This window comes from Sinohyriopsis cumingii, chromosome 8 (genome assembly GCF_028554795.1).
Source record: "Sinohyriopsis cumingii isolate HCF-2022 chromosome 8, ASM2855479v2, whole genome shotgun sequence".
NCBI classification, from domain to species: domain Eukaryota; kingdom Metazoa; phylum Mollusca; class Bivalvia; order Unionida; family Unionidae; genus Sinohyriopsis; species Sinohyriopsis cumingii.
The window spans coordinates 24,946,794-25,018,882 of NC_142968.1; the positions used below are offsets into that span (position 1 = coordinate 24,946,794).

At 35.9% G+C, this 72,089-nt stretch overlaps 1 protein-coding gene across 1 annotated transcript; it reads left to right on the forward strand.

The window, feature by feature from the left end:
• Window positions 1-10,213: 10,213 nt before the first annotated feature.
• On the forward strand, window positions 10,214-34,017 carry LOC149793159 (uncharacterized). Its single transcript, XM_089967089.1, has 9 exons — window positions 10,214-10,496; window positions 15,049-15,096; window positions 20,708-20,775; window positions 21,666-21,727; window positions 22,822-23,107; window positions 24,738-25,013; window positions 26,074-26,117; window positions 32,060-32,150; window positions 33,376-34,017. Exons 1-9 carry the CDS (start codon window positions 10,381-10,383, stop codon window positions 33,714-33,716), a joined length of 1,332 nt encoding a protein of 443 aa, XP_089823215.1. The 5' UTR covers window positions 10,214-10,380; the 3' UTR covers window positions 33,717-34,017.
• The last annotated feature ends 38,072 nt before the right edge of the window (window positions 34,018-72,089 follow it).

Genomic DNA, 72,089 nt, shown 5'->3' on the forward strand with positions numbered 1-72,089 from the left:
TCTTGACGTATCAGTCCCTAACCCTCCACCTCTATCTGCTACTAAGAGAAACCAAACTAATGCACGACATCCAAGCTAACCTAACAACTTGCTTACCTGCTACCGCAGAACAACTCGATAACTGTCTGCGTTCATTGCTTGACAAACATGCCCCAGCTACCAAGTGCAGATTATCAATTCAAAAGTGTTCTCCATGGTATAGCAGTGTTAGGGACCAGCTTCGCACTACTAAAAGAGACCGCCGTAAAGCTGAAACGCATTGGCTTTCCACCAGACTCACTATTCATAAGCAAATATGTGAAGTCGCTAAGAAGAATGTCACAAATATAGTCCATGCAGCGAAATCAGCCCACTACTAAGATCATGGAAAGTTTCAGCTGCAAAGGGCTCTTCGAGATTACTAACAAGCTAATGTCAAGGAACAAATCAACACCACTTCCAACTACCTTCTCTCCAGTCGACCTTCCGGACATGTTTGCAAATTTCTTCCGTGACAAAGTACAAACCATTAGAGATACGCTTGACACCACAATTTCAATTGACTCGTCGTCACCATAAGTTGGGATACAAAATTTGAGCGGCAACCATTAGCAGCATTTGAACCTGTCTCTATGGATTTCGTACTTACAATCCTGATGAAGAGTACACCAAAGTCATGTGAACTTGATCCAGTTCCAACATCACTGCTGCTTGAGTGCTTAGATCTAGCATTGCTTCACTAACTGATGTTATTAATACCTCTCTCTCATCAGGGGAATTTCCATCATTTTTCAAAATTGCCATTGTAAAGCCTCTGCTGAAGAAAACAACACTATACCATAATGATTTAAAGAACTATCGTCCAGTTCCTAATCTCCCATTCATATCAATAATCTTAGAAAAGGTTGTTCTATCCCAGCTTGTGTCTCATCTAAATTCAAACAGTCTTTTTAGCAATGTACAATCTGCATACCGCCCTTACCACAGTACTGAAACCACTCTTCTAAAAGTAGTTAATGACATTCTCTCTGCGTTGGATAGCGGAAAGATTACAGTCCTCCCCCTCCTTGATTTGTCTGCAGCATTTGACACAATAGACCATATATCACTTCACCGTCTCCAGCATATATTTGGCATTCATGATACAGCCTTACTGTGGTTCAAGTCCTACTTGGTCAACAGGAATGTTGTGGTGCTCCACAGGGATTTGTTCTTGGACCTGTTCTCTTCATTATGTACACTCAGTCGGTCTCAAGTGTCATAGATCATCATCCAGTGTCTCACCAATTGTACTCTGATGACACCCAAATATACAAATCTAGCCAGCCAGCTGAAGTTGATGCTACCATCCAAGGTGTAGAGAGGTGCATTTCTGATGTGAAATCGTGGATGACATGTAACAACTGCAGATGAATGATGATCAAACTGAGGCCATTCTGATCACAACACAAAGACTTTCTCATTCACATCCGTTACCTCAAACAATAAATATCAGCAACGCAACATTAAATTCACACAATCAGTACGAAACCTAGGTGTTACTCTGGACAGTACTCTCACATTGCACCAACATGTCATGAACATATGCAAGGCTGCATACGTTGAGCTGAGACGCATCAGCTCAGTTCGCAAATATCTTTCAGTTGATGCCACTAAAACACTTGTGTGTTCATTAGTACTTTCAAGACTGGACTATTGTAACTCAATTCTGTTTGGTTCATCTCAATACCTACTCCAGAAACTTCAAAAAGTTCGAAATACAGCTGTTCGGATCATACTTAGAGTACCACGATCTGAGCACACGTACCCGCTGCTCTGTACCCTACACGGGCTATCCATTCGATCCAGAATCAAACACAAAATTTGTTCTCTGTGCTACGTTTCACTGTCGGACTCTAGTCCAACGTACCTATCTGATCTCACCCATGTGTACACACCAGCAAGATACTTACGCTCCTCTTCTGACAATCGTATCCTCATTATTCCCTCTATGAAAACAAAGTCATATGGACAGCGTTCTTTAACATACCAGGGCCCAGCAACGTGGAATGAATTGCCCACTGAACGTAGACACAAAGACACAGTGATCACATTCAAGAGGGCTCTCAAAACTCACTTATTTCGACTGCAAGAACAAACTTAAAGACCTAATACTATTTCCTAACTGAAATATTTTCAGCATGTTTTTTATTTTTTAATGTTTTACTAATTTCATGGTGTTTGTTTATGTAATAATATTATTATGTTTTTTATCTTATAGGTGTTGTCTAATGTGGTAACGCGCTTAGAACTTCTAAAGATTAGGCGCTATACAAAGTCCTCATTATTATTATTATTATTATTAATATAAAAGAAAATGCAGCTGCTCATGAAACACACACACACACACACACACACACACACACACACATATATATATATATATATATATATATATATATATATATATATATATATATAATATCAGACACAAGTCCATAATTCGCTGAATTACGACTAAATAACCGGCAACCTGGTTTTCGAATATTTTTATATAGTATTATCCTTAAACTGCTAAATACATACATACATACATACATACATACATACATAACCAGCCTACCTACCTACCTAGCAACATACATACATACATACATACACACACACACAGACACATACATACATACATACATACATACACACACACACACACACATATACATACATACATACATACATACATACATACATACATGCAGGCATGCAGGCAGGCAGGAATTCAGACAGATATGCATGCATAAATGCTTTCCAGGCCATTAGCAACTATGTCCTGAACCTTTTGCAACTGAACTGCGTCATTTACTGTTGACTTGCCTTTTTTAAACGATTGACTCTCATATAATTTTGTCATCGTGCCGTTTCTGGAATTCCCTATATCTACTGTTTTGCTATTGTATTATATCCCGTAGGCTTCTCAAACTATGTGCATCCAGATATAGTTCCTACTCAGACAAGTTGGTAGCTGTATGGTGGTAAGATTATCATAATAAAATAGGTGGGTTGTCATCGAACTTGTTTTCAAATTATCGACAAAATATTACCGTATCCAACTGATTTGATTGCACTGCGTCCACATACTTATTAGATTGTAAAACAATATTTTACGATACACATTTTTGAAAATAACATTCGTATGTCACTATTAAACATACAGTAACAGTGAGCCAGGTCCAATTCTTTTCATAATTTAAAAAATAAAACAATGTTTTAAATAGATTTATAACTTGCACGAATCATTTAGCGAATGGACAACTTAATGTGCCGAAACGAACGACATGTTAGTCTGAAATATACGATCTCGTTAAAAATGCTTGGTTCATTTACAGCTGGTCTTAAATTTACTTTATCTTTCAAGAACAATAAGGTTTATAAATAACTTTACTTTTGTTTGTATTGATATTGTAAAACCTGATGAAAACGTGTCGTTAATTTCTGTATTTTTACCTTAAAGATCATCTTAAAATACATTTCAAATTCTCCGGCCCAGAATAATTCCGTTCCTTGCGCAGTTTTAACCGAGGCACTACATACATTTTGATAAAAGTCAAAAAGCAAAAAAAAAAAAAAAAAAAAAAAAAAACAGAGATCACATTTGTTTCTTCCAGTTCATAGTAAGGTCAGTAGGACAGGAAAAAGCGATGGTATGTGTTACTTATACTACTTTCTATATTCGATGATGGTCCCTTTAATAAAACATAGATTGTAATTCGAGCTTACATTTTATTTGTTCATGTTAAATTTTCCAGGCAAGCACAACCAAGGGTTAACGAACCTTCCAGGAGTTTGATGGTTAACATTAGACCTCCCGAGGAGGTTTACGGGGAAATAATCGACTTCACCAAGTAGTTTGGGCAACGGTAGAGATCGTTTCTTAAAAAAAAAAAATCAGCGATACAACATAGGGCTTAATAATGAGGACAGTAATTTATGTTAGAAAGTCGAGTTCAAGAACATTTTTTTTAATTCATATAGCACCAGCTATATAAACAGCACCCCTTCAACGCCGCTCACGTTAAGCAAACAAAAATTAAAAATAATATACAAATATTAAAACAGATATAATAAATAAAGAAACGAACAATAGATCCCTTTGTTATGAAGCGTGTTTAAGTAGGGTTTAACAGCATATCAACACAATCATGGCTATGTAGTTCAGAGTGAGTTTCAGTATCCCAATAGGGCACAGAATAGTAATGTAATACCAAATAGAGTTAAAATCCTTTAATTACGTAGTAAAACATGTCAACATCATATTATTCAAAACTCCACGACCATGTCAGCTGCAGCATTATTACACGATGCATACCAATGCTAAAAACATTTGCCACCATTGTTCGCTTCATGCGACGTGCAGGGCAGGGCTGCATATCCGACCAATTATACACGCCAAAGCTCCCATGAGGAAGATCACCGTTTGTCCTTTTTTATGTGTGGTTCTTTTAATTTATAAATTACAGAATCTCTTGCATGGGTACTGCTCGTGTGATAAATAGGCGTTAGGATAAACCAGTTTTGGTTATATAATATTTGCACATACCATGAATGTTTCAATAATACCTTTCATAACCGATACTGATTTAAACGGACAGATGCTAATTACGGACATTTCATTGTAGCAACGCTTTATCATGTGATTATATATATATATATATATATATATATATATATATATATATATATATATATATATATATATATATATATATATATATATATATATTGAAAAAGCAAACTACTGTGTTATGTTTATTAGTTGTGTGGTAGGGACGCATACCAGGGCCCAGCAATGTGATTGCCCACTGAACTTAGACACAAAGATACAGTAATCACATTCAAGATGGCTCTCAAAACTCACTTATTTCGACTACAAGAACAAACTTAAAAGACTGAATTATGTTTCCTACCTTAAATATTCTCGGCATGTTTTTTAATGTTTTCTAATTTCATGGTGTTTGTTTTTGTAATCATATCATTATATGTTTTTTATCTTATAGGTGTTGTATAATGTTGTAAAGCGCTTAGAGCTTCTAAAGATTAGGCGCTATACAAAGTCCTCATTATTATTATTATTATTATTATTATTATATTTGAATATACAGACAACCTAAATAAACGCGGTTCGAATAATTTAGGTTATACTGTGCACAGTTCTCAGCGTGCGGTGGAAAATTCTTTTGAGTACAGCGACAATGTAATCCTCTGAAGTAGGCCTTAAATTGAATGTTAAGACATCGTGGAACCTATGCTGACAATGCCGCAGAATTTGGAACTGTTCTCACATTTCATACGTTTTCTGTATCGTTCATGCACGAAAACAGCATGTGCTTGCAGAGAGAGACTGCAAAGGGTTTTTGCCCCCCCCCAAAAAAAAAAACTTCAAAAACCAAATCTGATAAGAACATTTTGTCATTTTAGATTTCTTAATGAAATGTGTCATTTTTATCAAATTTATTAATTGGAACACGTGGAGTATGTATGTCATATGCAGGAAATGATTGGAGACATGGAGACTGCGTGGATAAATGATTGAAAACGTGGAGACTACGACAATAAAAGAATGAATATAAATCAATGCAAATAACAACGGTATCCGTGCAAGTGAGAGAGAGAGAGAGAGAGAGGAGATGGAGAGAGGGGAGGAGGAGAAGACATCGGGCACTGACGTATTTTTAAATGTTCCATTTACCATAGTTAACCTTACGTAAAGTTTGTTGACGTGAGGTTTAGGCAGGTTGAATTTCTTAGACATTGCACCATGCACTTATCGTACTGGTACGAAGGACATTTTTCTAAATATTTCGTTTTCTATCATTCATATCGATTTTAGAAAGATTGATTCCTAAAGACCTTATAATGGTTATCTACAGTTTTCTTAAATGTAAACCTTTGCAGCAGGGACGTCATTTCAACTGTTTTCGGGAGGGGGGAGGCTAAACTTGATGGGGAGGGTGCAAAACTTGATGAGGGGGTGGGGGGCACAACTTGACGGGCTTGTTAATTTTCGTACATAGGCAACAGCAGTTTTACATTTTACGGCACATGCAAATTCGGGGGGTGGGGCGGCAAATGCCACCCCCCTGCACACACCCCCAATGACGTCCCAGCTTTGCAGATTAGGTGGGTTTTTTTTCTTCAAATGCTAATATCGTTTGCCCAAGGTTAAACTTCATTTAATTTTTCGAATGCACTCGTTCGGAATGAAGGGTGTTAAACTTCAAATCCATCAGAACCACATCTGAATGTTATTGTCACGATGAGCTTTATTACACACCAGGTGTAGATGATCTCCCACCATTATCATATGCAACTGAACTATTTACCGACTTCAAGTATCATTACCAACAGAGTGCATATTCCGCTTAGATTCTGTCAAATCACACCACTAGATCGTAAATGTTCGCTAAGACTGTCAAATGCCGCCAAAATCACACCACTGGGTCGTAAATGTTCGCTAAGTCTGTCAAATGCAGCCAAAATCACACCACTGGGTCGTAAATGTTCGCTAAGACTGTCAAATGCTGCCAAAATCACACCACTGAATTTCTAGGGAATAAAAAGCTGAGGCAGGAGTTTTTTTTATATTAAATTGTAACACAATAGCCCTTATTTATGGCAACATACAAGACCAGCTACATGATAAACAGACAGAAATATTAACCGAGCTAGAAGAAAAATACATAGGGTAAACTAAGATATACACCGATGGCTTAAAAATTACAAAACCGTACAAAACTGCTGCGGCAATAGTAAACCCTGAACCCAACACAGAATTCGGAGCTAGATTACCCGACACCTGCTCCATTTAGACAGCCGAATTCTGGGCCATTATTGAAGCTCTAAAATGGATCCAGCTAATAAACACTAGACAAGCAGTTATCATTAGCGACTCCCTTAGCGTCATCAACTCTATCGCAAGAAGCAATTTCCTGAAGGAAACCAACCACTTAATTAAACAACTGCTAATTAACAAACATATAACAGAGTTCATGTGGGTGCCCTCCCATACCGGACTAGCAGGTAACGATAAAGCAGACCAAGTAGCTAGACAATATCTCCATGAACCTGACTCAACAGCATTATTCTACAGCGTCCAAGAATTGTATAGCATCATCAAAATTAAAATCGACAATAAGGGGCAACAACAATGGGATAGCAGCAAAAAGGGACGCAAGCTGTACTCCATACTAAATAAGGTCGCAAGACATACCAGCCCACCTCAACTCGTTAGAAGTCAGGATCAAACACTTATCAATAGGATACTAATATTCAAAACTAAATTAGCCAGCAGCTTTGGGAAATATTTGACAATCAACATAAACTCAAATGGTAAATGCCCACACTGTCTACTCCAAGAAGATTTGGAACACGTTTTTAACACCTGCCATAAGTATGGAACCCCATAGAACTAGGTTTAGGACTAAACAACATAAAATAGGGGCCCCACCGACCAATCTAGATTTTCTTAAAGAACAAAACTTAAATAAGGACATTACTTACAAAATTATTATAACTTCCTCACCGACATTGGGGAAAAAAGGTGGACTTAAACAAATGTGTATGACCCGCTAAACAATAAATAAATACCATTCAATTAATTACAAATATAGGACAGGCTAACAAACTAAATGTAAGGAACAACAAGATCAGATTCTTTGACATGCCTTAGTGACCCGAGTATTCGGCAAAGACATGTCTTATCAAAATAGATTTAGCCTGAAAATAACATCACATAAATAACTCTATCCACAAGCTAGGATAATAATTAAAACAAAATAAGTCCAAGCCTACCAAAACTAGTAGACAGGCTAACAAACTTAAAAGTAGGGAATAAATAATAACAGATGCCTTTGACAAGTTTTAGCGACCCGAGTATTCGGCAAAGATATATGTCTTATCAAAATAGATTTAACCTGAAAATAAAATAACATCATATAAATAAAACAAAATAGGAACAATTATCATAACTAATAGACAGGCTAATAAACTTAAAATTAGGGAATAAATAAGATCAGATGTCTTTGACATGTCTTAGCGACCCGAGTATTCGGCAAAAATATCCGTCTTAATCAAATAGACTTAGCTTGAAAATAAAATAACCACATACTAATAGCTTCATCCCAAAAACTAGGAAAATAAATCAAACATAAAGATAGATTAACAAGTACTTTGCCCAACCCTAAACCCACACATATAGAAATAAATAAACTGCAATAACCCTTAATCTAAAAAAATTAAGGGTTATTGCAAAAAAATCTTTTCTTGTATTAGTTTTTCTTCTTTTAATTTTTTTAAAATTAATTATTTTTCTAGGGTACCACAATTCTACAACATGAAATTAAGGACACTACTATCTTTTCCTACCGCAAGGTGACCGCAGATTATATGTAGTACAGCAAGTGTTTGTGTAATTAGCTGATAACTACCTTTTCCCAAAGGCGACCCATGTGGCTCAGTGGTCTAAAGCGCTCACCGTTACGGATCACTGCTATCTCACCTCCGGGATTTTCCCTGGTTTTTCCTCCACCATTTATACTGGCCGCCATGTATAGCCTCTCTTGTGCTGAAAAATCGCGTTAAACCCTACAACAACAACAACCTTTTCCCACTGTAACTCTGTGTCGCATTGTTGGATAAAAAGGCACGTCTGATAACTCTTCGACTAACGATTTATTAACAGTGTCTTCTGTTTCCTCTCTCAATCTCGATATTTAACCAATCATAATTTCACCAATTTACTTATGAATTTGAAAATTAAACTTGAGTTTGATACTCCTGAATGCCAGTTTTCAGATGCACTAACATAAAAGACCAGAAAAATTTAGGTCGAGTCATTACTTTAGTTTGCCATCATTTGAGGAAGAGTGAAACCATTGCTATATATTTTGAATTTTTAAGAGTGTGTATGTATATAAACAAATTAATACATGTTAGACAATAAAAGGTAATAGCAATATGTCACACTAATTAGCTGATTGATCGGCATGGTCATAGCTTGTACGAGAAACCAATAATAGGCAATACTGAGACCTACATGATCTGTTTGATCGGCATGGTCATAGCATGTACGAAGACCAATAAAAGGCAATACTGAGAACTACATGAACTGTTTGATCAGTATGGTTATACTGTATGTACGAGGGACCAATCATAGGCAATACGGAGACCTACATGAGCTGTTTGATCAGCATGGTAATAGGATGCTAGAGAAATGAAAGAGGTTTGAATTATATAAATATTTAGTTAAACTTATTTCATAATGTTACGGCTGTTTTACATTTATATGTTTACCGAGAGTTTTCCTTTCCTTTTTTTCTCTCTATCATGACAATCTGTCTTCTTTCTAATTTCAGACGTGATCAGTTTCAACAATATAATCCTTTTAAGAAATTCAGAATGAAATGATGATTTGGTACCATGATGCATGTGAACGGTCTGTGTAAGAATTAGTGATTTTCTTCAAGAAGTAACATTTAAGCAATAAGCCCATATTTACTCATATATTCTGATTTAAACATGGAGAATATCTTGTTCCGATTTTTTTAAGGAGGGATTTATTTTTTTATTTAAACAGTAACAGGAAATTTCGAACAAATATCCTCCAACGCTAATTTGTGCTCCCACCCTTCGAAGTAAAATTGTAAGATATGTCTTACGTGCATGTGCATTGTTGCGATAAACAGCGATCTTATAATGTTTATTCCACCCACCCACCCTCCACGTGGAGGGAGCTAAGAAAGCACGAATTGTTCCATTGTCGCGGTGCAACATAAAGCGAACTACCTCTGTTACAAAATATTAAAAGAATATTTAAGTAACTTAGTGATGCTCTGACAAATCAATGATATACGTTTAGTTGTTGACCATGTAGCTTGTATGTAATTTATTTATATTGATCAATATGTTTGTCTACATGACTAATGTTTCATGGCTGGAAGCAGTGCTTTATTGTCATTTATATCTGAGTTGTTGGTGCGACATCTCGGTGAAAATTATTGTTGACCTATAGTTAAGGTTTACCGAGAGAGGGGCAACGACTGTGAAAGCCCGAAATTTGAATGATGTGTGAACTGCAAATTACCATTCAGGAATTTTGAAATGGGGAGGAGCATGCCGGAAACAAGTAGCCAATGTCGGAGAGAAATTTATAAAACATATATCTGCGGTAGGGTTTTTCCTCCTATCATAAAATAAATCGGTTTCTGACAGGCTTATGAATCTAGATAAATACGTCTTCATCTCGTGTTAACTAAAGCTAGTTTATTTAACTTAATGTTCAAACCAAACGAGGTGGAAAGAATACATATAGCAGAGTAAGGAGACAAGCTGAAATTATTTGTTACGAAACTTTCAAGCATTTAAAGAATGAAGTTGATCCAACCAAGATTGTCTTACTATCCTGTGTTATATTTATTGTTAATGCTTGCTCACAGCCACGTCGGTCAGATGGACAAAAGATTACCGCAGTCATTACTGGCAAGGTAAACGTTATTTTGGTTAACTTTTCATTAAGTAGCCTATACATACATACATACATACATACATACATACATGCATGCATGCATGCATGCATCCATCCATCCATCCATCCATCCATGCATACATACATACGTCCATCGATGCATGCATGCATGCATACATACATACATACATATATCACACAGTGGTACGTTCATTTAATCACTTATACATGATGATAGAATGGCATAGTAAGGTATGGATATTTATTGTATAATTAATGTAGACCATAGATTGCCTAGGCCAGACAGCACATGGAGCAAGAGGAAATGCTTAAAAATATGCAGTACAAATGGGTGATTTAGAAAGAAAATGGTTACTTGTATTTATGTACTCACATCTGTGACTTATTTAAAATTGTATTAAATGCTGAATAGACCATATAGTTACGATTTATCAAGGAATTCAATCATTTTACATTTATAGAAATATATTAGTATGCATTTTAATCTGTGGAGGAAATAATTTGGTAGATTGTTACTAGGAACAGTTATATCTACAATGTGCAGTTTTCTCAGATCTTTACAACGGATCTTTACGTTAGAAAAACAACGCCGTTTCTGTAGTAAGAAAGGCTAAGAGTAGTTCATTTAATCTGTTTTTCCCATCTGGTTAAGTATATTCGAAACTACAACAGAGCTCAGCTGCTATACATGTAGTTGTAACACTATTCGATCGAATACTCATGTTTAGGAAGGCCAGTGATCGATTCGGTGTTGTCTCTGTGCTATTTCCACAAAACAATTAAGTTCCCTCTTTCTCCCACTTTCGGTTTTCAAATGGAGACAATGATGAAACTGGGTTCATTTTATGATAATGTTTTGTTTTGTGAAGTGCCAGAATTAAAAATAAAAACTTTATTCATAATTTTAAATATTTCATAGACTTTATTTGAAATAAGTAATGTGATGATAATTCTGATTATCTCCTTTAAAAAAGTAGTCATCTAAATACTGTTTTAGACACACCTTTGTTTACATGAAAACTGTTTTGCTTCATTATTCTCTTAAACCCTCGCTTTTTTCCTTCTAGTATTATGGATTGTATGCATGACACTTTCAACATTTGTCTTATTCCTAGATTACACCAAAAGCCCAAACAACTTTTGATTTACTTCACAGCGACTGCGTAAATAAATAAAATATATACCTGTCTGGCAACGATTGGTTAAGTGAGCATCGAACTGATACAAGTTTTGTTTACAATGGACGCTCTGTTTTTCATAACTTAATTTGTGACAGATATTTTGAAACCAAGTCTAATATGATGAAAATCTCAAACACGTCGTTATGTATTGGTGAGATTAACAAATATTAAGTCCCGCAACTATATTTGTAAATTTCAGTAACCCTAGTTGGAAAACAATCGATTTTATAAAATGTGATCTATTGACTTTGGAATTGTTTTGATGAAAGCTAGATTTGAGCCAGATATATTGCATAATCAATCTCCCCTCCTGTATCGTCGCCCTCTTAGTAGGAGAGGTGGTTATTTGGATTTGGCTGACGTTATCTAGAGGATGATCTCCCTCGATATTATAGGCCGGCGGGAGTGAAAGTAGAATGGAATTTCAATAGAGAACTGATCGAGAATACTGGGAGAAATAAAGCAATACGAGCCCCCTTTGACAGAAAATAACAAATTTAATTAGAACAAATTAATAACAGCAATTCCAGTTCAAGTTTGATTATATCAGTAGAATTTAACAGGTGTGTCGAATTTGGATTTATTTAATCATCGTAACGAGAGGTGAAAAGAGTGCAATGCCCAAGACCGATTTGTATCACCTTCCTGTCTGGACCATATATCAACGTCTCAAAGTTCGTCCTTCCTAAGCTCTATGTTTTGCCCCTTCATGGACTTTATGGTCCATTTATTCTGACATCGTCCTCTTTCCTCAGACTTCTGTCTCCAGACTGTCTCGTCTCTCTCTCATAAATCTATCCCTTAAAGGACAAAATTACCCCATAATTCGGTATTTCTCACTCTTTAAGACGTATATAAAATTCAACCACGATATTCAGAGCATGTCGGCTATCCACAAACTGCGTAAATTCTGACTTAGTACGGTATTACATTGACCTCGCTTCCAGCGGCAGGCTTTCAATTACCACGTGAGCGTCTATAGAATATTACCGTTTCATTTTACGTATGCTACTACATGTTCGATCACTATTGCATAAAATTCACAAATTGTAACTCACAGCAATCCTTAACCTACAAGATTATTCAAACATTACAAAATCAGATATAATTAGGTAATTATCGTTAACTTACGATAGTCTGTATCGTCCTAACAAAAAAGGAAGTTTTTTCATATAACACGTCTAAACATTTGGATCGCATGCAATCAAGTCTTCCAATGAACTTATAACTGTAAAATTAAAAGGTAAATTTCATAACAATTCTAACATCAACACTTTCCATGATATTGAACAAAATAAATTGCATAATAACTCTAGCGTCAAGACTTTCCATGAAACTGAATAAAAAAATTGCATAACAACTCTAGTATCAACACATTTCCATGAAACTGAATAAAATAAATTCCAAAATAACTCTAGCATCAACACATTTCCATGAATTGAATAAACGTTACATAATATGGAAACCTAGTCATAGCAAACATATTTGCATAAAACAAACAATCAAATTATATAATCTTACGTGAAACTGAAATTGCGTATATTATTACTCTACTCTTTCAGAACTTGTGCGTCCTAGCACTAAAAGCTGTCTTTCTTTTTACAAGACTGCCACCTTGTTTAACGAGGAAAGCACTAATTTCCTTATGCCTCCTCGGAGTCGATTGGGTTTCTTCTTTCTGGAAATTTTCAGCCTAAAGAATTTCGACCAAGGACATCACTTTAAAGTCTGATTGCTCTAAAGTGTACGCCTTAATTTATTCTGCCCAATCGTAGGCAGCGGTCCCTAATTATTCCCAAAGAAATAATTCCTTTCATCAGGTTTAGACAGCTCGGAATCTGTGAATGACAGTGCGTAACAATTTCCCTTTGAAAACATGATAACAGGACATAGGTTCCAACCAACCGGCTAGGGTTGGTAGCTCAAATGTTTACTGTCTAAGGACCCTATTAAGATACCCCGGTCAGTTTCAATGGGTTGGAATGCTGCCCCTTTGAAGTGTACACTGATGTGGGGGAGACGGAGGAAGCAAGGTCGAAGTGACCCTTCACAAAGACTTTTCTGGCTTAAATGCGATAAAATTTAATGCTCAATGCATTCAACTTAAAAAATCACTGCAATTCAAAATTCGACACTTCACACCTCCCCTCCCTTCCTCTCTCTCTCTCTCTATCTCTCTCGCTCGCATTTTCTTAATTGTATACATAATTTGATTGTTACATTTTTGCCTAACAATGTATTAATCATATACATGCGCAAAGTAAGTGTGCTTCATCGTATTACACGACGTGCTTTAGACACATTTGCAATGTAACAATTTTACGGTGAGCTATCAATCCAACTCCGAATTTCCTTTAATATCTTCGACATTCTCTTTTTTATGCATCCTGAATTTTGTATTAGACCAGTTGCATTGCTAACATAATAATCCAATGAAGATCGTCCTCAAGTTATAACAGAAAATGAGAAGAACTCGTGTTATATCATTTGCTCTCAAATTCAGTATTAATTTAGGATGCGATAGCGACACATTCCACACAGTACTGATCTGTTGTGATAATTATTCAAGTTGGTTTAGCCTGTGAAAATATTATGTTAACTTAATTGGAACACAATATTTGAATATCGTACAGTCAGAAATGAAGCTATTTCTACTTTTATCTACTATAGAGGCCTCATAGTCGAAACCTGATGACACTAAAAATCAGAGAGAGAGAGAGGAATATTACTGTATGGGCCTTAATGTGAGTTAATGTTAGTTTCCGTTTCTTACTTTTACCCTAGTTTCGAAATCGTTGTGAAAACAAAACGCTACATTATGCCAAGACAAACTGACCCTTTGGTGTTCTGCTGATAAATAAAGAGGAATCGAACATGAGGTTTCAAATGTCTGGCTTCAAACAAACTGTGGCAACACATATCATCCACTATGTTTTCCCATTTGTAATTTATGCTGAAACAAATAATGTGGATAGAAGTGCATAGGACTTAGAACGGCTACTTCTCTCTCTTTCTCTCTCTCTCCCAAAATATTATTTCAAATAAGGCATGGTCTTTAAAAAGGTTAGTAAGCATCATCTTTACTTAGTTGCTCAAAGCAGATCTTCAATAAAAGGCTAATTTGTATCTCCTCGAAAAGCCTTTTCTTCCAAACCTTCAGCAATCGATCAATATCCACTCACTTTCACACAATTAAATATGGTGACTTGCTAATGCAGGCAAGTAATCAAAGTGATGAATACGAAAGTGTTTTTCTTTGATAACTTGGAATACGGTGGATTTATGGGTTAGAGGAGATTGATAATCGGAGACAACCCGATTAATCACGTTTCTGCCATAAATTTAATTTTCAAGAATTTCTGCTTTCAGGAACATCTGCTACAAGTGCAAGACAACCTTCATTAATAAGTATACAGGGTAAGTTGATTTTTTGCAGTTGTCAGAAGGTTTCATTGCCACCATTGATAAAGACCAACATTTCGTATTTGTTTGTGTTTTGTCAATTATATATCAACTGCACGCACATCTGATATACCTAATGCTATCTATATTAAATGCACATTATTTGACTAACAAAATGTGTGAGTTTGACAATACAACATACATATTAGTCCATGTAGTGCAACGTATAATATATTGTATAATAACATAAAGGTAGTCTGGTTAATAAAAACCCCAACAGAATCCAGTAACAATACAAACAAACTGTTAAAGAGCATAATCTCACTCTAAGTGCAAATCAGATTCTTGATGTTAGCAGTGATAGTTGGCCAGAACATTAATCCCAGCATTCTGATTTTTTGATATAACAGACTGTCAACAGGTTCTGTTCTGTTGTTTATCTTCCTATGACTAACTGAGCCTGGACCAGTTTATGCCCCTGGATAAGACACAAATGTTAAATTAATTGAAATCCCTTATCTCTAACCGTTACCAAAACAAGAGCAGAGTGGAAGAGCAGGTAATTCTGGAGCTGGACTTGGTACTGTAAGCAACATAAGTTTTTGTTTTTGTGTGTGAAGATTTAAGCTTTATTTAACATCAAGTTGTAGAACTTACTTGGTGTATGTGTGTATGCGTGCGTGAGTTTGTGTGTGTGTGTGTCCTATGAACCCGAATGTACCACAAATCATATCAGTTAGTTCAACAATGTCGGATCACATTTAAACTTTAAACAGTTCCACATTTCATTCTTAAATTTGTGATCTTACAAAATAGACGTAAATAATCAAGAAAGGTTAAAAGCAAATTCATTTTATGACAGGAAAAGTGACACTGAATGTACAGCGTGAAAACAGGGCCGTAGAGAGTGATCATTGGTCCTGGGGTAAGAAACAGCCGGGCCTCTCCTAGATCTTGTTCAAATAAATATTTTCTTTTATAAAATTAAAATGTGTTGTTCGGCCATGGCCCCATTACAGGCCCGAGCCCCTAAGAATATATCCCCGGTGCCCCCTCCCCCTTGTCGGCCATGCGTGAAAATGTTGTTCGAGGTTTAATTTCTTTTCTTTAGACGTTTATTTTTACATGTTGCAACGTGCCACCTGGACTGCAGATTAATGAAAGATTGATAATAATGTCAGTCGTTCTTGGTCACCCTCATCATAACATACAGACCTGTGTTCGTTTTCGATAATAGACTCCATTTCTATTTGCTAGCAATTCTAAATATTTCTCTCCGTGAATCAGCTGCGCGTCTGCTAGTTCATATATTGATCGCTGCTATACTGTATATACAAAATCCCCTGATATATTTTTCTTTTTGTGGCTATAATTTACTATAGTTTATAGTGATTGTGGGTACCTGTATTTTTGCTATGATTGTGTGAGAGTATTATATGAAACAATTACATACATACAACTATTGTTATGTATATTTGATCTAATTTATATTTGTTTTAATTTAATTGTTTATTTGTTAGTTTTAATTTTTTTATTCCATTACATGATATTGTAATGTAATTTTATTTACTGGAATTTGACATTTTCCAGAAAATAGTTTGCCCTGACTGTTTTTTGTCGTAAACATCTAATATTAGAACTTTGTATCTTAATGCAGACCTAGTTCCTGACCTTGATTCAGAATCTGTAAACAACTTCCTTTTTATTATTTCTCAAAGTAAAATCATTGGTTTAGTCAAGGTCATACTGGGAGTACGTGATGTAAAGCTTCTGTGTTGTCCTAGAAAGTCATCACGTGACCCTCATACCGGAATCTGTTCTGCGTCTTAAATTAGTGTATAACCTTTTTCTATAGAGAATTTAGTCAGTCGGGCATTTAAACACTTACACGTAAGGTGTTTGTTTTGTTGTGACCAGTTTGAATTGAAATTCTATTTTATGGACTTATTAATTCTTTTCCCTGGTAATATTTAAACGCTCATACAGAATTCTTGGACAAAGACATTTATTAAAATTTTATTCAGAATTCAAAACTGGAATATTATTTTCCATGGTTCAAGAAAGAACTGTAGATACAGCAGTACTACACTGACTTTAGCATACGTCATCGCCTTCCATTTTGGATTTCGTCGGAACTCGAACTTAGATTCATTAGAACATTTATTACTAGGACTTCTAATTTTTAATTCTTGGAATATTCTTGGATTATTTTTGGATTTGATTCTTAAAACCTTAAGTTCTTTTCCTAAATTTTACCTTGTTTTTCTTGGAAAATAAATTATTAGTAAAATTTCACAAGGCTTGTTGTCTTCACTTTTTTTTGTTACTGTTTATGAGAGCCTAAACACGTAACAGTACAAACAAACAGCAATAACTGTTTTATTGCAGTCACAACAGCAACTTGATCGAGCTGAATCAGAAAATGATAGACAGCTACGCGAGCTTAATTTACACACTCTAATAATGAACAGACAACGTTCGTTTCGTTTGATATATTTTATGCTGACTACGATATGAAAGATGGTAGAATAAAAGTCGTCCTTGTGATGTCGCTTTTTTCCTTCCCATTTGCTGACAGAATATATGCAGTTAATGCAGTCTTTTATCTATAATGCATCATCAATCACAGACGCAAAGAAAGATTGCCAGTGATTACAGCCAGAAAGAATGTTTTGTGCTGTGCTGAGATAACTTACGTTATACATTTCGTTATACTTACCTCAATGAAATATGTGTTTCTGGTGTTTGCTACGTATATTTCGCGTAAACAATCATACGACATTGATACATTTTCGGCTGTGTCAAAAAGAAACAAATTTTGTTCATACATAGCAAATGTATAATTAAAAGGTTTTGATATTAAAGACTTTCAAAAGTCACAAATGATACAGACGATCCACAACTGGCAGCTGTTGACGCAAATAGCATGCACTATACGGTAGCTCTCCTCTTAAAACCGTTTCCCGATAAGCTGTCACAGACACAACTAAAGATTTAGAAACGTTCATTCGGTTGAAACAATACCAATGTACAATACCATAAAATAAGGACATTTATTTCAAAAGAAATTTAATACTCTTAAGCGTTTCCTTCAAGGCACAAGGAAACTGCTTTATGTATTGAGACACAAAGATAAAACAGCTTCCTGGTATATATCACGCAGACTTTGGTAAATTATGCCGATCTGTTATTGACCATGGCCGCTGAAGATGGGGCATTTGCTTGATGTTCGAAACACCTCCATAACTACTCAGGCTTTATCAATATATCTTTTTGTTATATCAAGATACATTAAAGTCACAAAATGAAACAAATGCAACAGTTACAAATTCCCAACAGTTTTTGATGATCTTATCTATTTAGCTGCATGACACATTGTGACCGAATTTACTTAGAAAAGCCATAGCGTTGTGATTACATAATCAATCCCACATGGAAAGTAGAGGTACGTTTGAATAGTGACGCCAGATTTATCAACAATTAGTGTGGTCTGCCAGTCTGATGTCATCATTTTGAATTGGGTCTGATTAAAGCCTCAGATGGGTTAAATATATCTGGGTACGTCTCAAAACGTTTAATAATTCTGAGAAACAATTAGGGGCTTAAGTAACAATATCAAATGTATGTGATAAAAGGAGGCAAAGCGTTCAACACTTTCTTCTCGAATTTTTTATATATATCTTTTAAACAAATCTGTCCAAATTGGCTTTTGGAACAGTCACGATGAGCTAGGGGAGCCACTTCAGCCTCTTTCTCAAATAAAGGTTTCTTTGATTCAGTTGAATGCACTTTTGCATGAACGAGAAAGAATCATGAAAATAATAGTATTCTCTGTTTCTTTGTACGTTTATAATGGAGATGATGTAACAGTGAATTTGGCTTTACTCTGATATGAATATCTACTGCTTTGACTGATACGTGTATCACAGTCTTGCGAGAGAATACGGTGCCTGCCTATCCAGTTTTATAGTAGATTGTTTGTATATACGAGACTGATTAATACATTGTTGTACTTTCTACTAAGGTAAGCTGACTTACATACAAGATAACTGTCCATGTCTGGAGCTTGGTATAGTTATTATGATTGTCAAGTTGAAACTTATTTAATGACTTTCTGCAACTGCGATTAATAAATAGGTATTTGCTAATTATAAAATATACCGTTCTCACTTACATTTTATCATGAATTATTTCCGTTCAGTAGGACAATTCATCCTACGCCATTCTTCAAATCATGTAGATGATACGAGCCTTTCAATCGGTTGCCGTTGTCTGACACTGCCAAAATCTGAAGACTTTCAACTGTATACCATTTTAACAGCAATCTGTTAATGAAATGATAACTTTCCGTCAGCAAAAAACTGAAATGGTCCAGGAGAAAATGTATTGCTGAGTCCTATTATTATTTGAAATATACGCATATTTTAGTTTTACTTTGTCATTTGGAGAATTCTACTATGAGTAAATTGGCTGTATTTCAACATATGTAACCACTGCCTTGTAATTTTGTGATAGTCAACCGTTTCTTCCTAATGTTTATTCTTTTACCGAGTGGAATGACAGTAATGCTGATAGTAATAGTAACAAGAAAAATGGTCCAGAATGCCAAGCAAGGCAAAATAAATCAGCCGCAGCCAATCAATAATGAGAATAATGCGCTAGAATTTCTTAGGTTTAGTTGGAGCAATCGGATCCAAAGAAAGTGGTAGGTTAACCTCTTGTCATAAAAATGAATTGATCGCACACAAAATATGCAAAGAGTACCAGCTATGTGATATACCCGTATCACATTTTTCAGATATGTTACATTTCTAATAGCACCTCATGACGTCGCAAAGGACTTTATGTAAGGAAAGGCATACCAACCGAGGCATCCGAATGTATTTCAAAGCCATTAGACTACTCTATTCGGAGGTTTTGTCAATTATAATATTAGCTTCCGTCGTAAGATAAGCAGAATCTTACGATTGTGTTAACTCAAACCAAAATGTTGAAAATTGTCGAATAATTTCAATCGTTTGTTAGCCACAAATCGCAAAATGTAAAAATATGTTCGACTGATTTGATCAATTTCATTTGAGATGAGCACTCATGCTGAATACCCTATGCATGTGATAAATTGGAATGGACCATTCGGAGCCAAACTGCAATGATAACTATGTTTAGATACTAGGGTATATTTATGTCTGCTTAGGACGGCTTATGTTATCATTTGTGCTCATGCTTATATACTGCCTTTCCTTTCTTACATTAAAAATACAACATAACAAAGTGGCAATGAATAGCAGAGTGACCAGTCCATAGAAACATATGAACCTGGCGTTACTGGTGATGTCTGGACCGGGGATGCGAGGTATATAAATGATTTTAATGCAGTAGCGACTACCGTTTGGAGAACATCGATCCAGAAATGTCATAAAACCACCCTCAAGGAAGATCACTTCGATCGGGTATCGATCCTAAAGATGTTTGTGCATTTGTCCCAACAGTAACATAGCAATGGCCTTTGAGCTAAAGTAGCTTTGCCTAGACTAAGCTTCAAAACGCTGTCATGCTAAGCTAACACTACAGATTTTTTTATATGCTGTGTGTCTTTGTGATTTTTATATTATGTCATATTTTTCAGGGAAACGACTTGTGAAGATTACATGGAATCGTGTTGCCCTGGTTTCGAGGGACTCGGTTGTGACATTGGTAAGCACAGACGTACAGACTGAAGAACCAAATCATATAAAATGTTCTCGTAAAAGAAAGTTAATTAATCATATATGTATATGACGCCACTCTGTTACCCGTGAGATTCATAATATTTTGTTAATTTATTTTTCATGTGTATACAAATATGCAACAACAGAGAGAGAGAGAGGAGTACATTAGCTGTATCAACTATATCTGCCAACTTACAACTAATTAAAATCTCAATAAGTCACTTTTGTGTAAAATTGTCGTGGACTTTTAATTTATACCAGTCCCTTCTCTTTATCTCTCAATTGCATGAATACTACGGATATATGTTATTCGGGTTCAAAGGGCACATAAACACCAAGTAAGGGTCCTACAACTTTATGTAAAATAAAGCTAAAATCTTCACAAAAACTAAAACGCCAATGTCGCTTACAGTACCAAGCCCCACTACATATCTACCGGATCTACCATGCTGCTCTTGTTTTAGTAAGGGTTAGAGGTAAGAGATCTTAATTAATTTAACATTGGTACCTTATCAGAAGCGCATCACTAATCCAGGCTCTATTAGCCATGGGAAGATAAACGACAGAATGGAACCTGTTGACAGTTTCTGGTATCAAATATTCAGACTCCTGGGATTAATGTTCGAGCCAACTGCCTCTGCTAACAGCTATAATGTGATACAGCACTTAAGGTGAAATCATATATATATATATATATATATATATATATATATATATATATATATATATATATATATATATATATATATAAGGACATGTCTTGCCTTGAAAAAGGAAGAAGATGACGACGACGACGAACTTGATAAAGGACTTTAACAGTCACGATAACGTAGTTTCGAGTCTTGTGATTCTGTATAATTTTATTTTACTTTTCAGGGTGTTTTGATTGCCGAAAGTTTCATCAGCTCGAGAAGCGTTATGAGCTAATTTACTACAAGGTAACTCATTATAAATTGACACTTTCAACGTAGCTGAGGTGTGAGGGTGGGTGGTTCTGAAAACAAACATCAAAAATATAAAGTGAATTTCTTTCGCAGTTTCGCTTTATTCGTGTTGTCAAACACGCATTTGTTTTCTTCAATGGGTAATGGCTGGAACGGTATCCCCCGGCCATCGTATATATTCTTCATTTTTTTCTGTACTCAAAATAATTCGAAACCAATGTTTCGTTTTCGTGCAATCGCATGTAAATCTTGTTTTCTTTTTGTTTTGTCTTTTGTCACGTTCTCTTTTTAATAGAGGAAATTAATATTGCCAATAATACATAGTTGAAAGGATATTTGTCTGCAAAATGTGCACATGTTTTACATAGTTTTACTGTTGATTTGTTGTAACGAATATACTACAACCATTATGTGTTGGAATGTCGTAATTTATTTTCCTTTCTATCATATGATATCAATACGCATGCATTTTGCTATGTAGATATCAATGTAGTATTCTGAGTTTTGAATATGAAAGTGCCGTTGTACTTATTTATATTGCCTTTACTGTACAATATATCTTTCAAGGCTGATGTAAACGCATGCGCAGTGAGATACTAATATTTTGTAAGGCTTGTATTTAGCATTGCAAGCATAGTTAAATAAAACAATTGTTACTTGACTGTCACCTATCGTATGAATTAAACTGTTTTCGTCGATAGCAGTACATGTCTCAAATTCCTGTATATAATTCCACATTCGTAACTGACTCCTCATATAATACAATATATATATATATATATATATATATATATATATATATATATATATATATATATATATATATATATATATATATGTGTGTGTGTGTGTGTATATATATATATATATATATATATACAAACAAAGCGCGTGCTGAAAATATTGCAATACCCGACCTTTATGTAGATTTTATTAGCAATAATGAAATATCATTCCATATGCTTGAAATATATATATATATATATATATATATATATATATATATATATATATATATATATATATATATATATATATATATATATATGACTTTCAGCTACATTGATGTCACTGTTTCTTCATTTTAGATGAAGTACTTTCAGGAAAAATTAACAGCAAAGAATGATGGCGACGAAAAACATAATAGTAATAACGGAAATAACACTGATGTCAGATCTAACAATAACCGTAACGGTGCTTGTGACTGTAAGATAGGAGCACAGGGCAAGAGGGGTCCACCTGGTCCTCAGGGACCGAGAGGATCCCCGGGGATTTCTTGGTTACCGGAACCAAAGAGAACGATGGAAGCGAAAGATGAAATCGAGGGAAAAAGGCCAAGCTGTGGAACGGACAACACTGGTTTATTAAGCAATGGTTAAGATTAATAATACTGTTTTACCTTTTTTTTACAATTCGCTCTGTAGTTTAGAACGGCGAAAATAACTCCTCTCTACTCTTTTTTCATTGTACATCATATAAAATCGGAGTATTATACTGTGACTATAACCCATAGGGGGCAGGGTCCAGCTTTTATGTACAAATTTAATGCCGCAATCAGCGACCTAGTATAAAAAATCATAAAAAATCAAATACACAAGTGAGGTCAAAAAGGTCCATATTTTTAGATACCTATATTAAAACAAAGCATAAGAATAGTATTCGCTTGACCAGAGAAGTCAATGGCAGTTCATAGCAGAAGAGGTTTATGCACCCCAACCCCTATTTTATAAATGCATTTTTCACATCCAAATGCCATTTTTGACAGCATGTGGTGCTCACAGTGCAAGCGCAAGCCCTTTCCCTGGATGAAAATTTTGAAAAACATTGTCTTCTAAATAGTTTGATGCAATTCAGAATAGTTGTCATCCAAGCCGTTTTTGAGATACTCTGCTTGCCTTGAACCCACGTGTCTACTGCTATGGGAGGCTAGCTCTTCTTCCTAGCCAACAATTGGTATTTCACTATCAACATACTGCAGAGCAACTAAGGAAGGTGTACATACCTGACATCAGTTTCAAGAACAACACAAGCCCAAAACACCTAGTTCACAAAAATATCCATATCTATAAATACTAAACAATAATAGATGAAAAAGTCACACCATAGCCTTAAGCTAAGAAATTTGCCAGGGGCCAATTTACGAAACTGGACCCTGCCACCATAGGAATAATACCCAAAAATAATTTGTAGTACAAGCTGAACATTTCATAAAAAGTAGTTGCACAATGATGCAGTTATGACGAATTGTATATGATATAAAGTCGAAGTCAGATAAATGTTGGATGTTATGTCTATATATCCGTCAAGCATCCAGTGCGACTTAATCACGTGATGATCACACGCTTGCCGTTGTTTGTATTAGCCGCTAGCACATATATATCGGCACTTGATAGGAGGTGGGCTGGTGGTGAATGACTTATGAGGATATGTTAATAGTATGTTAGTGCCATTAGAAGATTTAAATTTACATCGGTATACAGCAAAATACATTCTGCTTTTTTAATATTTCCCTGTTTAGAAGCTGATGATTCCAATGGATTCTTTAACCCTCTACAATTACTATGCAATGCCGCAGTTTGATGTATTTTATTAATGCACACTATATGATTAAAGTGCCTGTCAAATCTGCATCGTAAAGGCATATAAGGACTTGAATACTGTTTCCAGAAGGTGAAAACATTTGGGCTGCCCGCGTCTAATAGTTCACCTTTTCTTTGGGTTTAAAATTACATTAATTGCAGAATTCTTGAAGATCACGGTAAAGCAGGAAAACAGGTTTACGAATTACCTTTGCGGTACACGAGGTGGTATTTGCAAGAATTCTGGATAGCCTCTTTAACGCTAGGAGATTATAAACTTTTTACGAAAACCCCCCACAAAAGTCAAACTAAACAATCCTTTATATTTCTTGTTCTTTTCAGGGGTAGAGGAGATTTATCTATCAATACAAATGCTTATACTTGATTTTATTGCTAATGATCATTTCTAATTTATTTCCTTGTAGGTTCAACATTCCTGTGCCCACCCGGACGTGACGGTCCACCTGGGCCGAAAGGGTCTCAGGGTGAGCCTGGACGGGATGGCATGCCTGGACAAAAAGGGGAACCGGGTGATATCGGTCCACCTGGTCTACCGGGAAGTATTGGGCCAAATGGATCACAGGGAGAAAAGGGTGAAGTTGGTCCAAAAGGGGAAAAGGGACCCATGGGCCCAGAAGGAAATAGCGGCCCAAAAGGAAGCTATGGACTGCAAGGTCCCCCAGGAGAACCAGGAATATTAGGTAAAAAAAACCCGACACACACACACACACACGATAGAGAGAGGTATAGACAGAGATTTTAAAGTTGTAAATCTCATTTTTTCAGCAGTCAACGTTTGCTTTATATATATTTTGTGACATTTTTCGAACACTTTGAGGGGAATAACCGATTGTGATTGAAGAATTTATCAATTTGGCTGATGAAATTGTCTTTGTTTCAACTCGAATAATCATAAATAAGTTCCTTGTCTGTAGAAAGTCAGAGGCTGGTCTCAATCCGTTGCATCTCATGCGTCGTTATTGAACGATCATTTGAACTGTACAGTCGTTGGCGAAGTTGGCTTTGATGTATTTTGAATGTGACTGTTGTGGCGACTCGTTCGTTTCCTAAAGTTAACGGGTTCATCAGTATAATCGATGGCACATATTTTGAATATCAGCATCTTTACGAGTCTCTTTTCAAGCGTAGACGGAATGATGCATTTAGTATCCAAGCAGAGAAGTAACAATTTGTTTAACCTGCATGAGGTGGAGGCTCGTCAGGAGCGATTCTGGTGAGAGTCAGTTATTCTTATGTATGGGTCAGTGTTTTATATACACCTCAGAGATGGCCCATATACACAGAGAAAACAATTTTACTAAGGCAGTCACATTCTAGCAGGCATTTTACAAGCTATTAAAATGACAGTAATTGATTCCGTGTGCCTATTGCATCACATTGTTGGTTTTATTCAGGAAATGGACGTATTGAACTTAAACTTCTTTAGCTGCATGGGAATCATGCGTGCACGCGTGTGTTAGTGTTTTAAACCCAAATATAGCTACCAAGAAAATAAATCGTCGCCCCAAGATATAAGGTCAATGTATAATACCTACCGCATTTATTTTTTTCAAATTATCTTTATGTTCCCATCACTACACGTTCAAAACCTAAAAGGCATTATTTGTTCCTGTACAGAGGAGGAAACCAATTAAAAGGGTTTGTTAGGAACTGGAAATTATAGTGGGGGAACCTTGTTGTTAATGGTTCATTGCGTTTAACAACATGCCTTTCCTTTGTTTTGCATACTGCCATTCCCAGGAGTTGATACAGATGTATTCAAGCGTCTTGCGGATGAATTTCAGGTAAGCAGAATTGAACAGACTGCCTTCCGAATAACTCTGGTCAATGGCGTATGCTTGGCTCCAGATGTATTGCTTTAAATTGTCCTAAGACATTGTTTGCACGTTTCATTTCGGAATGACGTATGTATGACTTAGTGACACAAAGAAAACAACAAAACGGCGATATAACATGTTCAGAACCACTATCACAAAATCTTCATGAAGGTTTCATCTTTCTAGGATGAAAACATATGTCCGAATCAAATAAATGTTTTGCCATTTTGAGATTTTTGTACATGCCCCTTAACCACTACCAATGCCTATGTCATGGGGAATAAATTTATAAGACAGAAAGCAAGAGACGAGTTTACCTGCTGAATATCACTGGCTGTTTTGTATTTGTTGACGATTTTAAATGAAAGGTAAATTTTACCCTTTTAACTTATTTACTTTCATAAGGTCCATTACAGTTTCAGCTGATTTTCTGAAATGGGTCACTGACATGATTGTCTAAAATCAATTCAGCTCTCTTGATGGATGAATAATGACTAATACGATAGCTATGCTAATCACAAGTAACATGTGTTACTATATATATAAAAGAACTGTGTTGGTACTAGTGGAAAGTACGGAGTTAGTATATGGTTATATAGTAACCTACGGTTAACAAGTCAGTTTTTGCTCTTTCAATGTATTGAGTTTTCCACTCTTCATTGAACTTATCGTTGATTTTCAGAAAGGGTCCACAGCGTCAGCGCTATCCAACTATCGTTTGGTTACTTGTTGTTCATAATAAGTAATGGATGTGTATATACCTTGGCAAAAATATGTTATGTCATTAATAAGAAGTTTTGTAATATTCATCGACGTTGGATCTGGTATATAATGTTCGGAATGGAAGGGTATTGGGATGTTGTGTTGCGCATTAATACGCATTTGCTTCAACTGAAAACTGATTTGTCAGAGAGGGAATCTGAATATATGCAGGGCACGGTCAGTTACGACATAAAGTTGGACCAGAAGAGAGGGCCTCTTAGTGGTCAGTATAGTAAAGTTGGACCGGAAGAGAGGACCTCTAAGAGGTCAGTATATTAAAGTTGGACCGGAAGAGAGGGCCTCTAAGAGGTCAGTATAGTAAAGTTGGACCGGAAGAGAGGGCCTCTAAGAGGTCAGTATGGTAAAGTTGGACCGGAAGAGAGGGCCTCTAAGAGGTCAGTATAGTAAAGTTGGACCGGAAGAGAGGGCCTCTAAGAGGTCAGTATAGTTGTTAAAGAGCTGTCTTGAAACTCTCCGCTGTTTGCGAGCACATAACACTGTCACTAAGGTGATTCCAGTCCATCACTGGTTTTAGGAATAAAGAATTTCTTAAATTGTTCAGTTCTACAATGCTCAACTTCGAAACACCTACTATAATTATTTTGGTACTTGTCTTTACAATGTTGATTTATAGTTTCAAAATTTGTAAACGTTTTGGCTTTAATTTTACGTCTTTTGTCTTAATGGAATTTTAAAAATATAATTGGCGAGAGAGCCGGCACTAACCCTTCTACTACTTTATAGAGGCATGCTACGCCTGTCTTGGAGTGTTAGTAGACCCAGATCATTTAACATTTTGGTGACACATCCTGCTTCTCTTGTTTTGTAGTCAGCAGATACAAATATGCCTGCCTGGCGTTGGACCCTCTCGACTCTATATCCTTAGTGTAGCAGGGATCCCAGACAACACAAAGATACTCTTGCTCGGATCTGACTAGAGCTAGGTAGTCAGTTCGTCTACATGACTGTGGACAGTTTCTGGGGTTTCTTTTGAGAAATGCCAATGTAGTGTTTGCTTTTGGGTGGATTTGATAATATACGATTCCCACTTAAGGTCCTCACATCATGTTAGTCACTGACGTTTTGTAGTTTGTCAAGAACAGCAGTTTAGTGATTCCCCAGTTTTCTAATTTGAACAATACTATACGATGTGACACAGTATCAAACGCTTTTGAAAACTGTAGAATCACCGAGTCAGTTTATATTCCTTTGTCATTGTTTTACAGTAGGTTTTGAATTGTTGCAAAAGTTACGTTCCGCAGGAGTATCCCGATCTAATGGCGTGGTTCAGTTTAGTTAGAATATTATTTTTGTCCAGGTTCTTAAGAAAATGATTCCAATTTATATGTTCACGAAGTTTACATGCGACTGATGTATGATAAACTTGTCGGTAATTTTCTGCAGGGAGTACTTATCCTTTCTTGAACACCGAAGCTACATTTTCCTAAAGCCAGTCTGTTGTTAAACTTCCAGAGTCAACTGACAATTGGAAAATGGTTATCATTCCAGTTGCTAGATGGTGGTGCACCTTTTTAGGATTAAGTCGGCAATGTTGTCTGGTTTGCTTTGGAAGTATTTATATTCGACATCAAATTTTCAAGACCTTCTTTTATTCTCGAAAGGCTTGGTAATTTATATTTATCGGAATTTTCCATTTTAAGCAGAGTTGGAAATGTCTTTGATGAAAACTGATTTAAATTGGTCGACAAGTATTTGAGCTTTTTGTTTGCTGTCATTTACTAAGAATCATTTTTTTTCTTAGTAGTGGTAAGCCGAAGTTGTCATGGTTTTTTATTTTACATATCTCCAGAATAGTTTAGTGTCTTTATTGTCATGTATTTTTGGATGGTATTATTTATACGGTTGATCTATGCTAGCTTGATTTGTTTTATGCACTGTCTCTGAAATAATTTGTATTTAGTTCATTGGTTTGTCATTTTAGCGTGGTTGTTAAGTTTTGATTTACGTTTTACCATTTTCTTGAGTTTGTGACTAAACCATGGCACAGGTTTTCTTATTTTGTACCGTTTCGCTGGAATATTTTTGTCCATGATGATGCAGGTCGTGTTCTTAAAGAGAAACCATATATTTTCGACATTTATTCATTTTTGATATTCTTCGTTAATAAGTTTTATATTAGTTGTTCTGCTCTAAATAGATTGTGTTGGATGTCCCCGTCTGCAGCTACAGGTTTTATGGTTTAATTTTCTCACACTTTATCTGGACAATTGAAGTCGCCTGCTGAAATAATGTGTTTGTTTTTATTACACCGTGAAAAGATTTGTAAACAGAAATTTAAGTTGTAGGATATCTTTCATATTTCTGTTTGGCATATGAAACTATGATAATCTCTGTTGTATTTAAGTTTAACCTTTGTGCAAAATCTCGCACTTGGTAGAAAGTTGTGGTTGTTCATCTGCAATAAGTTCCTCCTTTACCCCAGTGAATATATCACCTGCACAACCTCTTCTATCGTTTCTGTGAATAGTGTAAATCTGGAGGAATTATTTCATATGATTTAATTGCATCGTTTTCTGGGTCTTTCGTTGCTTTAACGCCTTTTAACCGCGACTCAGTTCCACGTGTGAGGCCAGGCTTGATGTTATCTATGGCTGATGTGAATTCAGATTCGTTCTCTCTTATATTGCAGCAGTTTACAGTTAATAATCTTAGGTTAGCATTTCTTATTATCAGCTGCGTTTGGTAAACCATCATCAGGACTGCTACAAGTACTTACAGATCTGATTGACTTTCTTACTCTGACTACGAGGACCACTTGCACGGAACGGACTGCATGGAACATTTGAGGAGATAGAATTAAGTGCACATTCCATTTGTGTCAGTGGGTAGTACATAGTGGATGTTTGCATTTCGAAGCTGTTGTACGTGCAGTTGTGGACATTTAAGCTTGGACGTTGGCAGCAGTGCCATACAACACTCGATTTTTCAAGTTATACCATGTTTTAGTGCAGATATCCCTACAGGTTTTGTGGTGCCATATATTACAATTAGTACAGCACACTCCAATATATGACCAAGTAACTGGGAGCTCAGAGAGAGAGAGAGAGAGAGAGAGAGAGAGAGAGAGAGAGAGAGAGAGAAAAGAGAGAGAGAGAGAGGTTTATCTTTTTAACCATGGCCAATCACAGTTCATTATTACTCGTGTGGGTATGAGACCGACCCAGATTAAGCATTGATGGTTATACCCTCATCACATAAGTGACTTGCCATGCTATATTCACACACTGTAAGTACATTCGAAAAAATGTTGCTTGTATTCTTTGATAATCTGCCTTCATAATAAGACAAGTTATGTCTTAACTGATACTGGGATCAGCACTGTACTACACCTGACACAGTGTGAGCTATATAAACGTAAAGGAATTCAGTGGAATGCTTTTGCGAAGATGGTCTCCAGGTCCTGATACTGCAGTATGCTTTCCGTATTCAAAACAAATAAGTGCAGACAATGTCAATCAACGTTCACTGCATCCGTCAATTCTCACAATCTGCACACAATTAAACAGGTTATGTATCAAATTATTGGTGTTAAATATTTGTTTTGTCGATCCGTTGTTATCTCTGCTCCTTTCTGTTCATGCTCACAGACCTTCATCTTTTAAATTATTATGCTTAAACGAATTTGAATATTGTGGATTCTACATGATCCGCTTGGTGTGCGTTAATGAAACGCACACACAGCAACATCTTTTGTAGAAGAGTAGATACTTTTTACACCGAGCAGTCGTCCTTTGTAAACAAAACATACGTCGCAGGAAGCACACATATAAAAAACACAGACTTAACACATACACATTTTCGTTTTGTTCTTTTTGTCACACGGTTTAAAAGCAGTGTTTTACTCAATAATTCCCTTGTGATACAACAAACCTTTGGGGTTAAAATATTTCTTGTAAGAAATTGTAGCCGATCCCATGGGGGGTAAATATGGCAAATATGGTAGAAAAATATATTTAAACTAACACAAAAATACTTCTTTGAACAAAGATGATTGATGCATACTCAGGGATTGAATGAACACACTTAAGACGTTTCAGTAAAACTGTGAGGTGCTCTTTGTCGCTATGTTCTTTTTATTATAATTCTAGTCCTTTAGAGACAAGATGTAACTTATTTGATACCCCAAAAGTGATATGTTCTACATATCGCCAAATCTTGATTTTGATATATGGACATTAGTGTTGGGGTGTAGTTGGAATTCGCCGACACATTGCGGTTTGGCATAGGGTAGCCGCTTACTGGTAGTCCTAGCAAACATTAACGACTTTTCAGCGAGATATGCCTGCATGTAATCGATAGGAATATGATTTACTTTCTCAGAAACTGCGAGTACAACATTCGCTTGGTTTGTTTGTTTGTTTGCTTGCTTGTTCTTTTTTTGTTGTTTTTTTTTTAATCCGTTAATAGACGAGACGAATCTACAGCGTTGATACAATTTGATCTGGAACTCGCAATTTGCATTGCTTGTCACGCAACTACACAAATCTCGCAACATACATGTCAATGACACCATATGTCGAATATTCACGTGATATCAACACAAAACTATTTCCAGTGTTGGTGTAGGACAACAAATCGAAAACATAAATGAAAGCCGTGTAATCTTTAAAGGGAAAATGAAACAGCATAAACTTCTCTAAATATTTATTTTGAAAACAATGACCACTATTAACTCGGAGTAGACCAGATTCACCAAGCAGAGAGCACATGCAAATGCAATAGTCACGTGATACCAACAAAAACATCGAACTCGTGCTCAATACTTGATGAATCTGACTATGTCCACCTGCTGCTGACGATTACATGCGCAGCACACATGTGTACTGGTAAGAAGTGACTGTGGTAAGAACATACATTCAGCCTAATATAAAACTGGCTAATTATTAGCAGGCAAACTGTTAATTGAATTTAAAATAATGATCATTATGAAGACAAATTGTATTTACAGTGACTCTACTAACATTTCCCATTTACTTGCACGTATGCTCAACAACTATGATGGCAATGTTCAATAGAATACAAGCGACAATTTTTTAACAAAAGAGGGCTAACAAGCCATGGCCAGATGTAAATGCGATATGAAGGTAAATTATAAATCGGGAATGATTTTTCATTTTTTTTTTCAGAATCTTAGCCAAGAGTTTTCAAAATATAAAATGAAAGTATTAGAGCAGGAAGAAATGATATCAGAGCTTAAGTCCAGACATAATTGCATAGGTGAGTACTCCAAAGTTGCAGAAGCAGAATCACTGTTTGTTTTTGTAAATATCTCTGCATTTCCGTATTTATACCTAAATCTGATTGAAATGATAAAATAAAGTAGAGAATGAAATGCAATGCATTTTGTGCTCAAGACTATTATATGGGGCTCAATCCTTTTGTGATCTTTGATTTCTAGAAACATGTGTATGGCAATAGCAGTTCTAGACCAAAATACATATTTGTCAGAGAGTTGCTGAATGAATTGCTTAGAGGTTCCCTCCTAGATTAGTTAGTAAAATATTGGCGTGAACTCCAGCAGGATTGTTCAGCATATATACATTAACAATAACAGTTTGAACCCAAACAATACGATACTAGTCTTTCCAAGTCTATCATGCAGGCCTAGGTAGAGCGTCTTCAATTGGAAATAGCGAAGATGGAGCGACGTCGTATCTATTGCATCCTTCTTACTCAATACCTCTCATTATGTGGCCTTTGTGTATAAGATATTTATAGCAGCATATTGCAAGACTCGGTAAGTGTCAGGCTTTAAAAACATCAAAGTAACGTTAAAACTAAAGAAGAGATAGACCGTTGCTACTATAGTGTATATTATGTGCTACATTGTGGTCATAATCCCCGATAGAAAAGTTTGGGACATAATTCCTTTCAAAGTTCCATTCATTTCTTCAAACAGTATGACCGCTATTTGAAAGCAGTAGTTAAATCATGACGTGTGTGTGTGTGTGTGTGTGTGTGTGTGATCAATTTTAGTCATACGATGTCTGCGGTGTGGCAGTATATAGTGATGACTAGCGTGTGTGTGTGTGTGTGTGTGTGTGTTCTGGATATTTAACGTAGCTTTATAAAAAATTCAGTCCTATCCCTACGATGTCTGCAGTGTGACAATTTATAGTGATGTCTAGCAATGGGGACATCATGCCGCAGACAGTTAACATAATGTCCAATCCAGTCACATTATCTTGGCACCAGGCTGACCAGTTCTAACATTAACCTTTTGCAGCTGCTAGTACCATTTTTATACGTCTTTGGTATCACTTAGCCGGATTAGAACCCGCTACCTCCCGCATCTGAGGCGGACGCACTAACAACTTAGGCCACGGGAGCGGTCCCTGACTTTTCTTGTTGTTGCTGTTGTTGTTGTTGATGATGATGATGCTGCTGCTGCTGCTGCTGCTGATGATTATTATTATTATTATTATTATTATTATTGTTACAGCTCCGCCATCATCTCCATTTAGCACGAGTACTTCATCCAGATATACTCAGAGTGTTGTTAACACAACTAAGGGATATGTTATGGAAAGTAAGGGTGATATCACAGTGACTACTAAGAATAATGGAATCGCTGGGTCTGACTTTTTGATGGACTTAGTGACACCAGCCAGGAAGCAGACGATACCATCTGATACACGATGCTTTAATTGCAGAGAGACTTTTGAGAGGTACAAACAGATGATCATGAAAGGTTTCCTTAAACCGTCGCCTTTAGCCCCTGTTGGGACCCATTTGAGAGCTAAACAATGCAGGATTCTTAAAAAAATAATGAGAGGAAGTTGAATTCTCAGAACATCGTGAACGTATTCATGGGATGAGAGATGTAAATGTCATCTGGTTTTATAAAAGTCTCCCCGAATGTCCATTTTCGCAGAACATTACGAGTGCACAGCATGATGTGTTGTAAACTTCATCAGCTGTTTTTTTTACAGTTACTTTTTTCCATCCTTTTCTCAGTTTTTCAGTTCGCCACTAATGTATTTTTGCATGTGTGTTTGCAAATGTGTTCTAATTTTCCAGCGATTTCTCAATTTCTTACCATACAGTAAACTCATCAAGAATAAAATTATTTTATCTACTGGTACATTGTTTTGATTTTATTTATTGCCTCCTATTTTGAGACTGGAAGCCATTATGCATATTGGTTTGGCCGAGAGTCCTACTAAACACCGTCAAGACGCCCAAACACAATACGAAGACGGTACAGAGATGGGTTACGCTGACAACAGGTGAACATGCTGGATATTGGTTCCAGTTTGTTTATAAAATAAAACCACAAAACATATCGATATGAATTTGTAATGTATATTTGTTGTTCGTCGATGAATGTTTATTTGCAATCTGAGTTGTAATGAATTATGGTAAATATTCAAAATTGACTTTGAACAAAAATGGAATCTTCTATCATTGTTTGTAACATATCTTATCTCATTTTATAATGATGCAGAAATTCATTGGGAATGTATATTCCTGTATGTTATAATTGTTTGAAAAAGAGAAGCGCGTAAAGACACTCGGACACGTTTTCTTAACTTAACTTGAAATGTCCTGTTATTAATACACGTTTTGTCCGAAGAAATATAAGATATGTGTATATATTGTATGTGTTGATATTTCTTGCGTTTTGGAATACATCACAACACAAACACGTCCAAAGATACACAAGAAGATGGCAAAGACATGCTAGGACAGAACACGACATATGAAAGAAGTTGTTGGGTAGTAATGTACAGTGTTATCGTCGTTGTAAAGATATTAACTCTACGTGTTTATATAAAGCAGCACAGATTTGTTCTCTGAACTAGGAACGTAGACCCTGCATTGTAAGTCCTACTATCTAACGTTTTGTATATGCTAATTGTATTGTCAAACATAAATTATCAAACCAATGATATTAACAAAGCAATATGTTGAATTAAGTGTATCACCTATCGTTGACAATGATCATAGCTACAAGGAATTGAATCAGTAGGTATTGTTTTAATATCTATACCATTTTTAACAAGTATTGATATTCATAATTCTGATTTCCTATTACCTGTTATTTAAAGATTAAAAAAAGAATTAACGCTTTAAGTCGTGTAAAGGTAAACAGATAATATATTGATGTACATTCATGATCAGACCGATACAAATCTCAAAGCGGACATTTAAAGTGAACAAATGACAGACAAATGCCAAAAATGCAGATGTATGTTAATTTCTTTGAAACTATACAGTAGACACTTTATTGTAAGTTCATTGTTTTGTTTCATATCTTGCAGACAATAAATTCCATATTTAACTTTTGTCTATTCATTTGGAGTTTTAAAAAATTAATTTGCTTCATTCATTTGCTTGATTGTTAATGTTTTCTTTTATATTATTATATTATTTGTTTTAGAATTCATACAAAGGAATGAAGATACAAAGATATCAAAATCTCTTTTTATCTATTTTCATTTAATTTTTCTTTCTATTTACATACAATACTTACGCAATGTGCATACAAACCAGTTCATAACTGAGTCCATTTTTGGAGTTGATTTCGTGCCCGTGCAAAGGTCTTCTGGTTTATCTTTCTCCCAAGGGATTTAAACCTTGGTACTGTGAAGGTCCCATCTAAAGATGTTACAATCGGTGGTCTTTCTCCTTTCCTTGCCTTCAAAAATGTTAAAACGTAGGCCCTTCTAAAGCTGGTACGTGATTAGTTTTTGGTCATCGTCTATGTAGACGTAATTAGCAAAGGATTAAAGGGCTTTAAAGCTATTAGTATTTCATCAATTGTTTAGTCGACATAATTTACGGGCCTCACATTTTTAACCATTTGAAAAATAACATTATGACAATGTGCAGATGTGAATATATGCATAAAATTAATTGGACTATTCATTATGTTATGTATGTTTCTTACCAATAAGTTTGCAACTAAGTATAATGTGTTGCTCTGTATTGAAAGAACCTATCTATCTATCTATCTATCTGCTGTCCGTCTGTCTGTATGTCTGTATGTATATACAAAAGCCTTTACTATAATAGAAAATTAAAATGGACGAGGGTCATAATCCAAGATCAATACATATACATTCAAATATTTTGAACCTGCTTTGTACTGCAGCTTTGTTGACATGTGTTATAGAATTACAGTAACACGTTCTACCGTATACCTTAAATTTAGTAACATCAAAGATATTATCCAATAATATACGTTTAAGACGTATCTGTCCTTGTGCTAGCGCTATGTTAATTTAGCTAAACAGATATTTTGTTGAAAAAAGATCGATCAACACATAAACAAAGCAAACAGTTTTAATCCTTATCTATTTTTTTGTTTTATAAATTGTGCATCAAGAGGGAGTGTTTTCCAGTATTGTAACTGAAGTCTCTGAACCGTCTTTGTCCAGTCTTTGTCCGTCATTGTCCAGTCTTTGTCCGTCATTGTCCAGTGTTTGTCCGTCTTTGGGTGCCTTTTACCCATCTTTGCCATGCTTTTGCGCTCATTTGCCAGTCGTTGTGTGTCTTATTCCCTCTCACAACACTTACGGCCATTATGTATTTGAGACATTTACACGAAGACTTCAATGGCAATGGTAAAAAGGTAAAAAGGTAGAGTAGAGTTAACAATTAATGTTGACAAAATTTCAACTTCCATCTGTCAAAATGTAATCATACAACGAACTTCTTTACAGAATACATGCTAAAACATACAACTAATAACGCATACATTATATGTCTTCAATTTCTTTAGATCCTGTATCAATAAAAGGAAATATCCAGTTAAGATATAGTTTCATAATTATTTTGATGTATTCACCACTGCCGTTTTAAGTTCTCATATCGCTTGCCACCCATTTAGATAGCGCTGTAACCTCACCTTTGTCGAATGTCAAAACACCAAGAGTAATTGAATAACCAATGCAAATATCATTATATTTTTTCAACTGTTGAAAATGAAAAGCTACGTTAAATACAAATGGAGGTCAGTATATTTTGGTAGATGACGAACTCGAAAAGAATCATTGACCCACGAGCAGCTACTGCCAAACTTTCTAACATGCACAATTTGGACGAGCCTAGACTCTTTTTTTTGGGGGGGTGGGGGGTGGGGAACCAGACAGATGCCCCCCCCCCACTTATCCAAAGAGTAAAGTGTTTTATGTATTACTGAAACCCCCAGATATGTTGCTTTGTTTCCACTTTTAATAAAGAATTTGTTCAAAAAAAAGTTTTGAATTTTTGATGGGGTATTTAAGTCCTAGTGTATTCTATTGTTCTTCCGATTTGGTTTCTGCCACATGACTCGGAGTCCCTCTCCTATTATTTTGTGACCTTGGCTGGAGGTCCCTATATCCCGTGTATGCTATCTGTGGTTGTGCTATGTTGGTCGTGCTATATTTTTATTCATGTAGGGATAGCCATATATATCAAATTTTTACCAGTTTTCTTACGATCCTTATATCCTGGATCTTGTGAATTCCCTTTAATTTGTTCTTTTTATTTCATTTTGAAATTTTGGCGAAGTAACGGTGCGATAATTTAGGAAAAAAACAAAACCTAATGTTTTTAGTGTATGCTATAGATGTATGTCGTACTTCGCAAATCTATTTTTAGATACGGTAAGCTGTGTTCGAGGTAGTTCTATATTTCCTTTATTTTGTATACTTCACTCTCTCGAATTTAGCTACTTTATTTAATTATTTTATTTCCAAAATTTTGCCAAGACATTTTATTTGCTCAGTTGGGGTATGTTGTACGGTATAGTGACCGTACAGTAGTTAGTATTTGTGATTTGGGTCTTTGATGTTTTTATGGTTTGTACGTCCTGATATCCTCACTGTGGTTGTTTTCCCGACTCTGCCATGGGCCTGTTCACTTCGCGTAGCGCCATGTGACATGGCCCCATGGCGTCCTCATCTCGTACTTTCCCAACAGATGGTCCCTGTCTTTGGTCTTTGGTAGTACCTAAAATACTATATAGACAAAGTTAAAGATGTTAGTGTTTAATATAGAGAAAAGGATAAAAATATAAAATCACTGCATTTTTATTTTCCAATAACTATTAGCAGCCGGGAGGGCGAACAACCTCTAATTGATTACTCGTATTTTCGCAAATTAAGCCTTCCTACAAAAACACAAAAAATCGTTCAAAAAAGGGCGTATCCAGCGTAAAACAACTTTGTTTACCGTTATCGCCGGTATGTTTTTTTTTTTTTTGTCGCGCTGAAGGAAAAATGCGCGATTGTCGGTGACAATTTGGAGGCGCGCCCTCCCTGCTGCTTCCTGCGTCCCTTTTCGAAAACCAAGGTCTTTATCGAGGTACGAAAAAAAAATATTTGCGCGTCTGCTGCCATAAATTTCCGGCTATAAATACAAAATTTAAATTATCAATGTTGGAGAATCACATTCCACTAAATTTTTCCATAATGTTCAGGGGCAATGACCTCCTCGATAAAAATCTTAAAACGTTTATCAAATACACGTATACGATCTCTTAATTTAAGTTTGATTTTATCGAGTATCTTATATAACGGTTCAATCTCGTGAATTTGATTATATCTAACAATTATAATTTCACACTGTGTTGTAAGCATTTTAAGGATTTCCCACTCTGAGATTTATATTTCTTGTCTGGTATCGCGTATACGTTTATCTATCATTTCTAATTCACAAATTTCATTTTCGAGTTTGTGAAAATCTTGCAAGTTCGCCACAACAAATCCTTCTCTCTCTCTCTCTCTCTCTCCAGACATAATGTTCGATCTCTTTCTCGTAGTAGACGCGCGTTCCTTCTGCGAGATTGTCACGCAACTCTTTTACGCGTTCGTACATGTTAGTTAGTTTTTCCGGGTCCATCAAATTGAGACAGTATTTACTGTGTAAATTTTCAAGATGTGTTTTGATTGATGCTATAATTTTGTCGTTCATATTTGTATATGATTTTGTCTAAATGTTTGTTATGTTCAGAAAAAAAAATGATTACGCAAAAAAAAACATTTGCGCGTCTCTTGTCATAAATAAAAAAATTAAGTTAACAATAATGGCCAACATTGGAGAAGCATATACCACTAGATTAGCCAGAGAACGACTAGAAGCAATAAAGAAATATCTTCCCGTGAGAGATTCTGTAAGACAAAAATTACAAGCGCGGCAACAAGCACAAGTTGAATATGCTACAGGCACAGAACAATTATTTAAACCCGTTACAACAGCTACTGAAAAAGCTGCGGCGGTCACTGAAAGAGCTTTATTGGGAGATCCTAAGGATGATATTAAGGAGGAAGAGGAGAGAAGAAAGGGTATTCTTCCAATATTAAAACAGACCGCTGAGCAAGCTGAAAAAATTTTGAGGAGAACTAAACAAACAAAAAAGATTTTACGAGGCCTTCCCGCTGGCGTAGCTGTAGCTCAACCTCCACTCGTCGGCGAAGAAATACTTGAAGGTATTGGACAAATTCGTACTGAAGTTGCCGTCGTGAGAAAAGAACTTGCATCTAAACCAGTAAAGGAAAATATTGGACTGATTGCAAAATTTAGGGAGGATTTCATCGAAGATATTAGAAATACTAAAATAGAAAAATTGCCTGAAAAAATATTAATTAGTATATTTAATAAATCTAGTATCTTAAAAACCGGTTCTGAAAAAGTAACTGATGATAATCTTATTAAATGGATATATCGCATATATAAAAACAAAAAGCAAGCCAGAGATGATGATTTAGAATACAGAAGTCTTGATGAAGAAGTAAAGAGATTTTATAAAGAAACGCTGAAACAACTAGAACAACAACAACTCTCCCAGCAGGAACCTTCATATCAACTTCCTCCACCTCTGCAACAGATAGAACAACAACAGTCTTCTTCACAACAGCAAAAGTTGATGTCGGAACTTAAAAGGTCTGAGGAGCTACTTAAAAAAGCAAAAGGAGAAAGATCGCCCTTAAGACTATTTAAGAAAACAACAGAAGAAAGAGCAACTGACGGTGGTTTGGGAAGTGGTCTTACTTGTCCTAACAATATCCTCAATGACGTGTCACGGTCAGAAGTTCTCATAGGAGTAAAGCGAGCTGGGAATAACTCACCAGAAATAATTAACGAAGCAGCTGATATCTGTCAGCGATTATTTCAAGGTGGTATCATGGATGCTAGTATATACCGAGAACTTATTGATGAACTCGCGGACGGTGTTACCGTCAGTGGCTACTACGGCGACTAGTTAAATAAATAACTAATTAAATAAAATGATCGTGCACAATTCTCATCGTAGACCAGTCATGGTCAGAGTTGCAAATTCACGAGTACCCGTATACAGGATGACTTATGGAAATGGATTCGGTGATGTTGTTCGGGGTTTATTTGCGAGGATGGCTCCTAAAGCAATACCAATCGCAAAACAATTATCAATGAAAGCCTGGCGCTGTTGGTAACGTTGCTAGTAAAGCGTTCTTGGCAATCAAGGACAGACTAGCGCGATTAATACGCAAACCTCAAGGAGGTTCGCCGGTAAAATTACCAGCCACCGCAGACATGCCTGCAAATGTTAGCAAAGTAATAAATGAAGCCGCAAATCAAAAATTAGCGTCGCTGATAAATCAAGGGATAAATCAAGAAATAAATACAAGTTTGGCGGCGGGAAGCGGTCTTCGTTTTAGACGATAACTTTTATAATAAAATGTTTAAACGGGAATCCGACACAGCCTTCGACATAGACAAGCCGGTTCTTAAAAATGAATCAGTGCGTGATTTTCAGTATTATTCTTATGATACACGAAACCCAAATCAACGAGGACGAATTGAATTACAGGTTCAGGATACAAGTAGATATTTCTTGCCCGCTGAAGCATTTACTGAACTAGAAGGTGAAATTATAAAAACAGATGACACAGAATACCTCCCCGGGGTTAAATTCGGTTTTGTTAATAACGGAATTATGGCCTTGTTTAGTAGCGCCATATATATGATTGATGGAAAAAATATCGAAACGATTCAGAATGATGTCGATGTTGCTACAACAATAATTGGTCTAGCAAGATATTCTGACGACTTTACAAGATCAACTGGCCCATCAATGATATTTGCCAAGGACACTTCTGATTATCCTAACAGTGATCAGTTTATTATCAGACGACCAAAAAACCGTGTTGCTGCTGATATTGACGTTGAAGACATGATTATTAGCGCTAATACAGAATTTAATTTAGGTTTTGCTACACGTAAACTAATGTTGAAAGGTAATCGTAGAAATTTTTCTTGTGCGATTCCGCTGTCCCATATATTTGGATTCTGCAGAGATGTCAGAAAGGTAATTTTTGGAGCAAAACATACGGTCGTGCTTGTTAGAAAAAATGATGACAACGATGCTTTATGGCGACCCCTAGGTGACGCTGGTAAAGTAGAAATAAAAAAACTATCACTGTGGATGCTGGTAATGACTCCGGCAATTACTAAAGAACAGCGACTGCTTTCTTTTATGGATCAAGGTGGTAAATTGCTGTTATCGTGGCTTACAACGACCATAGATAGTATTCAAAGTAATAATAATGGTTTATTTACATGGCATATAGCATCACAGCAGGGGGTTTCCGCGCCGCGACATATTTTTATTGCTCTTCAGGATGCTGCACGAATAAACTCACAAACACGGAGTCATATGATATTTGACAAACTCGGTGTCTCAGAAATTTCCTTAAAAATAAACGGACATCAAGAACGATCTGAGAACATACTGTTAAATTTTGATAATAATCAAGTTGCACGTGCATATCAACGTTTGACAAAATATCTGGCGCGTGATATAAATATTGATACTAGTTTGCAAATATCACAACTGGATTTTATGTCATATTATCCAATCTATTACTTTTCACTAGAGCATCTTGATTTAACTAGACAGTCTGTCGTTGATGTGTACTTTCGAGCTAATGTGACAAGAGGGGTTATAGATAATTACAGAGCAATTACTGTTATTCTTTCTGATAAAGCAATGTTACTTGAAGGTGTTGGCGGCCGAATGAGATTCGTTGACGCACCAGTAGAAAACATGTAAACATTATTTTAATAATATGTAAACAATTAGATCGCTCCCATTTAAATAAAATGTCATACAATCATGTTAATGTCACTCTGACTCCTGGTCAGCGAAAAAATTACAATCAAAACATGCAAGTGTAGCCGGGGCGAAACTAACTTTGAAACAAGATCAGATTACTGGTGGTCCAAATAAGCTATCGTTGACTAAAACACAACTTAATCATTTTAACAAAGCAAAGCAAGCAAAGACTGGTGTTCAACTTGATTTTACTTCAACAGCCATCAAGGATATGGTTAAAACAGGTGGTATATTTCCTCTTCTCGCAGCAATACCAGCACTGATAGCTGCTGCTGCCCCAGCTGTCGCAAAAGCAGCCGCGTTAGGAGCTGTTGAAACTGCTGCTGGGATGGCATTAAAGAAAGCAACTGGAAAAGGATATTAAAAAAAGGACGCGGGTTAAGACTTCCAGGAACTCCGCCCTCATGGTACCCAAGACGGTTCTAGACATCACACAAAGTGTTTTCACACCAATGTCAAATTTTGATTTACTCGATGCTGTTAAACAATTAAATATAAAAAAGTTCAGAGGCGTCTTTATGAGAGATCAATTACCACAACAACCGAATAATCCAGAAACTGGAATTATTAATCTTGATAACAGTGATGGTCCAGGAACTCACTGGGTTGCTTACGCGATACATCCACGTGAAATTATCTATTTTGATTCGTATGGGTTAGCACCGCCAGTTGAATTTCTAAAATACACACATAAAATACAAAGTATTTGCACTTCCATTCCAGTTTGGTATTCAACGCTACCAACACAAACACTAACCGATCCACCAATATGTGGCCGTGAAGTATTAAATGTTCTCACCGCGATATCAAAATCAACCAAACCACCTCACAAAGTCGTGCACGAGTATACCGCGGGTCGATTTAAACAATCCTTAAAGAATAATGGTAGATATTTACGGAAGATCTCTTCTGTCAAAGACAAAAAAACGCGGTGATGTAGATTTATCAAAATATGCGACCAAGGATGAAATCGACAATCTTTAATCGTTATCCGGGATAGACCCAGATGAGGTTATTATTTTTCAGGACCGACACGGAAAATTAAAAACCAGCGATATCATATGGCATGAAATAATTAGTAGAGTTATTGGAGCTACGCCGGGTAACATCCCTGTATTCACTAACAGCGGAAAAATCAAAGATTCACTAATATCAATTGCGGCGTTAAGAGATGATGCGCAACAAGCTGCAGAGGAATGCGTAAAAAAGACTCAGCATGAACGGTAACAAAATAATGGTTTTAAGAGATCCAACATCCCCGGAAGATGCCGCGACGAAGAATTATGTTGACACCGTTGACGGTAAATTATCCACGTTGAGGGCCGAGTATGACGTTCGCGTAAACGCGTTTGCAAATCTTCGCAGAAACTTTAGAAAAATTAATGAAACTGCAGAGGAATTCTTTGGTACTCCGCCCACCGCTGATATGAAGCTTTCTGATATCAAAACTAATATTGACACGATCAAATATTATCTGTATCACCTTGACAAAGTCAAGGAAGTAAAAAAAATAATTATCTGTATCACCTTGACAAAGTCAAGGAAGGAAAAAAAATAATTATCTGTATCACCTTGACAAAGTCAAGGAAGGAAAAAAAATAATTATCTGTATCACCTTGACAAAGTCAAGGAAGGAAAAAAAAATTTTTTTTTACCGTCAGTGACATTCTACTTCCTTGATGAAATCAAGGCGATTTCATTTCTAGGTACTTGACTTCACAATCAGACATACATTTTTTTAGTTGTTTTACGCGAGTATTTATTACCTTCTTTGTTTCATATTCTTGGGCTAATTCCAACCTAACTTTTTCAACTGCACGAGACAACGAAACAAATTCATTTATTTGTGCTTCTTCTACTGTAGCCAGCGATTTATATAAATCCGTCTGGATCTTCTTTATAAATCTGTACTGAGCAGGCAAAATATAACGCCCTGCGCATTTATTCTCATGTAGTGTTTCAAAGTCAGACATGATTTTTTCAGGATTTAGTTCATCGGATATATTATTTCCGTTTTCTTCTAATTTTTTAATAGCAACAATCACATCATTGATATTTTCGTAAATTCATATATATATAAATATTATATATTTAAAAGAAAAAAAATAAACAGTAACCATGATGAGCGGTTATCAATCATGGGTCTTGCACTGGCCTATGTGTACTCCACGAGGTCCTTTCAGACTTTTATTTCGAGATTTTTTATCTCAGAGATTTTATCTTGAGACTTTTGTCTTGGAGATTTTATCTCAGTGTTACAGATCTTTTCTTATAGATTCTTGGCAATCCTCGTGACCTTTTCTTTTTGGCCGCATTCTTTGTTGGACCCATGTGACGTAGAGCTTTATGCATCCAAGGTTACTGTTTACTTTTGGGGGCTCCACCTCCTAGGCGAATTCTCTAAGCGAAAGTGAAACGAAATGTTAGAGTACTCAGAAGGCTGTCTGTGTACTTTTCATGTACATACCCCCGAGATCAAAATCACAGGGGTGAAAAACACACCCCCACGATTCGGCGTGGAGGAGATATGTACACGAGGGCCCTGCTGGAGCCCCCCAATTTTATTATAAAACCCTATAAATTGGGACCGTCGACAGTATGTCCCTGACGAGACTCGAACCGCTGGCATTTGATAGAGTCGGGGACGAGAGTCAGACGCTTTACAACTGCATCACGGTCTTATCTAATAATACAGGATTTAAAAATTATCATATAGGTAACTATTGACAGACAGCTAACAAGTTCTGAACTGGATTTTAATTCTAAACTGGATTTTAATTCTAAATATTACCATAAAAATAACACTTACCTGTACTGACAATTGTTGATTTTATCAAACGCGGAAATAGACTGGGGCGCAGTGTGTATACAATTGGCTGTAAAAAAAATAATAACTGTATACAGTTCTGCCCCGCTGGATATATTACCTGTAAAAGGTAATGACTCATGTGTTGCATAATCTTCTGAAAGTCAAGGGAGAGATAATTGTATCATTGACTTTTACACAGTCGCTGTAGAGTTATCTCCCTTATCTGCATCCATATAAGAAAATAAGATCCAATTTTTGTACTTGTATGAAAAAGCTGATTTGGTCACCTTATCTGCCACACGTCGTACCCCCGCGGAATTAATACCGAAATACTTGGCAGCTGAGTTCATTGACTGAAATATTTTCTCTTCACGGGTACTTATGTTGAAAGATTGAACTATTTTAGGTTTTTTGTTTCCTCTCCCAGTATTTCCCCGTGCAGAATTTTCACTAGGTGTGATAGCCTGTAAATATTGAAGAGAGTTATTAAGTTTGTCGTTGTTGATGTGATCAATCACAAGACCGTCTTTGATCTTCCCAAAGAAACATTCGAATACAAACCTGTGATTATAATAGCTTTTATTCCCAGCGCAAAACCGGAGGGAACCAGCAATATCAACAACACCAACTGGTTTTTTCAACCTACAGTGCCTAACTATTCCATTACGATTCGCTTCGTAATTCTTGATGATAGGATGTGGGACAAATTCTTGATTCATTTTATATAATAATGTATTTGTCTAACTTATAATTTGTCTGAAAACTTAGTTAAATAATCGTGCTCACATTTTAGCGCACCATTGTTATTTTTTTTGTTATAATATCTTTTAAGTTTACGGTATCTTTTTCCCCTGTCACTTGCACATAACTGTGTCTTACCCCTGACCCCAACACCACATCGCAGACAGGGTATAGGTCCTAAACTCCCTTTTCGAATGCTTTGGGAATGTTCCCTGCAGAATTCTTTCCTGCAGGATTTATTACAAGCAGTTACAGATCCAACTTTAAGCCACTTGCACTGATTCATTATATATATAATATTTCTTATTTAAATGTTTGTCTTAAATATAATATAGAGGAGTTTGAAAGATTATCTGCAATCAAGCCCTGTAAAGCTTCTAGATTCGATCTTGACAGACTAACCCCTGACTCGCGGAGACGAACCCTGACTGATCTGATTGATATTATCAAGGATGCCAAAAAAGAATTTCGTAATGATGGAGCATCTCACGTATGGTCTACATTCAAAATTATACGCGACACTGACTCTGTCAAGGACGCTACAATGAGTGATACACGAGCGAAAACAATTATCGATTACCTCTTTGATAATCAGAAATATTTTTTCAGAATAAAATTTATTGTGCAAGAAGATTCCGATACGTTGATTATCCGTGACAAACGTGACCCTGACTTGCTAATGGAAAAACCGCTCTGTTAAGTAAAGATTCCAAACCAGGAATGTTGATTTGGGTTGATAAACCACATTACGCTCGATCGTATCGTGTGACCGCGGTCATTTATGGAATCTATCCGATAAAAAAAAAAATCAACAAACTTGCCCCAGTGAGATTGTCAAGGCTAAATTGTGTAGCCGAGCGAGTAATGGAATATTTTACAAATGCGAAGCGCGGAAACGGTTTAACTAATCTGCGACGTGAAAAAATAAACAAATGGGCTGAATCGGTTAAGGATACAGGAGCGTCAATAAAGATGTCGCTGCGTTATCAAGTAAATTGAAGTTTCCAATGACAGTAAAAACGTTAACAAGAGAGGTCTTATATGAATCAGCGAATAAGTCAAAGGGAGCACCAATTGCAATTATTGACCATAACGCTCACGCTTGGACTAACGCAGTAACAATATTTCCACGAGATCGTGTTGTGAGATATTACTCGTCCTCGGAATTTTCCGAGAGTGGAATGTTTGATGCTATCAGCCGGATAAGCAAAAACGACCCTGTGTCGGTGTAGTTGTTTAAAAGTTCCGAAGAAGGTGAGTATGATCAATTTGTAAGACCTAACGGCGAATTATATCGTAAAGAATCTCTGCATGAAGAAATGAGGAAACTCGCACAGAGATATTCAAAAAACACTGAGCAGTTATTAAGTAATTGTTTTACAGTTTCGTCAGTTGCTGCCCACGCCGCCAGAGAAAAAAATTCGTGGAGACCAATACGCGCTGAGTTCCTTGAAGATGTTCAGTTAAGTTGTATCGAATACGGACACGTCGGTTTGTGGAATACCAAGTATGACCACAAGGATATTATTTCTCTGGACATGATTGCATGTTATCCGGGAAGTTTTCTCGGGATGGGCGAGTGTGCTGAATATTTTAAAAGATTTGGTCATCCTTGTCATGAGATGGCAAGAGTATCAATTAATGGTCCATTACCCGATTTTTCCCTGACAGGATTTGCTCGTGTGACATCGTTTGAATTTACTATGAATCTTCATTCGTGCTGTTATGCTTGGTTTGGCAGACACTTCTCGGAGAAACGTTGGGCACCAATAGTGTTATTACGATATATGCTTGACAAAAGAATACTGTTATCGTTGGTTGTCAGTGAAGCAATTATATCATATCGGCCGCAGACTTCGGTTTGGTTACCAACACCGGAGCGTATCAGTCTCGATGAAGTCATTGAAGAATATACACGAGAGTGTCCAAACGTTTTTCCTGATGTCATTAACAATGACGTTCCAATAGTCTTAAGATTAAACTCAGCAACAGTGAAAAGCAGCAAAAGATCTTGGTAGAAGAATAATCGGTAAATTTACTCAAGGTGGTGCGTATGATCATAAACGGCATCACTCACGATTGATTATGGATGATGTTGAATTAGATTTTATAATTGCTGATGCCGCTGCGAGAAATATATTTTGTAATCGGGAAGACGCTTACTTGTCTGACGGAACACGGTTGGGCACAACTGTTAGTTACATTAATGGAGAATCACCTCAGTACACACATTTAAGATCTTCGATGCTGGCTTATGTTTCTATAAATTTGCTATCAATGATAAATAGATTTCCCGACACTGCAGTTAGAGCTGCAACGGATTCATTTTATATAGATAAAAGATATTCAGAATTACTGGCTCGTTTTACAAGCAATGATGAATCATGGAGTTCGTGGAGAATAAAAAAAGGAAATGTTACATTGTCATTGTGAATCCGCTGATGTTGCGGTTAAGGATAGTTCTTGCAAATCAGAATTATCAGAATTGTCGTTGGCGCCGTCTGTGAATGATCCAATCACCAGACACAAAACCCTTTATTTGAACGGACCGGGTGGGTCTGGTAAGACAACTCGAGCGATTGAATTATTTTGAAATTCAGACATGATTGTGCTAACACCAACACACAGACTCGCCAGGGAGATGAAACAACGAGGAGTGAATTCTTGTACTTATCACAGCTTTTTCAAATACAGCGGTGGTGTGTGGACTCCTGACCGAATGGGAGAGAAATATATTCCGCGGATTATTATTTGGGATGAAATAGGCACAGTGTCGTTAGATATATTAAAAATAGTTCTTGATTGGCTATTAACAAAAAATACCGCAGTCGTTATGCGCGGCGATCACGGTCAGCCACCACCTTTTGTTGGTCCATCTCCGCATTTGTGGTTAAAAGATTTTGTTGATTATTATGAAGAAGTATATGATGATTATAGATCTCTCGATGCAACGTTGAAGGAATTTAAAACATTAATCAGATTACAACCGAATAAAATTCAATGTGAAATTATGAGTAAAATAATTTCAGAGACTTCAATGAGCGACTTTCTGCAAACGTGGAAGCCAAACGATTTGATAGTGGCAAGTAGAAAGATAGTCAGAGACACACTTCAACAGCAGTTATTTCAATTACAACGGGAGAAATTTCCAATGTTGCCAGTGCCGTTGTGTTATAGACCAGCTGATACACGACTACAACATATTGACGTTGATATACCAGGACAGTCAGGGAAACAGAATTTAGTATTAAATGATATTGTCACAGTTGATGTCAATGTTGTTGAAGATGCACTGCGCGCTGATAAATCCCCGTGGAAGCTAGGATACGCAATGACGATTCATTCATCTCAAGGATTGACTATTTCTGATAGAGTTGTTTGGATCGTTGATGATCGAATCGAGTGGTCAAACTTAGTTTACTTGGCTGTGTCCAGAGTCAGAAGATTTTTTCAACTGCCGAGAATTGTCTTGGATGAGTCAAGGGCTGATGACAACGATAAATGTCAAGTCGATATAATAAGAAAAAAATTTGCGACAAAAAAATATAATCACGATTTTGACCTTGACGTTGAATTTATCATGACACTGAAACAACAGCAGAATAATCACTGTGCGAGCTGTAATTGTATAATGTTGTGGCAGTATTCGAATAATAATGCAAGACAATTCACCGTAGATAGAAAAGATAATCGTCTTGGTCATACACGACAAAATGTGATTCTGACCTGTCTTGAGTGTAATCAACGTCGGGGTGCTAGTCAAGTGATTTGGGCGGTAATTGTGTGTCCTCGGGAATTACTTGTAATTGTTCACGTGCGAATCCACGTTGAGGAGCAGTTGAATCCAGTCTATAAATTGCGGGTCTACCTGTAGATCTAATTATGTTAGATATATTGTGTGTGGTAATACTCCAGATAGAATCAGTCGCTCTTTTTTACCGCCTTCAAGTTCACCTGGTTCATATAAATATCGCACAGTGACATCATCCAGTATTGGTTGTGCTGAAAAATCACGTCGTTGTGGTATATTTTTTTTTGGTAATTGCATAAACAGGTTTCATGTTGGTTGTTCGAGTTATTTCATTATTTAATGCAGTTATCACGCTTGGTAATCTTGCAACCCATTCACGCGATCTCTTGTCCTGAATGAATTCATTCGCGTACTGATATCCAAATAACCGCTCAGCAAGTGTTCGATTAAATCGCTCAACAATTGCCTGATCACGGTGAATTTCAGTATGCCCTCATCTGATGGTGACATTATGTTGCTTCATCAGCGATGATACTGCGCCCAGAAATTCTTTGCCAGGATCAACTTGTAAGAGATGTGGCCATCGTAGACCACCTCGTTGATAAATTCGTTCAAAAGCAGAAGCAACCTCAGATGCTGTTTAGTCGTTAACGGTTCTGCATCTTTGTATTTACTTGCAACCTCAACTACAGTTAACGCGTATTTATATGTTCGACGACGAACGGTATCATGTGGTAGAAATAATATATCAGCTTGATGAACTTCATTTGGCACACTAACATTAAAATGTGCAAAATTAATTTTCTTAGGAGGCGGTATATAAATTTGCCATACTGCCTGTTTGGATAACCAATCTGCTGCAGTATCACGTGTGACTTTTGCTGCACTGGCAAGTTTACTAATTGCTGCGCTACCCCTCCAGTATCCTCTTGGGGAATAATAAATCGACTCCATTATAATTAATTACCAGCAACTAATACAAGCTTAGATTTCATCGCAGATTTCATTAACCAACTAGCTAACCTCTCCTTGAAAGATTTATCAGTAATGGAATTTATCGCGTGAATTAATTTCACATCCGCGAGATGCCTATCTTGTAGATTTTTACTTTTATAAGCTACATCATGGACATGACATGCTTTATCGATAGAGAGCATTTATTGGTTCTTCTCCGGGTTTTCGTTGATCTTGGTCATCAAGTCTGATATCAAGTCGGGTTCCAGGACCACAATAATTATATCCTGGTAGATGTTTTTCTCCTGGGTATTTAGCCCACAGAGCTCCTGGTAATTTTGTTAACTTGGCGGCAATATCACCTCCTCGTTTTTTTTGTTTTTTTTTTTACTTGGCGCTGGCTTTGGGTTTGGCGCTGACTGCGCTGACTTACCACTGGAAATAAATTTGATCTTTTTTATACCACATCGTTCACACTTGCCCGTAACCGCTGATCTGTTATTTTTTGTTGTAATAGTTGTTAAATCACCTGTTGGGGTACGTGCTCTACATTTTACACAATATAATCCATATTTATTTTATATTATTCTAATGGAAATCACTGACTTTTCTGCAACAAGGAAGCGAGAACCAGTTAAGCATCACGCAGCGCTACCAAATTCTGTTCGTATGATTATAATTGGACCATCTGGGAGTGGTAAGACACAGTTGTTACTTAATTCAATAATGAAGTGGATGAAGTGGGACAAGTTGTATTTGGTAGCTTCATCTGTGGACGATCAACGATGCTACGAAGTGTTAAAAGATTTTAATGAAAGTGCAAAATCATTAAATGAAAACGGTGATGATGTTGTTGAATTTATAACTGACATTAATGAAGTACCAAGTATTGATGATATTGATGGATTCATTAATAATTTAGTCGTGTATGCTGATGTCATGTTGGATAAACAATCAAATCAAGCTAGGATATTTTCCAGAGGCAGACACAAAAACACAGATGTGATTTATGTAACCCAGCGATATACACAAATTCCTAAAGTGATCAGGGATAATTGTAATATTCTTGCAGTGTTCAACGGTGTTGATACACACACGTTACGAAATATACATCAGACTTGGTGCAGTGGTGATATGGATATAAATAAGTTTAGAAATTTATTAGTCATGCCCAATCAACCCCGCACGGATTTATAACAATAAATTTACATGATCCTCGAACACGGTATCGAGTCGGGTTAGGTACGATTTTTGGATAATAGCAGCAGGGAGGGCGCGCCTCCAAATTGTCACCGACAATCGCGCATTTTTCCTTCAGCGCGACAAAGAAAAGAACACATACCGGCGATAACGGTAAACGAAGTTGTTTTACGCTGGATACGCACTTTTTTTACGCTTTTTGTGTTTTTGTAGGAAGGCTTAATTTGCGAAAATACGAGTGAATCAATTAGAGGCTGTTCGCCCTCCCTGCTACTCTATTACCTGACCACAGGCACTCATTGTTGTTACGATGTAATTTGTAATTTCTTATACTGTATTTTTTGTAAAGTTCCCATCTAAATATAGTAAATTTTGGTGTTTGTACGGATTTGGGTTTTTTTTATTTCTGTTATGGCTTTTAATCTGTTATTTTGCGATTTGTTACATTGCGTCATTGTATGCCATTTTGAGAATGGTCCTATTTTGCACAGTGGACATTTCGGCGGTACTCTGACCATGTGCCGTCTCACTGCAACCTCTCCTGTCAACCATGCATTGTGCATGTATTTGAAGCAGAGGCTTTGGATTTTTAGGGATCGTAGTTTCATCCAGTGCCCCCATGCTCTATCCCAATTAACGTGTATATTTTCTTTTTCTACTGTACTTTTAATATTCTTTGTAACATCCTCTCTTATCCAATTATATGTTAAGGTTACGTCCCTATCCCATATATCCTTTTGGTCTCTATATTTTAAAATTAACTCTTTGATATTCCTCCATTTCCTTGGAATTTCTAATTGTTTAATCAATTTATTGTTTTTATATATATACTCCCTGATTCTTAGTGAGAAACCATAACGGTATATATAGATACCTTCCCATGGACTCTTTGGTTCTGCTCTTAATCTCTTAAACCTATTTAAAATATTTGAGGCTTTAAGTAGTACGGGGCTGGGGAGTACTACCCCTCCCATCTCCATGGCCTTATCTAGGGTTTATTTATGTAGTGTAATTTAAAGTCCCATATATAATCTATTATCATTTTGTCTATTTTATTTAGTGCTATATTACTAAGATCTTTAGATTTTAAGATATAATTTATGTGTGCGTACATATATGTTTTCCCCACCTGTACTCTCTCCATAAGACATATTGGCGTTAGTGCCCAGATTTCCACATTTCTTTTTATTGATTCTATTATCTGTTTGCAGTTTTCATTTCTTCACCTTCCCCAAAATATATTCCCAATGCTTTGACCTTTCTCCTGATTAAGTGTGGGTAAACCTGAGTGGTTTCCTCTCCAGTTCCCTATTTTAAGTATTTCAGTCTTGTCATGATTAATTTGAGATCCTGACGCTTTTCCAAATTTATCGAATTCCTTGATCATGTGTTTAAAGGAGTTTTGATTCTTTATAAAGTTTGTACAATCGTCTGCATGTTGCAGCATTTTTACTTCCTCTTTTATATTTGGTATTTTGATACCTTCTATATCTTTATTAAGTTTAATGCTTATACTTAGAATTTCAATTGCTATTACATATAATAGCATTGACAGTGGGAAACCTTGCCTCACAGATCTTTTAATGTCAAATTTACCTGTCTTTGCTCCATTTACCTGCACTCTTGAGGTTATTCTGTTGTACAGGATTTTAGTCCATTTTCGAAAGTTGTTTCTAAAACCAAATTTTTCTAGCACTTTTTGTACATAGTTATGTTCTAATCTGTCGAAAGCTTTTTCTTGATGAAAAAGTACCATAGCAGCTTTTTGTCCACTTTCATTTATATATTCAATGATTGTTTTGATACTTAGTATATTATTTTGTATATCTCTACCTTTGGGACCACATGTTTGATTTGTATTGATTATTTTCCCCATTTCATTTTTTATCTTATTCGCTAATATTTTGCTTAGTATTTTGTAATCAGTGTTTAGGAGGGAGATGGGCTTCCAATTTTTTAGGTCTTCCCTGTCTCCCTTCCCTTTATATATTAGTGTTATAATCCCTTCCCTCATACTTTCTGTCATGACATAGTTTCTAAGTAAAATATTATTTAATAACCACTCCAAAATTGGCGACAACTCAACACAGAATTTTATATAGAAATTCGTGGTGAGTTCATCTCCACCTGGGGATTTTCTTTTTGTAAGCCTTTGTATACTTTTTGCAATTTCTTCTTGCGAGATGAAATCATCACATAAGTCCTTATGTTCTGATGATATCTTCTATCACTTAATATCTTTTAGGTAGTCCTCAATTTCGCTGTTTGCAATTCCCTGCGACGTATATAATTTAGTATAATATTCTTCAATATGTTTTAATATTTCATTTTTGTCAGTTATTCTTTTGTCCTCATTAATTTTCAGACTATCCATAAATTTTTACCCTCCTCTACTAATTTCTTCGCGTTTGTACAACCCTTCCGCTTTTTTTATAAATATGTGTGAATTTCCCTGCTTTTATTTTTTTGCCCCTAATTTTTTCTTCTAATATTTTATATAGCCTGTCTTTTAATGTTTGATCTATTTCTATTGGATTATTTTTCTTAAGTTGCATTTATATTGCTTCCTGCTCTAATTTAAGTTTTTTACTTCTTATTTGCGCATTTTTATAGCTATTTTTTTATTTTATTTTTAAATTTTTCCCATTCCCCAATTATGTCTCTATTCCCGGTTGCCACAAACTTTTCTATTTCGTTTTTTATTTCTATAATAAAATTTGGATCTTCCAGTAACTTGTTATTTAATTTCCAATTTCCTTTTCCACAGTTATTTTTATTATTTACTTTCAATTTGATATATATATTAGTTTATGGTCTGAAACCTTAAAATCTATAATCCCTGCTTCTTTATACATCTTTCTATCATATTTAGTACATAAGAACTTGAAAATCCTACTTCCTTTATCTATTTTATACTCAAAGGTATATTATTTCCTTGGCATGTTTAAAAGACGATATACATCCGTAAATTTATGTTTAGATATAAATCTTTCCATTTCTAATTTAAACCTTATATCATTTGTAGTTAGATCCCCTTCCCTATCTATGTTATCCCCTACCCAATTTATAATCCCCTCCTAGTATTACCTCTTCCATAGTATATTTCTCTAAGTATTTGTTAAGTTTTCCCATAAATTCTTGTTTACGATATTTGCTTGCCGGTATATATAGATTTATAAAATGAATTTTCCCAATTTTTATATGGAGCAGCCTGCCTTTAAAATCCTTTCCCTCCTCTATAGTTTCCCAATTAACACCCGGTTTATTTTTAATCAGGGTGGCTACTTCTCCTTTTACGTCTTCCTCTTCAAAATCATTTTTTAGTAAAATTCCATCTAGGTGGCTCTCACAAAAAAAGATCCTTACATCATTTGTAAATCCATTGTGGGTTTCTTGTAAGAATAAAATATCATAACTTAAATCTTTTTTAAATTTTAATTTTTTTTCCCTTATTTATACCATTTACGTTAATTGATAAAATTTGGAAGTTCTTTCCTTCCATTTTTTTTTCCTTCCAGGTAGCCGCAGTAATGGTTATTGTCTAATTTCCCTAAATTTAGCTTTCTAGATTTATAGTGTGAGTAAGTTTCTATACGGGTCACTGGAATCAGAGCCCACCCACCCCTCAGAACTGCTGTAGAGGTTGTTTTTTTTTTCCCTTTAATATTGGATATTGTATTAGTTTGGTCTATTGTCATTTCCGCCGTGTCATGTTTTGTTTATGTGTCTTGTATGTCCTGTGTGTCTTTCCCTTCTTCATTTTCCGTTTCCTCTTCATCTTCATTTCCATCCATATTTTCATTTTCACTGTCCGTTTCACTTTCCGTTTCTTCCTCGTCTTTCCCTTCTGCCTTTTTCTTTTTTGTTACTGTACTCTTTTTCAAAGTCACTTTTTGTTCTTCTCCTGTTTCTAGTTTGCTGCTGTTTTCCCCTTCTTCTCCTTCTTTTTATTCTTCCTTGGGGGATTCAGGGCCTGTCATTGCTTTCCTCTTGCTCCTCCTCCTTGTGGGTAGTGGTGTTGATGCAAGAGGCCTGATTCCTATCAGTCCCTCCTCCATTTGTTCGTTTCCATTTTCTTCTTGTATTTCCTCTTCTGTGAGGCTTCCAAATCTATTCTTTAGTTGTATGCAATAGCCTTTCGCAGGTGTCGTTAATCTGTCCGTTTTATTGGGACTGAGTACTTGTTACCACTCTGGAGTTTTTTGTTCATCATCTCTTATTGCTGTAACATCGATTTGGGGCAAAGTGTGTATCTGCTCGTTTTCTTCTTCCTGATCTCTCTCTTTTCTTACATTTTAAAATAGTTGAAGAATCTGCTCTGCTTCTTCTCTTGTTTTTTGTGTGTGTTTGCAGCTACTTTGCTTGCATATGTTTGATAGTTGGCTGTTCCTGGCTGTATCTCTGGGTTAGGCCCCGGGCATTCCCTCGGTTCATGTCCCGTTCTGTGGCATTTTGGGCAAAACCTGTCGTTTTCCGACCTCCTATACCAACTCTTTAGCCTAAAGCCAAGGACGTAGAAAAATAGCGGAATCTTTTTCGCTTCTTCCTTTTCTACATATATGATCCTATTTCCAGATTTTATAGGGGCAAAGCCCCATATAGTAGCCGTTTCGTATGCTGCTACTTTCGCATGAAACTTGGTTTCAATGTTAAGTTTTATTTCCTCCGTGCTAACTTCTAACGGGAGGCCTAAACGGTTCCGTCTCGTACACCGTCGCAGTCATTCCCTTTACGTCTAATGTTTGCATGTCAAGTAGGTTAGTTCGGTTTTTGGAATAGATCACATATTTATTCCTCTCCCCCCCACCCCCGTTTTGAACTCCATCAATTTTCCCAATATCGATACCCATGGTGTGTAGGGCCGTTAGAATTTCCCCCTGTTTTGGGGCCTGTGGTGCATCCCCAAAGTCTAGTGTTTGACACCTAGCCGGGTGTTTCACTATTAAACATCTATTCTCTACATGGGTTTCAAAAAATTGGGAAAAAGTAATGGGTGATTAAACTAATTAAAAGTTGTAACGTACAAAACTTTCATATTCAAGAACAAGGAAATTTAGTAGAAAATTTACTCATGACATCCAATCATGGTGCATCTATCATTATAATAATATGATAAAAGGACTTTTCCGTAAGGCCACGTCATTACTCCGTATTGTAAAGGAAACTCAAGTTTCCATAAATGTCTTAAAAGTATATACAATCTTTCTTTTCAAGTAATCGATTACAATATTTTTTTTTGTGAAGACAGTTTCCATTGTTTGTTTGCCCTTGCTAATAAGGCGACCAAACATGCATGCATTCTCTATAAAATCTTTAATTAGAGTTGTTCGTTTGCACGATTACCCACACGTATATTTCAAAGTGTCTACCACAGAAAGCTTGGTTAGGCTTGTTGCTCTATCTTTGATGTCGTATACATTCCCACAAACATCAGTTAGAAACAATTAACGCATTGAATGATATCGACTTACAACTCTAAATAATCTTATATTCAGAACCACTTTTTCATCTTTCAGCAATTATTGTCTAATGTTAATGTTGTCGTACAGAACGTTTGGATGATTACGAAGTAATTGTATTTGGTCTCTAATAGAATGAATAAAAATATTTTTCTCACAATTATTTTCCGACACAAAAATTGAAAAAAAACAATATTTGTACATGTATATGTGTTGTTTTGGGGCATGATATATCAGTATCACTGTGGTATAAAGGTTAGGCGTTAAAGGCCTCCAGAACAGGGGTTCAATCCACGAAGGTGTCATAAAATGACTGGAAAAAAGTGGTTTATTTATTAGCTGTATTAATAATCCAAATAATATGCTGTCATGCATAGATCAAGAAAACAAAATGTACGAAAACAAAAGAACATGAAAAATTACTGTGACATTTTACTTACTCACTTCCTTGTTCTGGATGTTCTCCAAATTGTTGTCTATACTGGTAGTATGCAACTTTTAAAACATGGATGTCAAGACAAACAGCACTGAACCCTGGATGGTGTTTTATACATTGTATCCCCTGGTATTCATTGCAGACCTTTTCTATGTCACAACAGCATACACATTCCCTTGCTGTTGGCATTACCAAACAATGTCCACAATTACACCTATGATAGGGTTTTCTTATTTAATTCATAGTGTTGTGCTTGTCAAATTTAATCTCATTTATGAACACATCAATAGCACAATACAATGACACAAACTGACTAAAGTCATGAACAGGTGAAATATTTAGTACAGCACTGTAAAATTAAATTAGATATGAAAGAAAACAGAAGTTGCAAGTATTATGTTTACCACAGGAAAAAGGGTTTATTTCATAGTTTCTAAAAATCAACTATTAGCATACAGATGAGAAATTCGAAATTTTAACTTATAATACAGTGTACAGAATATCAATTCAATTTTGCTGTCATGAGGATAATATCCAGCCTATTTCAACAGTTGTTCAAAAGAGGACCTCCTCTCCTTAGAATTATAAGTACTTCTAAATCGTATCAATTTGTTCACAGGTTTTCGAAGCTTACAACTGTGATCTGATGTACCTTTTTCTTATCAACGTATAAATACGTCTCTGCCCATGAAATGCAATACACGTGTACAGTTTTTATTGCAGGTGAGAAAAATAATGTAAATATCGTCGGATACATATATTTATCGTAACTTAGGCCGCAGACATATTCAGAAAACAATTACCATGAAGTGTCATTCAATCTATCTTGCCTTTCTTCGTCGTCATATTCATCTGCAACTTCGGAACGTCGGTATTGGAAATATAGGGTTCAAACTCTTAAAGATTAATTTGGGTGCCGGCAGCCGTTTCTACACCATTATCAGAATCTTCCGAGCTTATTACCACCCCATCTTCGAATGGCGAAGACCCATAGGACAGTGACAATTCACTTCCTTCTGAATCACAGCGTTCGTGTTGAGTTTCTGAAGACTTTTCCGTAATACATCCATGGCGATACCAGATCGGCCTTTGTTTACAACAAGTGTTCAAAATGTGACGTCACGCTTTGTTTTCACTAAATACCGGAAGTGGTCGGTGGTTGCGTTCGGTTATGATCGTAAACATGTGCAAATGCAATATTAGGTAGGCTCCCATGCAGTTATCACTGAACATTTTTCAATCGGATTTTTACATTCGTATTTTGAATATATATTCTCATTCACCAAGAAATAAACTGAATAAATGTAGATACACTGTTACGGCACTTTAACGTTTGTGCCTTATCGTAAGGGCCTGACTAGTCAAGGCTCAGTTAGCCATGGGAAGATAAACAACAAAATAGAACCTGTTGACAATCTGGTATCAAATATCCAGAATACTGGGATTAATGTTCTGGCCGACTGCCTCTCCTAACAGCTATAATAGGATACAGCACTTAGGGTGAAATCATACTTATAACACCTCCCTTCTTAAGAGGAAGCTTTGTTTTCGATACAATAATACTAACAACTTCATTTCGATTGATTCTTTTGAATATTTCGAAGGCTATCAGACATTATGAAAATATATAGTTTGTTCATTTGCATTTACATTGGGGGGGGGGGATCTTATTGTACGTTATAACAACTCAACCATGAAGTATGTTATTGTGTGTACTTCTCAAATTAATCCAAACACAATGAATGTCACGTTAAGTCTTATGAGCACTTTCATTACAAATATTGTGTGCATTTTGTTTTGTTCATTGACGAAAGCCATAGTGGCTTCTGAAGACACTTGCCTTCATTGGACACCCGATCCCGTGCATTGGAAGGAACCATATTTCCCTGATCATTATATCGGAACGTTGGCTAGCGAAGATGGATACTAGATATTGGGTCACTACAAATGCATTATTAGAACAGAGGAAGCAATTGGCAACCAAGGTAGCTCGTAAGAGCACACTACAATAGAAAGAAAAGGGTATATTAGTGTTACACTTTTTTTTCTTCATTTCACATTTGCTTTTTTCAATTTTGTTGTTGGATCACATTTTGTGATCTTTCATACAAACCTTTTCTCTTTCATTTATTACATTCATTATTTACATTGATTTCATATGTTTGTTGCTTAACAATTTAAATTTCGTTTGTGGCAATCTGTATTTTTGACAAAAAGTCCTTTTTTGAATACATCACACATAGTTTTACGCAACAGCGTGAGACCATATGAGCGAAATTCATGTCGCTCTTAGGACTAGCTGATAAATAATTTGGACCACAGCCGTGATCCATTATACCATTTAATCCTTTTGTATTACTCCATTTTGTAATTTTTGTAATTGTGTAGTGTAGAGAATTGTGCCTTTCTACTACAGTGTGTTAGATTTGGAAACATTTTGGGAATTTTTTCTCCAAATAGTATTATGGCCCAGGGACATAAAACCATGTATAAAGGGGCAAGACTTGATCAGTACGTTGCAGTTAAAATAGAGAAAGGGGATGGGAGAGATATTTTAATAGCATCTCACCCCAAAGGATGCCAACTGCTATATAGATTTCGGGGACGTTGCAGATTGCCCCCGACAATCAGACATAATCACCGCTTTCAAAGCGAAAGGATTACCCATAGATGAGATTGAGGGAATACAAAATGGAGGGTGAAATAGATGGATTATCTACCCCAAAGACAACGACACCCCCCTATTAGACATGGGGCAAATAGACATTAAGGGAATGACAGCAAAGGTGTCAGAAGCCCCCAAAATCCCAGAGGGTTAGAGCCCAGAACAAGAGACGTAATGGTCTCGGGGCTCCCCTTGGAAGTTGATAACGAAGCTCTGATAGACAAAATAAAACAGAAATTCCAGATCAACATTAAAAATCAAAAAATGGCAACTGTGTACCAGAAAATAAAAACCGGGTTAAGAATCATTACAGTTGCCAAAGAGGACGCAGCCAAGCTCCCAACATTTTTCTATGTTTTGGGTTTCCTGCTAAAATCGTGGTACAAGGGATGCGAGTACGAGCGTCCCTGTACACGATGCAGGAAAATTGGACATGCGCCCAGAGATTTACAAATCCGTTAGCCCCAAGCACATATGCGAGTGCGGCGGCTACAAAAACAACAAAAACTGTTGATGAGGAAATAAGTGGCGAAAAGTTGATTGATTTCGCAAATACGGACATAATTGACCAGACAATCTCACAACTAAATGACACAACAACCACACCTTATGGAAACACTCAGACACCCACAATAAATACGACCGGCAAAGATCTAGAGTGGGAAGACTTTGTACCCCCAAAAGACCTGCCGTCCAGGAACCCCCAATTACAAGGATGAAATATTGGGGAAAAACACGTATTTTCTAATACAGCTTGAGGATGAAATTATCCAAGAGAGTGAGGGGAAACAAGAAGAGCTACCTGTTGACATATTGGGAACCAAACCCATGACATCAACATCAACACCGGCGCAGAAGCACAAACACGCCACGTCGTCGCATGGCTCCTCCCCTGAAGGGGAGTTGAGATATGTGTACCAAATACTAAACAAAACCCAAGAAACAGTAATCCCGCCCGTAAGGGCTAAAATCATGAAAAAAGGAAAGACAAAGACAAGGACCTTGAATCCACGACAGAACAAACAAAAAACGACAATGGAAATGACACGGAAAACGAAAGCGAAAACGAATCAGACATGGAAACCATAAACGAATCACATCTTACAGAAAACAGCAACCAATCAAATGAGGCTCTGGGACCAATCCAGAGCCCCACTGGAATGCAAACATAATATAAATACAAAAAAAGAATTTAATATAACAACTTTAACTGAAATACATACAATTAAATTCTATATAAAAGTGATGCGGCACCTGAGAGTGAAGCAAAAATGGAAGAAACAAACATCCGGATCGCTACTATCAAAGCAATGGGATAGACAAAGCGAAAGCAGACAAAATAGCCAAAGAAACAAACTTTGATGTAATAATGATGCAAGAAACACACAATGGAATTAAGACAGAATTCAAATTTTTATTAGAAGACAAACTTAACGCAATAGTGATATGCAACAATTTTACAAATAATGATATTAGAAGGGGGTAGCAACAATGATAAAAAATAAACAGGGAGTAAGCTCGGAAAGGTTTGAGGAGGGGGAATTTTTTGAGGGACGGTTGCTACATATTAAAATGTTAAATTGGCATATAATAAATGTGTACATGCCAGCTAATAGAAATAAGAAACTAAATTTTATAGAAAACTTATCTAACTACCTACAATAATATTCGATGGAAAATCTAATCATCGGGGGAGATTTCAATTGGGTAGGAGACGAAATTGACAGAACGGCTGACCTATCAACGAGTGACAAAATATACCTAACTGAAATTATAAATTTATTAAATAAACACAATTTACATGACATTTATAGAAAACTGAACATATTAAGAAGAGAATTTACTTTTAACTATAAACAAAACCAGTCTAGCAGGATTGATAACTTTTACGGGAATATTTATGATCCATTAATATATATTAATACTACAATAACCAACAAAAACCATCGGAGCATTTCATGGTCACTATGGACCTAAAAATGAAAAAAAAAAGATAAAAATGGGGGCCAGGACTATGGAAACTAAATAATAAGATTTTAAATGACAAAGAATATGTAGAAATAATAAAAAAAGGAACTGAAACCTTCAAAAATGAAGAAAATATTAATATAATAAATGATTGGGATGTTTTAAAAAAAATAAAAGGAATATCTATACACTACTCAAATAGAAGGGCGGAAAAACAGAAAAAGACAAACACGAACTCAAATTAGAACTAAGCAAAACAACAAACGATGATGAAAAAAACGACTGACAGACAAAATTAAAATCATTGAAGAAGACGAAAATCAGGGGAGAAAAAATAAGAGCGGGAAAATTTAGAGATCTACAGCAAGGCAAAAATCTTATATAAACGAGAATAATTTAGAAAAGGGGTGATACAATTTTAAACAAAATCAAAATAAACACTGAAAACCATACTGTAAAAGAAGATATCCTAAATAGTATTTCCCAATATTATAAAGAACTATACACCACACAGAACATAGACTTCAGCACAATCGACAGTTACTTAAAAAATGTCGACTGTGAGATGACATCAACAGTACATAGAAACCAATGTGATGAGGTCATCTCAGATGAAGAAATCACAAAGAGTATAGCTACACTCACTAAAAAGAAATCGCCAGGGAAAGATGGGCTCACCATGGAATTCTACCAAAAGGTTCCACGGTGAACTAACGCCGATCTTAAACGCTTTGTATAATAATATTTTTTAAGTAAAAATAAAATGACTAAATCTATCAGGGAGGGGGTTATCAAAATTATATACAACGGGGAAGGTTACAGAGACGAGATTAAAAACTGAAGGCCCATATCACTTTTAAACAAGGACTATAAGATTTTAAGTAGGATTTTAACAAACAGAGTAAAGGGTGGGATAAACAAAATAATTAATGTAAATCAAACTTGTGGGGGAAAAGGGAGGGATATACAAAACAATATTTTTAAACATTAAAACTATAATTGACTACATAAATGAAACTGGTACGAAGGGTACTATGGTACTCTTCGACCAGGAGAAAGCTTTCGACCGATTAGAACAAAACTATATACAGAATGTATTTAAAAAAATTGGTTTCGGACCCAACTTCCGGAAATGGACCAAAATCCTAATCACTAGGAAAGCTTCATGTGTACAGGTAAATGGGAAATGCACGAAAGAATTTGAAATACAACGATCAGTGAGAAAAGGACATCCGCTATCAATGATATTATATGTAATGGCAATAGAAATCCTAAGTCACAAGATAAGAAACAACCCAGAAATACAAGGCATACAAATACCAAACCTAAAAAAAAATAATTAAAAACGCTCCAACATGCAGATGATTGCACCAGTTTTATAAGAGAGGGGAAATGCTATAAGCATCTAGTAGAAGAATTTGAAAAATTTGGTACAGCGTCGGGTTCCAAAATAAACTACGACAAGACCGAAATCTTAAAAATAGGTAACTGGAGGGGCAACCACCCTGGATTACCCACCACCACCACCACCACCTATTGAGAGACATGGTAAAGGCTCTAGGGGTTTACTTTGGTAAAAAAAATGAAGCTCTAGAAAACTATAAACATATTATCAACAAAATAAGAGAAAATGTGAAAATCTGGGCCATGGCTCCATTATGTATCATGGAGCGGGCCCAAGTGGCCAAGACTTATTTATACTCAAATCTTAACTATATAATTAAATCCATAGATATGGATAATACAATTTTAAAGAAAATAGACAATGAAATAATATATTATATATGTAATCATAAAATGCATTATGTAAAAAAGAGACATTATATAGGGCCAAAAGTAGAGGGGGCTTGGGGTTGCCGAGACCCCTACTTCTAAAATTACCTAACATAATGAATAGATTAAAAAAATTACAATCAGACCCGGTTACGGCGTGGGAAGCACTGTACATCTACTGGTTCAGCTTCACCTTAAGAAACCGACCAGAGATATACAAAAATAACAAATTAATAAAAATTCGAAGTACCACGCAAATTTAAACATATAACAGAACTAATTTTAAAATATAGGGACACAACAGATTTATGGAAAATAGAAATAAGTAAAAGTTACGCTTGGATTAAGGAGGAGGTAACCAAAAATATAAAATGTAGAGTAGAGCAGGACAACTGGGGGGTGGTGTAAATTGGACAAAAACTTGGAAAAATTGGGAAAAATTAAGATCTGTCAAAACACAAAGTATAATTTTTAAACACCTGCACAAGGCCTAGCTACCAGGCGAAGAAGCAATCAAACGTCGTATGATCAGGATAATGCCGAAATGCCCTTTATGTAAAACAGCGAACTTCACCAAACTACATACGATTGCCCAATGTGATAAAACTAAACATAATAAATAATGTTAATAATGGAAATATGCAAAAAATATAAGTATAACAAAAATAACATTTTATTCATTGATGTAGACTACGAAAACAAAATCGTTATAAAAATTATAGACTATATAGTAACTACGATGATATCCTGTGGACAGGTGATAAAGATTTTTAAATAAGATACGTGGTACAAATAAGAATATTAACCACAATACGAACTCAATACGTCTTACGACGAACAGATACTTACCGTCAGGCTGATATAACGCAATTTATGTTGGAATTGGGGGAGAGAGGGGGAGGGAGGTATTACAGACCGAACGGTCGAGTAGGGCAAATGCGAGCCGATGACATATCCATACCCCCACCTCTCACCCCACAACAGCCATATTTCAAAGAAAATTTTAAATTATATTTCAAATATTTAAAAAAAATATAACCTTTTTAAAAAAAAAAGGCAGAAGAAAAAAGAAAAAATAATGTAGTCTCATAAACAATTTTGGATCTTTCAATAAAGAATAATCAGATAAACTAAATAAAAGAGGCCTAACTCGACTCAGGAGAAAAACATAGAGAATAAAGAAGTGTGCACCTTGGATCGAGCGTAACTTACATATCAATATCTTTAAAAACTATTACGAGGAACGACACATATTATCACTCGAATAATACAATAGGAATTTTTTTCAACAAAATCTAAATAGTACACCGTTCCATCGTCAAAATTCGAAAACCATAAAACAAATTAAAAGATAAAATATAACATATCATAACGGATCTTAAATCCAAATTAGGAAGAAATACAACTGGGAAAGATATTTGATTATTTACTTGCTTTCTCAAACATATAGAAAATATAGCATGCACACAATATAGCACCACTACACATAGCAAACAGTGAGACTTAGGCGACCTCTAGCAAAGGTCACAAAAATTTCAAGGGAAGGAACTTAGAGCAAGGTGAGGGAAACCAGGCTCGAACGAACAACCCTTTAGATAACACTAAGGAAACATAAATACCCCATCAAAAATTCTAAAAACTAAATTTTTTATATAAAATTTTGTTTTAAATAAAGCATACAACACATCTTAGGGGGAAACACACGAACATAAAATACTTTTTATTTTATTTTTTTTTGGAAATTGGGGGAGGCATCTGTCTGGTGCCCCAAAGGAAAGGAAGGAACCATATTTCCCTGACTGTTAGGCCACGAAAAAAGTATGTGTATTTCCTATTGCACTGGTTTTAAAATGAGGGTAGGCAGGTCCTTTGTTTAATATATTTTACATGCATATAAAATGTGATTCTTTTTATTTTAAATTTTTAACTTTCGGGGAAAAGGTGCTCGAGTAAGCAATGCAAAACAGAGACGGCCAGCCGATCAGACACACAAATATAGTTTTGGTTTGGCCTTATAGTCACATAGATTGTTGTCTTTTGTGATGCTGATTAAAGTTTTAATGGTTTCTTTTTCCCGTTGAACATTATTATAAAGCATTTAGGCTTATTCTGTGAGAACTGTGTGTGGTTAGGTCAAGCTATACATTGCCTCCATATCGAGGATTCTATCCATCAAGATGTAGTTATAGGGACAAAAAATTCCATTTCTGTGTTCATCTTTAACCCCTGTGCCGCTAATTCGGAGATAATCGTATCTTACTGAAGGCAAGTGTTTTCTAGTCTGTGGTCTTCTTTTCTGCCTTCTATAACTTGAGCTGTTTTTGCAACTGTAATAATACATTTGATATCATGAAGACGTTTATTAGGACATATGTTTGCTGATATCTTTATGTCAAGGCTACTTTAAACATGTGTTAAAAGTGACAGCTACTACGCTATTAGTTTGCATGTCCTTTTATCTGGTGATCTCAGTATTATCAAATTTTCACTCACGATGCAGTGTTTAAATTATATTTTTCCTCCCGTTCTAAATTCGTCACGTTTTGGCCTTGACCTATAAAACAATATATCTGAAACGATATCCAACTGGTTATTCGTCATGATTTGTGGTAAACAAAATGCTGATGCTAGGAATGTACTTGACTGAATTTGAAGCAAAATTTCGCGTCATTGTACAATTTTCTTTTCAGCATTACAAAATATTCAATCAGTCATTCGCATGGATATTATAATGTGTTTCAACTCGTTGTCATAGAATTCGTACATTAGCGTATTAGGTAAGGAAACACGGGACCAGTTTGGAAATGGGTGAAGATAAAATATAGTGTATAAATGGGTCTGGCTGGCTGTCTTGGATTGGTTGAGTATGAAAATTATATTTTAGTCAAATGAATCTTTATCTGGTAACTGAAAGAAAAAGACATTGTTTTATTAAAGTAATTTCAGTCCTTTAACAATCTTGAGTCTCGAACACTCATTACTAAATTTAGAACTTGACTCTCTGGTGAGGAATTGAAAGGAAATGTTTCAAACACGTCAGTCTAGAAAATACCGCGGCTTATATCCTTTTCCCTATACAGAAGTTGTCATTATGGGTGCAACTAGACTGTTAAATATAGGTTCGATCATGGGCAATTAAAAATGTAAAGTTATTGAGTTTATCTCTAATACAGCAAACTGGTTTCATTTTCTTGAGTTTGCGACTAATATCAATTCACCTTGAACAAATGGTATCCTGCTTCATGATATGTCTTTCTGACATTAAAAATGGCGTATCTTTCTGAAATTACAATAAAATATATTTGTCAGGCATTATAAAATGATATACAACTCTGACAATTCAAAATGACGTATCGTTCTGGCATTAAAAATGGTATATCTTTCTGGCATTACAAAATGGTATATCTATCTGGCATTACAATATAATATATTTTTCTGGCATTACAGTATAATATATTTTTCTGGCATTGCAAATGATATAGCTTTCTTGCATCACAAATTAGTTTACCTTTCTTGCATTACAAAATGGTATATCTTTTTGGCATTATCTTTCAGTTGATGCCACTAAAACACTTGTATGTTCATTAGTACTTCCAAGACTGACTATTGTAACTCAATTATGTCTGGTTCATCTCAATATCTACTTCAGAAACTTCAAAAAGTTCAAAACACAGCTGCTCGGATCATACTTAGAGTACCACGATCAGAGCACACCTCCCCGCTGCTCTGTACACTACACTGGCTATCCATTCGATCCAGAATCAAACAAAATTTGTTCTTTGTGCTACATTTCATTAACGGACTCCAGTCCAACGTACCTATCCGACCTCACCCATGTGTACACACCAGCAAGATACTTATGCTCCTCTTCTGACAATCGTATACTCATTATTCCCACTACGAAAACGAAGTCATATGGACAACGTTCTTTTGCATACCAGGGCCCAGCGACGTGGAATGAATTGCCCACTGAACTTAGACATAAAGACACAGTGATCCCATTCAAGAGTGCTCTTAAAACTCACTTATTTCGACTGCAAGAACAAACTTAAAGTCCTAATAATTTTCCCTACCTTGAATATTTTCAGCGTGTTTTTTATGTTTTCTAATTTCATGGTGTTTGTGCTTTGTAATAATATCATTATATATGTTTGTTTTTTATGTTATAAGTGTTTAATGTTGTAAAGTGCTTAGAGCTTCTAAAGATTATGCGCTATACAAAGTCCTCATTATTATTAATATTATTACAAAATGTTATATAATACCGGCATTACAATATAATATTTTTTCTGGCAATACATTATAATATATTTTTCTGGCATCACAATATGATATATCTTTCTGGCATCAGAAAATGGTACATCTTTCTGGCATTACAAAATGATATATCATTCCAGCATTACAAAATGGTATCACTTTTTTGGCATTAAAATATAATATATTTTTCTGGCATTACAATATAATTTATTTTTCTGGCATTACAACATGACGTTTGCAGCAGTACATATTTGTAATGTTGTTCTTTTACTTAGCTCGTGCATCTGATTACAGAATGCACTGTTATTCATAAGCTTATAGAAGTCTCTGTCCACATCTAAACAGATGGCATAGGCATCTGATATTTTGATCCGATTTTCTTCTGACCATTACATTTGTTCATCACTTTCCCATGTATTTTACAGCACGTTTTGGCTAATGGCACAGTGTATAGTTTAGTTAGTAGGTACCTAGGTACATTCAATGAACAACTTTGAACCTAACCTTTCGTGCCCCTTCCTTAACTTTCATCTGACAACCTTTTTCTTGTCGTTATTTACTTCAGCATATCTTGCCAATTTGACATCTTATTCCACTCACGAACCACGAGGAACATTTCGTCGTCTGCTAAACGTTGGGTTCTGCAGCATAAAGTTAAACATGCATCGTGTTTTAATCAGGGAACAGTATACCTGTGCGAAGGGTCTTGTGTGTAATTTTTAATGCAGACATTTGCAAATTCCTCTAAAATCACACATGCCACCAACGTATAGAGCATGGTGTGATGCGAGTTTCGCACGATTTTTTTATTTCGCTTATATGACCCTTTGCGTTACACAGTAAGAAAAATAGTGAATTCTAACCCTTTCCTCCTCGACTAACATTCCAGCCGACGATAAAAGTAGCACATGAAGATGTTTAGGTTATTACTTTATGTGTTTCTTTTCTTTTTTGTAAACTTTTCCTGTAGTTTATTAAAACTTTGCGACATTAAACTTTGGGGTCTAAAATTACTCCTCAATTCATTCACCTCCTATATCAGTCATGTGACCCATGATGATTAAAACAAAAACAAAAGTGCACCAGCATTTCTACATAACTCTTTCTTTAAAATACATTTGTAATAGCGTAAGCCAAAGTTTACTCTTTCACTCAAAACAGAAATATTTACATCATTGCCCCATTTCTTTAAAGAAAATATAATGATAATAAATGAGGTTTATAGCTCATAATTGTTCGAGAAACGTTTTTGTATCAGAAATAAGAAGTTTATTGTCATTAATGAGACCGTTCTCTTACAAAACCAACCCTGTGATGGGTGATGTCAAAACAAGCGCTCTTTAGGTGTTAGAAGAAAAAGGATGAAAATATCAGGATGGAAAGGTCAGGTCTAATATTTCAAAAATAATGCAACGTTTGTATACCATTATTATTTATCCTCTACTAAAACTGTTTGTCTTTGCTCTGAATTTTGCAGCTTGTTAACATGCATGATATTTCTGTTAATGTATTCCCTTTAGGCTGTAACCGCTCCGGTGGCCTAGTGGTTAGAGCGTCTACCTCGGATGCGGGATGTCGTGGGTTCGATCCCCGGCCGAGTCATACCAAAGACTTACAAAAATGGTCCTAACAGCTGCCTCGCTTGGCGTTCAGCATTAAGAGGTTAGTGTTAGGGCTGGTCGGCCTGGTGTCAGGATAATGTGACTGGGTGGGACATCATGCTACATGTCTGCGGCATAATGCCCCAGTGCTAGACATCACTATAAACTGCCACACTGCAGACATCGTAGCGATATGACTGAAAAATTGTTAAAGCTACGTTAAAAATCACAATCACATCACATCACACACCCTTTAGACTGTATGACCTATGCAGAGTTGAACGTTATCCAGCCTATATCATCTCCTTTGGAAACGTATGTGCCTTTAGTCATGTTGCTATGAAAAAAAGACCACTAATTCTTTGTTATCCCTGCACGTAATTTAAATGCGTTTAAAGTAGCATTCAGAGAGCACAAACAAATCCAGTATAAAAATACAATTGGCAAAGAATTCATACTGGCACAATATTACAACATAAAATTGTACGTAGCCAAGAAAAACTATTTTCTCTAAGTGCTCGCTTACTGAAGCCAGAACACACACTTCATGGTATTAATTGCATTTTTCATCACGTTGTTCGAATGTGCTTTAAACTATTTTCTGGCTATTTCAGAGCATACAGAGATAAATACCAATGGGGTTCTCTCACACAAACGTATTCTCTCTGTCTCTCTCTCTCTCTCTCTCTCTCTAAATACCAAAGTGCAAAATCCCCCCGTAGCAAGGAAATTATTTGACAAAGAGTCATTTACTGATCTTAGACTGACTGATGGAGCCGATCAGTTACGTATTCTTTTCCAGAATTTTCGAAAAACCTTTAACCATCATTTGTTTTAGAGTCTATGAAAGGTTGGTTTTCAATTTAATATATCGATGTGGTTTCTAGGAGGAACTATTTTTTCATCTTTCAAGAAATAACCATAATATTATTGCACTCCCTTTGTCTCACCAATACAACTATATTTCCATAATTTGCATACTTTCAAAAACATTTCGCACAGAGGTGTTACAAAAATTATTGCAGGACATCAATGCAAGACAAGAATTGTCCTCGTGTAGCCTGCACTCAAAATAAACTCCAGATTATGGTATTGTGACACTAAGGCCAGAAACATGAGGGAATGTGTAGCTAAATGAACTCCCTTTGCAACTTAATCCAAAACCTTGACGCCAGACATTATCAGCGTTATGTGTTTCCGTCTGCGGCATTCGTTGGAGGCGAGACAATGACACAAGTGTAAATTCTAAAGCAAGATTAGGCAAACTAGGGTAAGCAAATAGGACCGTATGTAACATAATGTGCATCACTTTGACTACAGTATATATTTGTATATGACAACTTGTAGGCAGGAGAACATCAAACCAACGGACTAAACATACAAACTTATGTGCGGCTGCACAAGCACACACTCAGTTTATAAATATACGCACTTCACATAATATGTACAGATGATCCAGCACAACAATCAAAAGCCATGAAAACTAGACAAATACAATCGATGCAGTACAAGTATAAATGCAGTAATCTGGTCAATAAATATGAAAATATAAATCCTAAAAGAGAATAGTTTCTAAATTAAAGAAGACACAAAGCAAACTCCAAACCCAAAATCCAAAAACAAACAAACCTCAAAGCCAAACACAACATAAATCATTATATTATACTGCTGTGCAGATTTTAAGATTGTTGCCATGACAGCAACGGTTGAAGTCAGGTCGACAGCACGTTTCGTGTATCCAAACAAAAAACGTCATGCCATGATAATCATCTGTTGCTGTATCAGGGTTAAGATTTTCAAGATCTTCGCAATGGCGGCTCTGATGGAGGTCAAATCGTCACCATGTACTTGTAGAACCAATTCTATATTATTGTCAGTCTTGAAATAAAGGCTTCATACGGAAGCAATCATTCGTGCAGAGAAGATCAGCAAATTAGATTTGTTTTAAGATAATCATTACTGCAGCAATTTTGGACGGTGACTTCATCTAATATTATGTAAATATCGTAACTCGTGTTAATGTGATCATCCATTCATAATGAGTAGCGACAACAAGATTTTTATAATGGTTACCTTTGCGACGAGGATATAGGTCATATCAGCACTATTTTTATTTCGGATCAACTAGATCTTTAACAAGTACTCAATAAGGGACGGACGGACTGAAGCACGAAGGCCGACATTATATAAGTTTCACTTGGCCTTATGTTCTGGTGAACTGATATTATCTTACCGCTGACATATTTGGTCATTTTAAAGAATTAACATAAATGAGTCATTTCTCCAATAGCCCAGATGTTACGTGTTTAGGCTCGAATAAACAGTAACACAGAAAGAGAGAAAACATCAAGCTTTTAAAAATTTAACAAATAATTTATTTTCCTGAAAAAATTCTGTAAAAATGAAATAAAGGAGAAGAACTTACGGTTTCAAGAATCAAATCCAAAATAAATCTAA

Coding starts and splice junctions, on each gene's coding strand:
- LOC149793159 (XM_089967089.1), top strand. CDS start 10,381: ATGAAGTTGATCCAACCAAGATTGTCTTACTATCCTGTGTTATATTTA. Junction 26,118..32,059: donor GTCTTGCGGATGAATTTCAG/GTAAGCAGAATT, acceptor TTTTTTTTTCAG/AATCTTAGCCAAGAGTTTTC. Junction 32,151..33,375: donor GTCCAGACATAATTGCATAG/GTGAGTACTCCA, acceptor TTATTGTTACAG/CTCCGCCATCATCTCCATTT.